The following is a 71,818-nucleotide window of genomic DNA, read 5'->3' as shown; positions in this document are numbered from 1 at the left end:
CCGTTTTGGGGAGGGAAACAACAGATACATTTCTTCATGACTGTTCATGGTGCATCATCACATATCACACCACCCTGGATCTGGATGGTTGCCTCACACTAGGCCTGGCTCACAAAGTGTCACTGGTTATTGGAGAGGTGGGAAGGAGCCACAGTCTACCAGGGGAACAACCTGACCCCAAGGTGTGGCACAACAGGTGTGTTAAACCTCTGTAGGTGGTAATGATCAAGGCCTTCCCTCTTCTTTCATGGCCAGGTCAAGCCCCTCCTCCAGCTTGAGCCCTTACTTAAAATCTAACTGGTAAGAATTTACCCTAATGCAAACTATGGACTTTGGGTGATAATGATGTGTTAGTATAGGCTCATCAATTATAACACATGTAACATTCTTGTAGGGGATATTGATAATGGGGAAGGTTAAGCAGGTATGGGGGCAGGAGGCATATGGGAAACCTCTGTAGCTTCTGCTCAGTTTTGCTGTGAACCTACAAATGCTCTAAAAGAAATCTATGCCAAAAATCTAACTATCATTTGCAGCTCTGACGAGGCGATCGCCACCTATTGTCCTTTGGCATTCACTAGCTTTCTCTCCCACTTTCCTTTCTCTCTTTCCCTTCTCTCACATCAGACCAGTCTGACCACCCTTGAGTCAGGAAGTCAGGACCATAATCTCAGCTCCTCCACCACATACCCCAGCCAGTTGTGGACTTGAAGGCAAATCAGTTCATCAATTTTGACATCTCTTCAATCAGCAATTAAAATGAGGATATTGGTTTGTATAAGTTTTCAAACTATCCTGAGAACACTGAAGGTTCTAAAGAAATGAATCAGTCATTCTATGAGCATTTGATTCCATCTGTTCTATTTGAAAGACTATAATAAGCCATGCTTTTAATATCCCTAACATAAATATGTCTGAGATTACCAATACCTTGTGCTAATTCTTCCTTTCCTGCTGCAGACTTGAGAACTGCCTAAAACATGTCCTGGGACAGGAGAGTTCTATTTCTGAGCTGGTAAATTTTTTGAGAGTAGAGCCTGTTTGTGTCTGTTCACATGAAAATGTACCATCAAGTCCATCACCAACAAATATGTGTGCTGGGCCCAATAAGACAGCTTGAGAAGCTCAGCTCCAATCAGAGCCAGGTCTTGACATTGCAAATCTAAGTGTTGGGTGTTCTTATATAACTTTATTTATACATACTGTTTCTTTTGGGGGAAGTAGAATAGTTACTGTTAAAAAAGAGACATGGTCTGCTGGCTGAAGAGAGAGCCTTTTAAGAGAAAATATGAGATACTTATGACCAAAGCGATCAAGTTCAAAGTGAAGCATCAAGTCAGACTCAGCCAGTACCAACTGATCCTTCAACTCTTTTTGGCTACAGAACAACAGTGACACAAACAGGAGGAAGGCCACAAAAACTCAAAAGACAAGAAAATACAGTAGCTATTATCTATCTTTGGAACTCACCTCCTAGGACAACAAAATCCATTCAAGTTCTTGATATGCTTTGTAGCAAACCCTGGCAAAATAGCTTTAGAGTCTCTGCCATAGAACATGTATCTAATGAGCCTGAAAATGAGGTTCTTGGCTACATTCAATCTAAAACATACATCATAATGTATTTTTTAAGTTATGTAATATTTAAGTTTGACAGTGCATGTTTAACATTGCCCATGAGGGAAAAACACACGCTCTCTTGTAAAAGCTTATTAAATCTTATACCACAGACCTTGTCATATATGCATTAAGTGAAAAGCCTACTTCAAAAATATAGTGCTGCTGTCAGATAGCACAGTCCACCCAAGAATCTAAGACAGTGGATTTAATGACTTAGCTAAGTAGGTCAAAATTATCACTGCAAATCACATCTTATGATGGATTAGGTTCCCAAGTCCATTAATATGGGCAAAATTAGTTAAAGTGAAAATTATCCTTGAACATCTCAATGGCTAGGAAGAATAGAGCTCTATGTATTGCCCTATACAGTAATGTAACGTGGACAATTATGTAACATGTACATTGTAACATATGACTCACAAAAGAGTATGTGCAAAATATAATCTGGTCATATTACCCTGTTTCTCTAGGAGTCGGATTACCATGAGATACATGCGAACATAAAGAACCTGCTCTACATGAAATGTTCAGGCTTGTTGATGGAAATGAAGGAATTTATGGTTCTCTTTACGCTGCTTCTTGGACATGACAATCACCCAGGTAATTTATAAGGGAGAATACATGCTTTGAAACCCTTAACATTAATACAAGAAGAGAAGAAAATGTTTTTTCTTCTCAATAGGCATGTAAAATCTCAAATAAGTTTGTAAAATTTGGAAATACTTCTCTTTAAAAATAAACCTATTTAAAAATAAACCTGGTTTTAAAAACCCAGGAGTAGAGACCTCCCAAAAGCATGGTTGTACAAGTATCATATGACTTCACTCATATGAGGACTTTAAGACACAGAACAGATGAACATAAGGGAAAGGAAGCAAAAATAATATAAAAACAGGGAGGGGGACAAAACAGAAGAGACTCATAAATAAGGAGAACAAACAGAGGGTTACTGGAGGGGTTTGGGGAGGGGGGATGGGCTAAGTGGGTAAGGGGAATTAAGGAATCTACTCCTGAAATCATTGTTGCACTATATGCTAAATAATTGGGATGTAAATTTAAAAAATAAAATAAAATAAAAGCATGGTTGTAGCTTATTTAAAGCCATCCTTGTGCATGGCGAAGATAAGCACAAGCTATTAGAAAAGAGGCAATACTTTTCAAATCAAAGTTTTAATGTGTCAAACAAATGAAGACGTCTCTTTAAACATTCCCTTCTCAGAATTCCTCATAATATTTTGAGGAGTAAATCCCAGAATATTAGTTTTTCATTACAAAATTTATTGCCTGTGGGGCACCTGGGTGGCTCGGTCAGTTAAGCAGCTGACTTCGGCTCAGGTCATGATCTCATAGTTCATGGATTTGAGCCTCACATCTGTGCTAACAGCTCAGAGCCTGGAGCCTGTTTCAGATTCTGTGTCTCCCTCTCTCTCTGCCTCTCCCCTGCTCATGCTCTGTCTCTCAAAAATAAACATTAAAAATTTTTTTTAAAAAGTTTATTACCTGTTTAAAGGCAAGGTGCTGGTATAAATATTTCAAATGAAGCAAGAAATTTTTCTGACTTTATTTTTCTGACAAGAAACTTACCAGACACCTCTGAAACCTAACAAGAGTACCCTAGCTTGCATATATTGTTAATATTTTTAATAAATCAAATGAGCTTAATTTGGCAATTTAGTTCACAATATTATCTGTTTACACATCATTCTACACTGACAATGAAAGCATTTGGATTTAACATTCCAAACAGCATGCATTTGACATTTTAAAACTCTGTGTAAATATCTGATAGAAGTAACAGCTAAAGAAAAATTTAATAGCATTGGACATTTTGTAATATTAAAAGCACACTGACAAGAATTTTCTATCAAACACTAAAGATTTAAATTGGGCTGAGTTGCTTGTTCAATCAATTCCATCCAAATTGAACACTTGGAGAAAAAAAATGAATGCTGTTGTTAGATGTTGCCAATGATTCAACTGTGGAAAAAAAGCATCAGCAAATGCTATGTAGAAGGTAGGCTGGTGAGCAAAACCAGGCAACATCCTAGCAAACATAGAAATCACAGTTTGGTACAAGAAATGGGCATTGACCAGAAATACAGAAACATTGTACATGTACCTGTGATCACTGCTATTTAGCAGAGACACCCATGCCAGAAAGTCGTATAGTTGAAGGATTTAGCCACCTGGTAAAGCAGGTCTGAGACAGCTTCCCAGTGGCAATGACATTTGAGCTAACACTACAAGGAAGAATGAGAGCAGGGCTTAGGGGGCGGAGCACAAGTGGTGTTGGGAGACTAGTTAGAGGCCCTGCAGGTGTCCAGATGGGGTGATGGGGATGATGAGGCTTGGAGTTGGGGCATGAGGAGATGGTGAAAAGTACATGGGTTTGGGAATGTTTAGGAGACAAAAAAAAAAAAAAAAAAAAAAAAATCAAACAGGACTTTATGGTGACCTGGATGTGCCCTCTGGTTCTCTTTTTATAAGCTTTGGATCAGTTAATGAAACTGAACCTAAGATTTCAAGGTGAACTGTTAAAGTGCCCCTACACTACTCTTGCTATAGGTTTGGGTTCTGTTTTGCTTTGCTTTGTTTCTTATTCCCACACCCCTTTTCCAGACAGTGCCACAAAATACAGAATCAGAGACTGAGCAAGTATATGCTATGGGAAGGTCTTCAGAGTATAGGAAATGGTGCTTAGACATAAAGGGGGCTGGTCTCCTCCTGAGGCACAGGGCACATCCCTGCGGCATTTCTAACATCACAGCACAAAGCGGGGAAATGCCATGTGCCATCCACTGCCACACTATGGCCTTGGAACACACACCCCTCCCCCCCCCCCCCCCCCCGGAAGAGCAGCTGTCTGTGCTGACTAGGAAATTGCCTGCCCTTCCCTCTTGAGAAAGCACAGCAGATGCTTTTTATATAATGTCCAATTACTCCAAGGAATGTCATCATTTTTATGATTAATCAGTTGCACACATTCAGGGACATATGTGAGATGGGTATTCAAGGACAACAAAAGACCCTGCAGAGAGGAGATAAATTGAGCCCAGCATCTGTGGCCAATATATACAGAAACAAATTAACTGTATATATTGCATAAATACCTCTCTATGTAGATTACTGCCAAAACAAGGACTAATTTAATCTAAATTCATTGTGAAGCAAATCTATTTTTTAAATCTACAGGTTATACAAATGGTGAGGAAAAGTTGTAAATAATAAATATCCCCTTGACAGAACTCAAATAATAATGAGCTAGGGAGCCTGCAACTGTGACGATCACATATAAAATAGCACCCAATAAATAAAAAAGAGTTTCTGTGCTCAAAAGGATTCTTTCAAGAAAGAATCAAATCAAGCAGGAATATTCCAACTTGCTTTGTAAGGCCCAGCTCAAATGTCAGCCCCTTTGTGAAGTTTTCTCTTATCTCTTGAGCAGAATTAATAGGCCTCTCCTCCGAGCCCTTACGACACTTGTCAGCGGGTAGTGGAATTATTTATCATGGGGTGTCTCTCGGGTGGTTCTCTTCGATTTCATTTTCCTAGCGTACAACCCAACTTCCTTCTCATTCTGCGGCTTTGAAGAAAATGCAAACATGAGAAGCATTGACAGTAGAGCTGGCAGCTGCTAACACCAGGAAACTGTCCATGGGGCCAGGCACTAACCCCATGCAATCATTCCTTTCATCCTCACAATGATCCAAATGACAGAAGTCCCACCAAGATGAGCAAACTGAGCAACAGAGGTGAAAAGATGTGTCCTCAGCCACACAGCCAGTAAGTGAGGACAATCAGGATTCTAATTCAGGCAGTCCCACTCTGCCACCCTGCAGACTGGGGTGAGATGGGAAATCACTGGCCTGGGAGTCCAAATACCTGGAGTCAAGGTCTTTATTTGGTAGTTTACTAGCTGTGTCATCCTAGGATACTCACTGAGCACTCTGGCCTCTGAGATTCCCCCTACAACTCCACAGTTCCAGGTTTCATCCACACCCACCTGTAAAACAGCAACCGTCCCCTTAGTGGCTGGGCTTCCCACCAGTAAGCACAGCCTGCAGCTACTGGATTGGCATCTCAGCCAAACATTTTTGCTGAGACAAATGTTTCTGGCTGGATTTACTGGGGCATTCTTTCTTTCCTGGTGTCCTTACCCATCTTGCAGCTTTTAGGCTAAGTGCTGGGAGACGGCAAAGGTTTAGCAGATGGGTTTTCCTCGGCATTGCCTGAGGAGGTGGCAGCCATCTCCTACTGGGCATTACAGCCACCCTCAGACCTCTGGTGAAGCCCAAGTTGTTAAAAAGAGGACCAAGAAGTTCATCTGGTGCCAGTTAGACTGATATATCAAAATTAAGCACAACTGGCGGAAACCCAGAGGCACTGACAATAGAGTGTGCAGAAGATTCAAGGGCCAGATCTTGATGCCCAACATTGGTTATGGGAGCAATAAGAAGATAAAGTGCATGCTGCCCAGTGGCTTCCCAAAGTTCCTGGTCCACAACGTCAAGGAGCTTAAAGTGCTGCTGATGTGCAACAAATCTTACGGTGCAGGGATTTCACAACGTCTCCTCCAAGAACCACAAAGCATTGTGGAAAGAGCAGCCCAGCTGGCCATCAGGATCATCAATCCCAATGCCAGGCTGCGCAGAGAAGAAAAGGAACAGACAGACAGCTTATGCGCATGTCGGATTTGTGTTAATAAAACCTAATACTACAAAAAAAAAAAAATGTTTAGCAAATGGTTCCTGCACTCCAGAACTAAGAGCTTAACAAGGGATTCGAACAAGGAAACCAAGTCTCAAGATACAATCCAATGCTGTAGGGCACGTGCTCACCCACTATGCCACATAGTCACTCAGGCAAGAGAAACTCATCCTGGCTTCTGCTACATTATTACCCTTCTCCTTATACCTTCTGTACAATATTTTGTGTTCCAGGGACAGTATCTTTGGGTCAGTGACTTGGGAACCCCTTACAATTTTCAGAGTGCCCTTTCTGAAACACCATTCTGTGATAAACAAACGGTTTCCCTTGTACTAGGGGGATTAGAAATTGAAAAAATTTTTTCTGTATAGTATGTTAACTACCAAAATCATATAGGAGCATTTGTTCCTTTCAGCTGCTGCCTTTGGATATGAGGCCAGTGTAACCTGTGTTTTTTTAGAAATGTATAAGAGTGGGACACCTGGAGGACTCAGTTGGTTAAGTGTCTAATTTCAACTCAGGTCATGATCTCATGGTTGGTGGGTGAGAGCCCCGCGTTGGGCTCTGTGCTGACAGCTCAGAGCCCGGAGCCTGCTTCGGATTGTGTCTCCCTCTCTCTCTGCCCCTCCTCCACTTGCACTCTGTCTCTCTCTCTCAAAAATAAATAAAAATGTTTTAAAAAATTAAAAAAAAGAAACATATAATGGCATAATGTTTTAAAGGTTTTTAAAAATCTTGACATGTTTTTGCTGAAAGGAAAAACAGGTGTTTTGACATCCCAGGTTGATTACCTGCACCCAGAATGAAGGAAAGACCTTATATACATAGCAGAGAATGGAGAATAGCTCAGTTTCCATGATTGTTTTCCCCAGGCCACTAAGCACTCACTTGCAAAGCACATTCCTATTCTTAGGTTTGATGACCTGATTGCTTTATCCTGTGGGCCCTTTCCTCCTCCTCACCTATCTCCAGAAGTAAGATTAGAAATGTCACATATTTGGGGTGCCTGGGTGGCTCAGTCGGTCAAGCATCTGACTCTTGATTTCGGCTCAGGTCATGATCTTGTGGTCTATGGGTTCAAGCCCTGCATCAGGCTCTGTGCTGAGAGCATGGAACCTGTTTGGGATTCTCTCTCTGCCCCTCTCCTGCTCACTCTCTCTCTCTCTTAAAATAAATAAACATTTTTTAAAAATGTCACATATTCAGAGATCAAAAGGAAACCTTTTTTGGAATCTGTTTATGTCTCTGGATCTTTCTCTTTGACATTATTGTCTGCTGTATTCTTCAGGCTAAGCTAGGCTATGCTGCACTAATGAGCTTTCCTTCCCCTGGCCTGTGTGCTTTCCCTGATCACACAAAGTAAAAGGGGAGAACCAAAGACAGAATGAGACCCTTTTGGCTCCTTCTCCTAGTAGGCTCTTCTTTGCAGGTCCTACCTGGGAATGGAGGAATGCGTTTTAGATCCACTGGTGATTTGAATATGTGACCACAACAGTGATCATTGAGGACTCTGGCATTGACAAGGCTCTCCTAAGTCACAAGGCAGCATCCATTGTCTCTGAGAAGGTGGGAGCCTCTCTTTTCACTGCTTTAAATGTTGACCAGAAGAAACAGCGATGCTTCCACAATGCATTCCTAATGTATTACTCTATTACTCTAAACCTGGCAGCTATATATTTAAGGGATTTGGGGTTATAGGGAGGGAAGCTCCAAATACCATTAGAGCACATTAAAGAAGATGAAATTAGCTTAGGAATGTAAGCACATATCAAGCCATTAAATAATTTAAAAGGCACTTAGGGTAGCATTGAGCCATACAAGTATGAGCACTTCAAACTTCTTTGGTTGAACTGAGCTAAAATGTTTGGTAGGATTAAACTTGGAGGCTGGTGCAAAAACCCTGGAACTCTACAGAAAACATTCTATCATGTGGACACATTTTTTTAACAAGGGTGATCTCTTGGTCACTAATGCCATAGGAAATTGTGTATGTGGCAGTCATGGCCAGCTGCCTAGACAATATCACCTCCCTTTCTTCCTTCCTAACAGAATCTCAATTTTGTCCAACATACAATGTGTCCAACAAAAAACCTGTGTTTCTGGGGCACCTGAGTGGCTCAGTCAGTAGGTGGCCGACTCTTGGTTTCGGCTCAGGTCAGGATCTCATGGTTCATGAGTTCAAGCCCCACATCAGGCTCTGAGCTGCCAGTGTGGAGCCTATTTGGCATTCATTTTCTCTCTCTCTCTCTCTCTCTCTCTCTCTCTCTCTCTCTCTGTCTCCCCACCCCTCCCCACTCTCTTTCTCTCTCAAAAATAAACTTTATTAAAAAAACCCAAAATCTACATTTCTCAGCATTCCCTGAAGCTAGAAGCAACCATATGATACAGTCCTAGTCAATAACGTGCAAGTATCAATCTGCTGGGAATTTTTTGGAAGCTCTAATTTCCTGATAGAAATGCTACTCCTTCTCCCTCACCACTTCCTCCTCCTCTCTGAATAGAAGGTAGTTGAGAGATAAGAAATGGAGTATCTGGTTTGCAAACTTTCAAGAGAAAGAATCCCACTGAATACATCAGAGCAGAGAGATAGAAGGAGCCCAGTCTACTGGTACCATAATGAGCTACTGTGTAAATCCCAGACTCTGACTTTGGAACTTTCTAGGTAAGGGAATAAATCCTTATTGGACTAAGCTACTGTGGTTGGGTTTCTGTTTCATGAAGTGGAGGCAACCCTTAATCAATATAGACACACAGACAGAAGTGTTTCCTGTCCAATATCACTTTGAAATTGGAAGGATAAACACAGGTGCTTGTTACAGGACCTTTCTCAACATTTTCTGTCCTAGGTACCTGATGATGCTTCAAGAGGGGGTAGAATACAGGGTCCTCAAATTCTCTTGACCATGGAAACTTTTATTTCATGTTACATTTCTTGAGAATAGTGTTTTACCAGATATACATTGGAAAGCAGTGTTTCAGGTGCATTTCTCTCTCTCTCCTGAACTAAGAAAAAAACATGCCTTTCTAGAGCAATACAAATATAAATTCTTAGAAAAAGTTAAAACATTGTAACTTTGCATACTGGGTTGAATAGTTATCTCCCTGAAATTCATGTCTCCCTGGAACCTGTGAATGTGACCTTATTTAGCAATAGGGTATTTGTAGAAAATTAAGAATAATTCATAGTGGATTAGGATGGGCCCTAAATCCAACGATGGGGGACTTTATAAGGAGAGGGAGATTTGGGTATAAAGAAACACAGAGGACACACAGGCACAGAGGAGAAGCCTATGTGATGATGGGGGCAGAGATTGGAGTCATGTGGCTGCAAGCCAAGGATACCAAAGACTGCTGCTAACCACCAGAAGTCAGGAACAGGCAAGGAAGGATTCTTCCTTTACAGCCTCCAGAAGGAGCACGGCCCAATGGAAACCTTGATTCCAGACGTCTGCCCTCCAGAACTATGAACAAATACATCTACAGTTGTAAGCCATCCAGTTTGTAGTACTTTGTTAAGGCAGCCCTAGGGAACTAATATGCTTTGTGATGCTGTAATTGTAATAAAGTTTAAATCATTGTAAATTTGTCCCTGTGTCCAGGATGAGGATGAAGCGTCAACATGGGTGGAGGCCTGGCTCAGCCCCACCCGTCTCCTCTACCATATTTAAGATTCTTACAAGGAACTTACATTCTTCCTGTCTTTTTCCCTTGAAACCAAATAGGATCTTGAAAACTGTAACATTAAAAAAGGGAGAAGCTGACATTTAGAAAGAAAGGTCCTGGACAGCCACCGCAGTACCCTAAGCTCCACAGAGGCAGCACTGGGGCAAGTGAGAGCCAGACAGGTACTGGGAGGCTCTGCCACATTGAGGAAAATAATTAAACATGGGCAAAGGAGATCCTAAGAAGCCCAGAGGCAAAATGTCATCATATGCAAACTTGCAGAGAGGAGCACAGGAAGAATCACCTAGATGCTTCAGTCAGCTCAGAATTTTCTAAGGAGTGCTCAGAGAGGTGGAGGCCCATGTGCTCAAAAGAAAGGAAAATGTGAAGACCTGGTAAAGGCAGACAAAGCCCGTTATAAAAGAGTAAATGAAAACTTACATCCCCCTCTAAAGAAGAAACAAAAAAGAAGTTCAAGGATCCCAATGCACCTAAGAAGCCTCCTTCGGCCTTTTTCTTGTTTGGTTCTGAGTATCACCCAAAAACCAAAGGAGAATATCCTGGCCTATCCGTTGGTGATGCCGCAAAGAAACTGGAGAGGTGTGGAATAACGCTGCCACAGAGAACACGCATCCTTATGAAAAGAAGGCTGCTAAGCTGAAGGAAAAATATAAAAAGACTATTGCTGCATACTGAGCCAAAGGAAAGCCTGACACAGCAAAAAAGGGAGTCGTCAGGGCTGAAAAAAAGCAAGAAAAAGATGGAAGACAAGGAAGATAAGAGAGGAAGATGAAGAAGATGAACAAGTTCATCCTGGCGTAGTTTTTTGTTCTGGTCTATAAAACATTTAACCCCTCCCCCTTCCTGTACACAGCTCACTCCTTTTAAAGAAAAAAACTGGAATGTAAGACTGTGTAATATTTGTTTTTAAACTGTACAGGGTCTTTTTTTTTTTTTTTTTTTTTTTTGTATAGTTAACACACTACCGAATGTGTCTTCAGGTAGACCTATCCTGGTGGTATCTTTAATAGCCACTAACTTTGCCTGGTCGGTATGGGGGTTGTAAACTGGCATGGAAATTTAAAGCAGGTTCCTGTTGGTGCATAGCATTAATTAGTTATATATGGCGATGGTAGTCTGATGCAGTTTATACAAAATAATTGTTGTTCTTGGGGCGCCTGAGTGGCTCAGTTGGTTAAGTGTCTGACATCAGCTCAGGTCATGATCTCATGGTTCATGGGTTCCATCCCTGCATTGGGCTCTATGCTAACAGGTCAGAACCTGGAGCCTGCTTCAGATTCTGTGTCTCCTTCTGTCTCTGCCCCTCCCCTGTTCTCTCTTTATCTCTCAAAAATAAATAAACATTAAAAAACTGTTGTTGTATTAACTGAGTACCACTCTGTAATTGCAAAAAAAAAAAAAGTTGTAGCTATTTTGTTGACATTCTGAATGCTTCTAATACAATTTTTTTTTTTGAAGGGAGGGAGGACAGATGGACAGAAAATCCTGAAGAACAACTTTTTAGCAACCCTGGATTTGCCAGTAATTATGGCCTCACCTTGGGTCAGAGTCTTGTCTTCTCTCGGTTTCATCTGTGTGCTCTCTAGAACTCCAGGGGTGGACTGGAGGGTCTGCCTGGCTCCTTCTGCTTTGACATGTCAGAATTCCAGTGGGAGCATTTCTCATATATAGGAACATCTGATGCATGTTTCTCAGAAATAAAGAATTGCAGCCCCTTGCTAATGGTTGGGGCTCCTTTTAGAGCTTTCCTGAGTTCATTTATATGCAAGAATATTACTTCCTAGGATATTATAACTGAGCAAGAGAAAAGACTGAAGTGTTATGCTTGGTGTAATGTTTGCCTTGGCATATTGGACGTTCTTAGAGAGGACTGGTTCTCTAGAGAAAGGCGTAATACTAATTACCAGGATAATGGTGACTGTGTATCTCCTTTTCCCACCCTCAAGAGAAACTCACACTTATAAAGCTAACTAAATTGGGGCACCTCAGTAGCTCAGTCAGTTAAGCACCCAACTCTTGACTTCAGCTCAGGTCATGATCTCACGGTGCGTAAGTTCAAGCTCCACGTTGGTCTCTGCACTGACAGTATGAGGTCTGCTTGGGATTCTCTCTCCTCGTCTCTCTCTGACCCTCCCCTGCTCTCTCCCTCTCAAATAAACTTTTAAAAAATGATAAAAAAAATAAAGCTAAGTAAATTACTCCCATTACAAAAGATGTCTTTATTTTACCAACAAGTTTACTAAGAATTTCCTTTAACATTAACAGTGTAGCAAAGAGCTCAACCTACTCTCAAGTCTAAACAACCCCACATCCTTGAGACTTTCTTCATATGCACTACTTTCCGTCTATAAGACCATGGTCTAGCAGACCATGTAGGCTGCTTTTTCCTGAACCCCAGCTACTTGTCATCATAGGTTGTAAGGGTGAAAAACAACACAGTGCAATACTCTTGAAACTGACCAACACAGAGTAAGTTTAGGAAAGGAATACATCTTGGAGCCAGAAGGTTGTGTTGTCAATGTATCCTATAGGTTACCAGAAATTCAGGGGTGAAAATAAAGAATCCCTGCTTTGCACAAGGATGCACAAGACACAATGTCTTTGTAAGGTGCATCACAATATTATAATTATCAGACACTAATATTTTTAGCATTTTAAATGCATATAGCCCTTGCCAAAAATGGTTTGAGAATGCAAAAGAGACTATAAATTCTGTAAGATGCACAGAATTGGACGTTGACTTATGGACATTTGCAATATAATTTGTGCTTAGCAAGGACACCAAAACCTTAAAATAACATCTCCATAATTCTCTAAGTATATCAATAGCCCTACTGACAACCATATTTACAACAAAGGAGAAAAATAAACCAAAAGAGTAAATTGGGTTTTTAAACTGTTCATCTATGTAGCATTACCTAGAAATAAGTTTTCCTCATCTAAATAATGAGATTAATAATACTTGACCTTATACAATTGTTGCGATTAGAGTTTTAATAATAAATACAAAAACACAGCACTGTCTTAGCCCAAGCTGCCATAACAAAATACTATAGGCTGGGTAACTTATAAACAACAGAAATTTATTTCTCACAGTTCTGGAGGCCGGGCAGTCCAAGATCAAGGCACCAGCAGATTTGGTGTCTGGTGAGAGCCTGCTTTCCAGTTTATAGACCACTGTCTTCTCACTGTCCTCACATAGCAGAAGGGGCAAGGGAGATCTCTGAGGTCTCTTTTATTTATTTATTTTTTAAATGTTCATTTTTGAGAGAGAGAGAGAGAGAGAGAGAGAGAGAATGAACGAGTAGGGGAGGGGCAGAGAGAGAGGGAGAGACACAGAATCTGAAGCAGGCTCCAGGTTCCATGCTGTCAGCAAAGAGCCCGAAGCGGGGCCTGAACCCACAAATCATGAGATCATGACCGAGCCAAAGTCAGATGCTTAACCAACTGAGCCACCCAGGCACCCCTCTGAGATCTCTTTTATAATGTCATTAATCTCATTATTGCAGAGCCCTCATGACTTAATCATCTCCAAAGGCGCCACCTCCAAATACCATTGTATTAGGGATTAGATTTCAATGTATGAATTCTGGAGAGGCATTAACATTCAGTCTATAACAAATCATTAACACAGCCTGATATGTAGAAAGTGCTCAATAAATTTTAGCTACTACTATTATGATGGAGCCAAGTGAAAGATTTGGGATATGTTTTAGAAAATTAAGCCAATTGAATTTGCTGATAGATTGGATGGGAAAGTGAAGAAAATAGAGAAACCAAGAAAAATTCCAAGATTTTTGGTATGAACAACTGGGAGGATAATGTAATACAGAAAAAAGTGGGTTTGAGGAAAGAAATTAAGACTCTGCTAGGGTTGTTAGGCTTGATCTGAGTTACCTGTAAGACGTCCATGTAGAAACGTCAAGGAGGCAGTTGGGAATACAAGTCTGTAGCCTCACTGCTCAGCACCATTCAAAATAAGATCCCAAGACCAGCAGCCTCAGCATCACCCAGGAACTTGTTGGAAATACAGAATCTTAAGCCCTACCTCAGATCATTGGAATCAGAGTGTGCATTTTAACAAGATTCCCAAGTGATCTGTATGCACAATAAAGACTAAGTAGCACTAAGCTAGAGTTCTCAGAAAAAAGAGACCAGATGTAGCTTTAGACCAGAACCTAAAGCTAAGGCCTGGAAAAGCTCCCCTGGGGGAAGCAAGAATAGGGGGCCCAGGGTAGAGTCATGGGACTCTCCCACATTCAGAGGTCTAGTAGAGGTAAATGGAACTCCACAGAGGAAGAAAGAGAAACATCCAGTGAGGCAAGGGAAAACCAGGAGAGTGAAGGGTACCAGAAAGCCAGACAACAAAATGTTTCAAGAAGAGGTCCACTGTGTTGACAGCTGCTGATAGGTCAGTAAGATAATAATAGAGAAGAGACCATTAGACTTGGCAATAAGGAGGTCACTAATGACCTTGACAAGAGCAGCCTCAGTAGCAGAGAGGGGACAAAAGCCCATGTGTAGACAGTGGGGAAGAGAAAGTGAGGCAGTGAGCAAGGCAGTTCTTGCAAGGAGTTTTGTTGAGAACATAAAAGAGAGAAATGGGGTAGTAGCAGGGGTACTTAGGGTAGGAGATACTAGAGCATGCCTGAATGCCAATGGGGATGTTGAAAGGTGGGGCGGGGCGGGGGGGGGGGTGGGTAGGGAGGAGCTGACAATGCAGAAAAAAGAATGACCATTTGCTGGAGTGGTGGTTTTGAGAAGGTACGAGGAAAGGGGGCCCAGATCCCAGAGAAAGGATGGTGCCTAATAAAAGCAGGACCACTCAGCTCATTGCTTCTGTCTTTCAATGAAATTGGAGGCACCTAGCAAGATGTATGGGAGTGGGAGGAGAGGATATTTTTTTTAAAAGAGGAGTGAAATACTCATTTTGGAGAGTGGGAAAGTGAATGTCTCAGGATTACCACGTAGTACAGAGTACTTTTTTGAGATTTTGGCCAGGCATTGAAGAAAACCCACACTTTCCTATAACATGCTTCATTCCCCGCCCCCCCTCAAATGTCCTCTTCTAATGTGTAAGCATGAATTATGAAAAAGTACATCTTCTCCGTCAATCCTTATTTTTCCTGTGGCAGTTTATTATGTTAAAGGTCACCATCAGCAGAGCAAGCCTAGACAAAGGAGTCATCTCAGAGCCACAGGAAGATGGTGATATGGAAGGACAGAAGGTTTCTGTCCCCTCCATGAGATGCATGGCTGGGGGTAATGCAGGAATTAATGACATGAAAACACAAGATGTTTCAAGAAAGGAAGTTTTCCTTCTCTTCTCACAATGCCCCAAGAACTACTAGGAGATCTCTCATGAGACTAGCACTTTCTTTTTTTTTTTTTTTTTTTTTTTTTGAGACTAGCACTTTCATAAACAACACCATATACTGTTAATTGCCTTTAATTGAGTTTTGAACAAGCCCAAAGTCACTAATGCCTCCTTGGTTACCTTCCTTCCTCCTTGGAAGCCAAGCTCATTGAACAATCCCATAATTCTTTGCAGGATTCCCTAATCCAGCTACATGAAGCCCATTTCTGTGATCCAAAAATAAAAAATCCAAAGGCTCACTCTCCTCTGAGCTCACTGTTCTCTCACAGCACACATCCCACATACTCAGGGCCTTGGCACAGTGTAGATAGCCTCTGTACAACCTACGGCCACTTCCATCTACTTGGAAGCCCACGGCTCCCAACTGGACAGACTTCCCATCAGCCCCCTTGTGGCTATCCTCCATCACTCTTTCTTGGTCATTCCCCTCACTCACGGATGACTTCACCATCTTCCCCTGGGTCACTAGGCCTTCTGATTCCTGATGACTTCAACATTCACTCCCATGCGGTGATACACCCAACACCCAGCCTCACATTTCCTTGGCCTCTCATGCCAGCCATGTCTCCTTCTACCCCAGTCTCAGTCATCTACTCCCATGGTTATATACCCTAGATCTTGCTGCCGCCAATAAGTGCACCATTTCCAACATCTGGATTTTACATCCTCCTCCTTGACCATCTCCTTCTAGCCCATCTACTCTGATTCTCCAATGTCTCTGTGAACTTCTGCTCATTTTTTCACTATCTAGCCTCAAACTCCACTCTTCACATCCTTCCTTATCTTGCTTACATTAACTAGCTCCACTAGGTAATAATCCCCTTGCAAAATACCTCAAATTCCTCTTTTCCATTCTCCTCCGCTGTTCTCACCTCAAAGAGCCCTACCTTTGGTCAAATGCTATAAGGCCTTGCTTCCAGTATACATCTGAATAGTTGACCTTTGCACACAGCTGTGCAAACTAGACTTATTTCAAAACTCTCTCTACACCCTTTCAAATTATTTCTAAATATTACCAAACAGCCTGCCCTTCCTTGGTGTAGACTCTTCAAGGAGATTGTTTCCTACTTTCTCACCTCTCCTCAAATACCCACATTGGCCTCTCTCTTACTAGAATGTAATCTCCTAGTTCACAGAGGCATGCCCAGCACTTGGAACAGTAGATGGACATAGAGGGTGTTAAGTAAACACTTGTCAACTGACTAATTGATACTCATAGTCAAACCATAATAAATTTACCTACTACTGTGATAAATTATTCATTGTTGCTAATATACCTCAATCACATTAAACATTTTTATTGCTATAAAATGTACATAGCATAAAATTTATTATCTCAACCATTTAAAAAAATTTTTTTGAACATTTATTCCTTTTTTGAGAGACAGAGAGAGACAGTGTGAGTTGGGGAATGACAGAGACAGAGGGAGACACAGAATTTAAAGCAGGCTCCAAGCTCTGAGCTGTTAGCACAGAGCCCGACACGGGGCTTGAACTCACAAACTGTGAGATCATGACTTGAGCTGAAGTCAGACGCTTAACCCACTGAGCCACCCAGGTGCCCCAACCATCTTAATCATTTTTAAGTGTACCATCCATTCATAATGTTGTGTAACCATCACATCTCTAGATCTCTTTTCATCTTGTAAAACTGGAACTCTATACCCATTAAACATTAAGGCATTAGAAAATTTCCCCCACCCAGACCCTGGCTACCACCATGTTACTTTGTTTCTATGATTTTGACTACTCTAAGTACCTCATATAAGTGAAATCATAGTGTATTTGTCTTCCTGCGACTGGCTTATTTCATTTAGTGATATCCTCAAGGTTCATCCTTATTACAGTATATGTCAGAATTCATATATATATATATATATATATATATATATATATATATATATATATATCTGTATATATACCTGTATATATATCTGTATATATATATATATATACACACACACACACACACCATGTTTTCCTTGTCCATTCATCCATTTATGGCCACTTGAGTTGCTTCTGTGTTTTAGCTATTGTGAAAATGCTGCTATGAACATGGGTATACAAATATCTCTTTGAGTCCCTATATCAATCAAATTTAAATACATTTTCTTGGGGCGCCTGGGTGGCTCAGTCGGTTGGGCGTCCGACTTCGGCTCAGGTCATGATCTCGCGGTCTGTGAGTTCGAGCCCCGCGTCGGGCTCTGTACTGACAGCTCAGAGCCTGGAGCCTGTTTCAGATTCTGTGTCTCCCTCTCTCTCTGACCTTCCCCCATTCATGCTCTGTCTCTCTCTCTGTCTCAAAAATGAATAAACGTTAAAAAAAAATTTAAATACATTTTCTTGAACGTTTATGTAACTCTCCTTTCCCTTCTGCCCAAAAATTAACAGAAGGGGTGATCCGGGCCAAACATCTATTTTAAAGAAATATTTACTGAACTAAATGTATAAAGACCAGTACTTGGATTAAAAAAAAAAAAAGGATCAATATTATAGCTGTTTTCCTCCTTTCCTCCATCAGTTCCTAAGGGGGTAGTTCCTCATAATGTAAACCACAAAATCTTCCAGGGAAGAGCTCAAGAAGCAGCCTGGGTAGGAGGGAAGGATGAGATACCCTAGCTCCTGACTTCACCCCCTCCAGCCCTTCCATATTACCTTCCTCTTAGGCAACTCTCCCTACATCCCCCCATATGGCTCCTCTCCACCCCCATTATGCTTCTGCTCCCCCTTTGAGACTAAAGAAATATCCCTTCCCCTGTTTGTTAGAATGGCAGAAACTTGCAGACATTTAAAAGACAAGAAACAACCAAAAAGATACTGTGGCATTCAAGCACATGAAAAGATGCTCGGAGTCATTGACATTAGGGAAATGCAAATTAACACCACAATGAGATACTACCCATATCTATCATAATAGCTAGAATTTAAAAAAACAAACTAGCAATACCAAGTTTAGAGCAACTAGAACTCATACATTGCTGGTGGGGATGCAAAATGGGGTACATTTTAGAACCAGTTTGGCAGTTTCTTATAAAGTTAAGAATACACTTACCATACTACGATGGAATCCCACTCCTAGGTACTTATTTACCCGAAAGAATGGAAATACACAAAAATCCATAAGGCAATATGTACAGTGGCTTTATTCATAATCATCAAAAACTGGAAACAACCCAAATGTCTTTTAACGGGTAGATAGCTAAAGAAACTGGTATAGCCATCCAAAGAAATATTACGCAGCAATCAAAAGAAATAAACTGTTAATATTTGTAACAACATGGATTAATCTCAAAAAGATTATACAAAGTGAAAGAAGTTGGACACAAAAGACTACACTGCATGATCCCATTTATTGGACATTCTGGATAAGGCAAAACCAGATGGGTGGTTATCAAGGGCCATGGGTGGATGGCGGAGATTTACTACAAAGGGGCACATGGGAAATTTATTCTATCTTGATTGTGGTGGTTGTTACATGAATGTCTATATTTGTCAAAATTCATAGAACAATACATCTAAGAATAGTGAATTGTACTATATGATGTTTATTATAGCTCAATAAGCTTGACTTTAAAAAGCACAGCAAATAAATTAAAAAGTCACCTTCTTTTGCATAATACAGGGGACACAAAAGTAAATTATGTAAATTATACTAGCAACACAAACAGCATCAGAACAAATCATTTTTACAGAACTGGTTTCTGATCCTACAGAAGCAGCACTCTAGCCTTGAAAAAGCCCATATTTATATACTACCTTGCCTCATACTCCTGTCAGGGTACCATCTGGGAGTTGGGCAGTCATTCATCTCAGCCCTCCTTGAACAGGGCAAAAGGACCTCACCCCAAATCCACAACCACCTGGGCCCTCTTATTGGCAGAAACAAAATGACTCATCCTGAAAGAGCCCACCCTTGCTGCCTCATCCACGTACCTCAGCCATACCACCTTACAGGCACAGAAGCAAAAATACCAGTAAACTGTGGGATGACATACCATGGTAATTACAAAACGAGACTGGAGACCTTCTTTCTCAAACTCTAACTCTGAAAGACTATTTTAGCAGGTAAAAGATAACGGAGAACCTCAAATAGGAGAGACACCAAGATAGTTATAGATCAGCATGTAGACTTGCTCCGCAAATAGAAACGCTGCTTTCTTGGCTTTGCTCCTCATTTCCCAACAGACTTGACCTTTCTGGGGATGCACCCACCCATCCATAAAATCCTGATGAACCCGACTCAGCAATGGAAACAAGGCTCCTTTGCATAAATAAGCTAGAGATCTGCTTTATAACATTGTCTACTTAATTAAGTATTGCTTCCTGGATGTCCCAGTTGCAGAATCTATGGATTTTTATCCCATTATTATAAATTAATAGATCTGTCCTTTAACAATACTCTCTAGCTATTTTCATTTTGTATTTGAAGTTAACTAATGTTTAACATCATGGTTAAGATGAAAGTCTCCAATCTTAATAAAACAGCAAAGAGTATAAAACAGTAGAAATTTTTAATTATGGAAAAATTTGAAAATATGCAAAATTAGAGAGCATTCTATATAATGAACTCCAAGTAACCATCACCTAGCTTCAGAGTAGATTACAATTTTCCTGAGTGTCTGGGACATGCCTCTTGTTCCAGTGTGATTATTAAGAGCACCTCCGTTCACTCTAAAAAGTGCCAGTTTAGATAACAGATTATACCCAACCTCAACAATTAGCAATTTGTAGTCCATCCCAATCCACTCATCTCCCAATAAAAAAGATTTTGAGATAAATCATAGACGGTGTTATCATTTGATCCATAAATATAATAGACTTTGAAAAGCAGATTTTAATTCTTTGACATCCTTAATCTTGATAGATATTCAGTATAACAAGTACAGGCTTCAAACAGTTGGCAACAGTTTTCACAGCTTGTAACTTTAACAGTTAAGATATATAAAGCAGGAGCCCCCAGACTGTGTTCTGTCTCAATGATCATTGCTAAGGCTGAAAAATGAAGCAATAATCTCCAAATTCGATGGAAACATAGAGGCAACTGAAACTTCTTGTCCATCATAACTCCAGATTTACTTTCTGAACAAAGAACCTTTGGTACCCACAAATCCTTCCTTCTCAACCAGGTTTAAAAAAAAAGCTAGCAGTCCCTTTCCCTGGAGGATGCACACTGTTAGTGAGTTCACTAACTTTCTGTATCTAAATCGAGTACTGGCAACTCTGACATATGATCTCCCTAGCACCTGGGCAATAACTACAACCCAGGGTCCCTAGAGAAGCTTCTGTCTTCTCTTAGCCCTCATTTTATCCCGAGCTCTTTTAGACTATTAGCCAAACCCTTCTAATTTGCCATTTGCCCTTTTCTGAATAGAAACAACTGAGCTTGTTAGAACTGTACATAAGCTAAGAGTCATTCATTTTAGAGTGGAGTAGAAGGATGCTTCTGTATTTCTGCACTATTCTAGATGTGAGAAGATACTGGAATTGAGCTGATACGTACTGCACACATTTGAAGTCGTTTTCACAACAAAGAAGAGCAAACTTCACTAGAGTTTGAATTTAAATCATGTCATTGCCACTAGTTTATTCTATTGCTACCATGCATGGCTTGATGAAAACTAATGACCGTGGCTTCTAATTCAAGATGGCAGGCCTAATCCCACCTATCCCTATGTTCCTCTCTCTCTCCTAAGTCTCCAGTTAAATTGATCATAAGGGAAGAAAAATGCACAACCCTACAATGATGAAGTAAAAGCAGGTGGTTATCAGAGGAGAGATTTCAACAACTTTCTGGAGGACAAAAAGCAGATGGAGAACTGGTGACTAATGTTTGAAGCAAAAGAAGCCTCAGCCCAAATTTCAGGCAGAGGATGCTGGAGCCAAGGAAGCAGATGATCTGTGGCAGAGCCTTGAAGGTGTCCTATACTCTGATATGGCAGGCATGATAAAGGGCAGGAAGAAAAAAGAGACTGAATAAAGGGGTGCAAACTGCACATCTCCGTGGAGCAGCAGGCCCCCCCACCAGCCGCTTCTCCTGTGCTCAGTCACAGGACACGGCCCTGGCCAAGCGCTCAGCTATAGATCCCTCTGTATCTCAGAGGGATCTGGAGGGGTCTTACAGAAACTGAACCCTACAGGGGGTGAAACAGGGCAGCTGTGGTGGTGATGGTGTCCCCAGGGTCACTCTGTGTTTGCCACCTAGGGGCCCAAAGGCTGGAATATCCCCTGAAAAGGATATGAAATCCTAGCATATTACTTATTGTGCAGTGAACAATATCAACCCAGTTAATGAACAGTTTAAAAGTTTTCAGCTTTTAGAATCACCATAATTATAGACAAATCATAGATAGCAACTATGGCCATGGAACAGAATGAATATTTTATCAACTTTGATAATGCAAAAGTAAAGGGAAGCTAGAGGGAAGGAGGAAGCAGGGCAAGAAGAGGCGGTGGTAATAGCCTTATGTTATACACAGTAGAGAGTCAAATGACCTAGTCAATAGTCCATGGAGTGAAAAATCAGATTTTAATAAATGCATTGTCTGGAGCAGCAGGGATGACGAGAGAAAGACAGTGAGGAGATGTAGGCATGATGTAAATAAATTACATCCTTGACTTTCATGGCAGAAGATCACTAGATGATGATTGAAGTTGATAAATTCAGAAACAGCAGTGTATGCATATTATTTTGAGATACAGAGGGAACTACAGCAGAATGGGAAACACAGCTAAAAGCAGTTTGCCGTTATGTAGATAAGGATTTGGGGTGGGGCAGGGATTGTTGCTTTCTGTTAGAAGCCCTTCGGTCCTGTCTGATTTATTAACTATGCATATGCATTGCCTTAAAAACAGTTTAAAAGGCGGGGGGAAGGAGAAGAAGAAAGAAAACTAACAGTACGACTTATGGAAACGCAAGAAAGGAAGTCTCATGCACAGCACAGCACAGCACGAACAAGCATGGAATGGGTTAAGCTGCATAACTATGGTAACAGATGTAGCTAATTTGGGACACAAATGAGGGTGTTGGAAAGATCTAAGAGAAATGTGGTGCTAAGAGGGAAGACGAATAAATTCTAAATAAAGGACTGTTGAGATAATCTGTATGGATGCTCTGCCATCTGACACAGTAGAGGAAGAAAGAACTGTACATGCCCTCACTTTTCGAGTATCTTTTCACCATAAATTTTTAAAATCAAAAGTCAAGAGATTCTTATATGGACTCCATGCTGAGTAAAGAAAGCAAACATAACGAAATTCATAATAAAATATGGGCTGAAAATCATGTCCCTTGTTAAGTGAAATTCTGTCTTCATAAAGTCCCTTTGCATTTCAAAGTTAAATAACTTCACTTGCTCTTCGAGAAAAACAGTTTATAAATGGCATTCAAATGCACACATATTGACCTTCCCTTCAATACAGTGATTTGCAATGGAGTATATGCAGTTAAGTAACCCTTCCAAAATTCCACAGAAAATAATCAAAGGAATAGAAAAATAGGAAGAAATCTGCATCACTTCTGGTTACTGGGAAGGCTGCCATCCATGTGGCAGAACCTGTGAAGAAACGGCATCTTTGCAATATCAACTCTTCCCATCCAGAAACATGACATTCGATTTCTGAAATAGTGGTGGCTCATATGTTCTGTGAAAACGTCCACTTCATCAAGATTTTCATGTTAGGATATAATAATGCATAGTGTTATGATTTCAAATCTTCTCTGCTTTGTTACATATATCATTTCTAGTATTATTGTTTTTATCTTAATCAGGCTTGCTAGAAGTTTGTCTATTTGGTTGGCTTTCTGAAAGAAGCAACTTGCCAGATACAAAGTGGGGGGGCATGTAAGGTGGAGGAAAGAGGATGAGAAAGATGTGGAAGCTGGTGGGGAGCTGTGGAGAAGGGGCATGTCCAGAAAGATGCTTGGTCAGCCTACCTAGGATGTGGAGTATGAAGGAAGAAGATGTAAAGCAGATCTAAGCAAGGAATTTGGGCTTTATCCTGAAAGTAATGTTGAGATTTGCTTTGTTTCAGCAAGATCACTGTGGATTGATGGAGTTCAAGTTGGATGTAGGGAAGACAAATGGGAGGCTCGTAGGGAAGACAAATGGGAGGCTCTGGAGTAACCCAAAGTTCTACCCAGGAGCAGTGTGGCTGATAAAACACAAACCCAAGCAAACTAGCCCAGGCAAGATGGAAGGCAACCTCATCAACATAGGAACCAATATCTAGCTGGGCCTCATGGAAGCTGCTAGAACTGGAATCGCTGTGGCCACCTCAGGAAAACCAAGTGGCTTCTTCTCTAAATTGGCGCGGGAAGTAGGGGGATGACCTATCACTATCATTGCATCATGTCTGTTTTGGTTTGTTGTTTTGTTTTGGGTTTGGCTTCTCTCTTTCTCTCTCTTTTTTTTCTTTTTTGGCCTCCTCACCCTGACTCCCTCTCTTATTTGGCCTAATATGGCCACCAGCTCTGAGATCCCAAGTCCTCACAGGTCCACACCTGGTTCAATCAGCTGTCTGCATGTGTTGGGGGGGGCGGTGCATGGGGTAGAGGATGTCAAATGATCCTTAGGGCTGTCACTCATAAAAGCCAGAGGCATTTGCTACTTGGCTTGGTAAGTTTTTTTCATCCACTTCAAGGCTTGGCTCAGGGAAGACCATTCCAGATATCATATGGAGCACTGATATTTGTTCTCTGGCAACCACATCCTAAATTCCCTAGCCTCTGGGTCTCACCCAGGTTGCTTGTGGGGTGACATCCAAGTACATTAGAGATATTTACTGCTGGGCCAGATGACATTTATTTATGTACTTATTTAACTTTATTTTCAGCTATACCTGTTGGGGTGAGTAGAACTGATATGGCTTGAAGCTGGCTATGTTAAAACCCCACTTTATCGGAGGCTCCCTCAGCACAAATCAAGATTGGGGGGGGGGGGCCAGATACCCAAAGTGGAAGGTGCTGATAAAGTTCTTAGAGTCTTTTAATACCCCCACGCTCTCCCAGACCACACCATAGCCCACTCAGGTTTGGTGCTTTGAGCCTGAGTATTATTCTAGGATTCAGCTGAGAGAACATTCCTTTTTCTGGGGAGTGCCCCTTATTGAATCATGGGCTGGTTGACGTTGGCTGGCACCATCTCTGCCATGTCTTCTGGAGAGTCCTTGAAGAATCTGGGCCCACTGTTTGTTATCTCCCTCTTCTCTACAACTAAAATAGATCTTCCTTTGCTTGGCATGTCCTGGTTTTAGCACTAAATGTCCCCCATCCCAGGAAAGCCATCAGGGCCCTAAGTAATACTGCATCAAATATAACCTGTGTGTAACATAATACAATATAAATGCATATGTCTATGATATGTATACATCAAAAGGAAAGCTATCAAAAACACAATTATAGTAGGAGACGGACATATTTCTTGTAATCTTTGACAGATCACTTAGGTACAAAGAAAAATAAAAATAGACTTGAATATAATCAATAAACTTGTTTTAATCTATACAATCCAACATTGTAGTGCACAGAGAATAGACTTTCTTTTCACCTCATTCAATAACATTGGCAAACCTCTCACATGTAGTTTATCATGGAAGATAGGCCTGGATGAATCTTTGCTGGAAGCTTGCCATTCCATAGATGGTTTTTGAGTTTGGGGGACTTTGCTGCTGTTGTTGTTGTTGAAAACAGAGGCAGTTTTTGGTATTACTGTCTTAAAATTATTTCAGGCTAAAACTATGGCAGTCAAGGTATATAGAGTCAAATATTAGGGCTGCAATCTCTCTTCTAGAGAGTGAAAATTCTATTCCAAGAATCTTGGGTGTGTCCTTGCACACAGTGCAAAATGCTTAAACTAAACAATTATCTCTTTTGAAGAGAAATATTTCCATGGACCCAGGGTTGACCTACATCACTTTTATTAAATATGTGCACACATAAAGACCAGTTCTAAACACCTAGGCATTAATAGCTAGTTATATAACTAAAATACCAAAGCCAATTTACAAGCACATGTAATTATCAAACTTTAAAATGTCAAATTAATAAAATTAACTTTATACAACAGATAATATTGTTTTGCTAAGATTAAAACACCATTTGGGGCTTAACAGAAAGATCTAGTCTCAGGCCCAGTTACTACATGTTACCACTATCTGAATCCTGGCTTCAACGATACCAATGCAGACAACTCCTAAAGCATGTGTGCAAAACAATATTGATAACCTGAAAAATGTGTTTGCTACTTTAAGATAATCAGGTATCATAATTTAAAATTCTGCTAAAAACCACCCACCTAAGTGGGTGCCATTTCATACTAATAAAGATAATAATAATTGCTAACATTTATTGAACTTTACTGAAGACTTTACCAGTCTTTCACACATAATAGCTCTAATCCTTGTGATATCACTATGAAATTAATACCACATCTTTATCTCCATATTATCAAAAGAAGAAACTGAGAAACAGAGAGGTTGAGTTATTTGCCCAGGTTTCACAGCTAGTAAGTAGAAAAGCGAATTAGAAGTCAGTCTGGCTCCACCCAATCATTATGCCTAGTTACCTGTCTCATTGTTTTGGACATAAGGTAGTTATCACAGGTCACTAAATCTGTATTGCATACAGATCTAACCCAATTATTGCTGAAATCAGCAACAGCAACTCTGTCATTGTGTTTTCACTACAACACCTGCTGCTAATAAATGGCTACAGCCCAGTCCATATGAGGGCGGAACCAGCATGAGAGCATCATTCCTTGCCAATATAGCACTGGTCCCAGGAGTTGTTCCTTTGAGTTTGACAAGCCTGTGCCCTGTGTGGGCTCACCCTTCTCTCCATGTGCCTCTAATTAAACTCCTCGCTGCCTCATGACCTGAGCTACCAGGCCTGCCCCTGGTTCACATGGGAAGATGCAGAGGAAAACACAGGCCCCACCATGGGTTTTGGGGTTGCCATCAAGATAATCCAGAACACATTTTTATTGTTAAGATTATCACTGAAGAGGCAACTGGGTGGCTTAGTCGGTTAAGCGTCCGACTTTGGCTCAGTTCATGATCTCATTGTTCGTGAGTTCGAGCCCCGTGTCAGGCCTTGTGCTGACCGCTCAGAGCCTGAAGCCTGCTTCAGATTCTGTGTGTCTCTCTCTCTGCCTTCCTCTGCTCATGCTCTGTCTCTCTCTCTTAAATTATATAATAAACATTACAAAAATATTATCACTGAAGTAAAACTGCTAATTTTAGAAAAGACACAGATCCCTCAAAATGTATATATTCTCAGAACTCCAGGGGTCTGAGAGCCCCAAGAAGTAATATGAGTGCACACCAAGGAACACTATAAAAACAGCGGTATGAAAACCTCCTTGTGGCTGACAAGGACATGATTGAAGACATCATTCCAAACACTGTAATATTTGCAAGAAGTTCCTTTCTGCTCTTAGAATCAAGAATTGTTGTGCTTCTCTTAACAAGTTTCTGTGTTTTATGTTCTAGATATGGGACATTTTGTTTCATGCTTTTTCTGCACAGCCCTCAGCACTATTTGTAATTATACATTCGTGTATATATACAAGGTTTTCTGATGAATGTCAGTTCCTTGCAATCATCTGTAACTGCTGTCAGAGCAGAGACCATGTCTGTCCTTGCACCTTGCACAGAGCCTGGCACATAGTAAGTCCTGAGTGTTAAGTGAACAAATGAGTGAATGAATCAATGAATAAATAGAACATATGAACCATGGATTGGTCAGGTCCCCTTTTTCCATGAAATGCTCGAAAGTTTAGTGCTGGATTTATTTCCCCGCTTAGCAAGTGTAGCGGGTCTCACACTTGTATTTTTGTATTAGCTTCATTCTTAATACCATTTTATACCTCTACCCTTAGTCTTGTTTTTTCTTTCTCATTTACTTCTAAGTTAGTCTCCCTTGCTATGATTTATGAAGGCCTGTAAATGGTCTTAAAGTTCTTGTGATAAATATATTTATTGAAGTCTTTTATATATATACATATATATACATATTTAAAGCCTTAACACTAAACTTTCTCCCAACAAACATATTTGATCACCTGTAGGCTCTTAAGAATAGCTGTAATTTGCTAATTCCAGCACCTTACTAACATTTAAGGCAAATTCAACCCAAGACTAGAAACAACATGTAGTGCGTCATTTCAGGCAGTGTTGTATATTCTGAATGTAACAGGCAGATTTCTAATAAGGCTAGGCAATTGGACAAGAAAGAATAAACGGCTTGCCACAAAAATGTATGGATTTGGGATCAAGGAATGATTTATCTCTAGTGGTTCTCCAAAATATATTGAAATTCTAATAATAAAAGGTTTGCTATTGGGGGTGGGGAGATGAGCAGCAGGGAGAGACAGGGAGGCAGGGCTGCGCATGATCTTGGTCCATATGCACTGACAAAAGTCTGATCACCTTACAGAATGAAGGTAGAATGCTATAATCCAAATATCCAACAGTCTAAACCCCTTTGTAAAGTCTGTATCATGTGCTATTCATAGGCTTGCGGCTGGAGTGACTTGCAAGTCTGAAACTTCAGTTTCTGCTCTGCTCTCACTCTTTTAAAGTACTTTCACTTCATATGTGGACCATTTTTCATTTCTCAAAAATGAAATCCAATGTTTAAATCCATTTAACAAAGACACCCCTTGCTGCACAAGTTAAACATGCATCCCATGTACCTCAACTAGACCCACACACTAGGCGTGAAAGGAAGTGGGTCTGCCCTCTCCAGTCACTTCCTCCCATCAGGGCATCAGACCAACCCCTCCTTGGGGCTTAGTCAGGAAGCACAAGATGTCCATTTAACAAACTGAGACTTGATTTCTATTATTTATAAGGCTCATTTGAGTCAGTTGAACCTTAGACGACAAACAGCAAGAGGGAAGAGTGGGTGTAAAGAAACAGATGGGTAATAATCATATGTCACAGATACATAACAATTTTTAAAAGAATTTGATAGGGTGTGGGCTGGGGCTTCCCCCCCCCCCCCCCTTCCCTTCTGTCTCCCTCTCTCTCTCTCCTGGGGCTTTCTGTCTTTCTCTTTCGGAAGGGGTGGAGATTACAGAAGAAAAGGAAGGGGGAGAAAAAGCAAGACAATAGGCTAGACAGAGCGCCTGATCGGCATCCTAAAGCAGTATGCCCCGCCCTACCCCCCAACACCTGGTAGCTCAGTGGTCGCGATTTCAAAACTGGCAGACGCTCCCCATCCTCCCCACTCCACCCCCACCTCCCCGAGCCGGGGTGGCCTCCAACCCGGAGGCGGGAGGAGAGGGAAGGCAGAAAAAAGAGAGGGGAGGGAAGATGGAAGCTAAGAGAGGAGGAACAGACTGGCAAGACCTCTTGGGGGCAGTGGCTTTTTATCCCTCCAAAGTGGTGGAGTCGCACAAAAATCCAAGTCCAATGGGGCCCACTCACGTGCCAGCTCCCCTGCTCCAAATGCAGGCGGCTGCCGACACCGACACCGCGCCTGCTGGCCCCGCAGCTGCGGCACAATGCCCCGCCTCGAGCCTTAGCTACGCCCGGGGGAACGCGCCCAGCCCGCCGAGCACCCCGCACGGCTCCCCGGGAGGGCGTCGGCTGAGCAGGAAGGGAAGGGAGGGGCGGCCCCCGCGAGGCAACAACGCTTGCCACCCGCCAGCCCGGACCCCAGAAGAAAGCCCCACCTGTCAGGCGTGGCGCTCGGAGCGAGGGCATCCAACCATCCTCATGCAGAGGCCAACGCCAGTTAGCCCCGCTTTCCAAACAACCTCCAACGTTACATCGTCAACAGAAACCTTTAGGCATGAAACACACAGCCGCCGGGAAGGGTGAATCGCAGACACCCACACTAGCAGACGCTCACCAATCTGGACCAACCAGCTCTCTCACGGTGGAGGGATGCTGTAGGGGTCTCAAATTCCATTAAAAGAAACAAAACCAAGGCAAAAGCCATGGTACTCATTGCCAAGACGGGCTTACCTCCTGCACGGCATCTTATCCATTCCTGGTCTTCCACTGTGGGCTGTTGTTTTGCTTTGTTGTTGTTGTTGTTGTCTTTTGAGTGTCTGCTTAATGCACCCAGCTAATCTGCAGAGCAATGTTTTCTTCCCATCCTGCAGCCCCACACTTGTCAGAGCTGCCTGGAATTCCACCAGCAATGCAGCTTCTCCGCGTCAGTGGTAATTACAGACGACAGAGGCTGCTACTCCTTGACAAAAGGCTTTCGTTCCCGCTCGTCCCTTACAGCCCTGCCGTCAGAATTAAATCCATTTCCCGCACGAGGCTGGGAGGAAATGAGAGCTCTCCTGCCCGAGTGAGCTGACAAAAGGACGCTTGGCGGCGCCCACAGCGCCCCCTCTAGCGGGCCACTGCCCGGCTGCCCCAGGGCCGCGGTGCTGCAGTGCCCCCACCCGCAGCGCGCGCCGCCCGCGCTGCCGCAGTCCCGCCGCCCGGCCTCTGCTCACGTCCACTCCGGCACCACCAACTGCCCGCAAGAGCCAAGAGCTAGGAAGAAAATCTGAAATGTGAACTCCCTTAAAGGATGTATCCTCCCTGGGAATAATAAAAGAAAAAAGTCTTGCAGCTGGAATATTTGTTGTCTGGGAAGGACATCTGCCTTTAGAAAATTAACTATTAGCGATTTTAATAGCAATTGTTGACCATTTGAATTCTGAGCCAAAATTATCCCTCTGCCAGCTCCATTTTCAACTAGAGCAAAATTTTTGTTGTGCTACTCTCTGGAACTGTGAGCCCAGCTCCTTCCAATTCTCATTACTTCCTCCTCTCGCCCCCTCTCCTCATCCCAGAGGGAACAGGTGTTCAGTGAATGGGGAAGGGGATGGAGAACAGAATACTTGGTTACAGTTTCAGACCTGCCAATAACTAGCTGTGTGACCTTGATGAAGTCACTTAACCTTTCTGGGCATTTACTCTGTAAAATGACAGTGTGCCTAAGGCATCTCCCACTTCTACTTTCTGACAGTGTTTCTCAATATGCCCTCAGAGTAGGCATATCAAGTGGTTGCTTGGGACTTTAGACCCGCATAATCTCACCAGCTCCCCCAATCAGCATTTACTCTGTTTTTAAAAATGTGAATGCAGGGCAAGTATGGTTTCCAGAAAAGCCCCCTGGTCATTTTCCCCAACCAGTTCATGGCCCCTTTGCTCCCTGTAGGTTCCAGGGCACCATGGCCTTAAGACACTCCCATAAAAACCACAGACCCTGCCACAGTGCTGCTACAGAATCAGAATCTCTGGAGGTAGGCCTAGGAATCCATATTTTTAATAAGCATCCCTAGTAATTCCTTCGTACACTAACATTTAAAAAATGCCACTCTATGTGAGCTACTAGTGATGTAGAAGAGAAAATGCCCACAACAACCCCAGAACTGAAAAATATTCTGAGACACTAGAACTGTGTCTTTCTGCTGTAGCTCTTCCAACCTTCCACCCCCCCCCAAGTCTCAATCCCCTCTTTCTCATTCATTCCCCTTTCACTTTTTTTTTATTTTTTTTAATATATGAAATTTATTGTCAAATTGGTTTCCATACAACACCCAGTGCTCATCCCAAAAGGTGCCCTCCTCAATACCCATCACCCACCCTCCCCTCCCTCCCACCCCCCATCAACCCTCAGTTTGTTCTCAGTTTTTAACAGTCTCTTATGCTTTGGCTCTCTCCCACTCTAACCTCTTTTTTTTTTTTTTCCTTCCCCTCCCCCATGGGTTTCTGTTAAGTTTCTCAGGATCCACATAAGAGTGAAACCATATGGTATCTGTCTGTCTCTGTATGGCTTATTTCACTTAGCATCACACTCTCCAGTTCCATCCACGTTGCTACAAAAGGCCATATTTCATTCTTTCTCATTGCCACGTAGTACTCCATTGTGTATATAAACCACAATTTCTTTATCCATTCATCAGTTGATGGACATTTAGGCTCTTTACATCCCCTTTCACTTTCAGAATTGAGTCCACAAGCCCTCTCCCCCATTCACCTGTCAAAACCTGCTAGAATTACAAGCAATTCAACTAGTAGGACCCAAGGTCTGTCTGGCCAGAACCAGGAAGTGATGTGTTTATTGAGACACTTCAAGTGGCTATGCACTATATTTAATTTTAGATGTATTTTGTAAGTGATATTTGGTACTGAGTGATGATATCTAGGGAATCAGGAACATCTTTTCCAGAGCCCTGAAATCATAGGTATGGCGGGCCCTTTTCTGAAATAGAACTCAAAAAGAGAATAGAGAATTTTTGTTTAGTCCAGAAATAACAGGCTTCATAAATCCCCTTAAGTCATCTCCATCACTCAAATATATCACTTCATGATACATTATTTAGCTTTCTCAAACTAATAATTGCAAACTCTTGTTGGCTCCTGCCACTGCTCTGAGGGCTTTACATGCATTTTTATTCATTTAATCCTCACAAGAACTCCATAAGGTCAGTACTATTATTACTCCTATTATACAGTTGAAAAGATTGAGGCACAGAGAGGTTCGGTAACTTGCTCAAGGTCACATAGCTAGTGGATGGCTGAGCCAGGATTCAAACTCAAGCAATATGGCTCCAGAGCTTATGAGCCCTAACCACTACCCAGCACATGGCTTCTTGGAGGGGACAAAAAAATTAACTTTAAAACTAGAACTGGTGCACCTTCATGGCTCAGTCAGTTGAGCATCCAACTCTTGATTTCAACTTAGGTCATGATCCCAGGGTCATGGGATTGAGCCCTGCATCTGGCTCCATGCTGAGTGTGGAGCCTAAGATTCCCGTGCCCGCGCCCACCCCCCCACCCCACTGCCTCTCTACCCCTCCGCCCCTCTCCCCGACTCATGCTCTTTAAAAATTAAAATAATAAAAAACAGAACTAGAACTAGTACAAGTCACTGATAAAGTTGATAGGCTGATATACATTCTTTTCCCAAAAAAGTGATTCTGTTCTTCTACTCCTCAGTCTTAAAAAAATAAATTCTCCAGCTTCTCTTAGATGCCACCTGAATGTGACAAGTGCTGGAAAGATTAGCACCATCCTGTGGCTTTAGGAATTGTTCAAATATCAGATAGGAAGCAAGACTTCAACATATAAATTTCCATATTGATAGCCTATATGGAATTAGTTGAAGTTCCTAAAGTTCTTGCTCAATTCCAAATTCACTTTGAAATCCAACAAAGGGACTTGAAAAAAGGATTTTCAAAAGTTGTCTATATAGGCTATCCTGGGAAGATCGCTAGAATTCAGAGTCCACACCACAAAAAGCTCAAGATACCTAGCCCTTAACTAGGGACATAGAAGACACCATGTCAGACCCAGAAAAAAATCACATTTGGCTAGCCTCCAATAGCCAGGTTAAAATTAGATTTTCTGACTGGTTTGCAATAAAAAATTATTTTGCAGTAAAATTATTTCTAATCCCCAGGTCTCTTGACAAAAAATGTTTCTGGCCAGCAATAACTTATAGAGAGAGCAGATGGCAGTATATCAGACACCCACAGTGTTTCCACCTCCCGATATTCATGTCCTGGGGTAATCCCCTCCCCTTAGGTGCTGGCAGGACCTGTGACTCGCTCCTAACCAATGGAATACAGCAAAGGGAATGGGATGCCACTTCTGTGATTGCATTACATAAGATTCTTCAACTTGCTGACTTTCTCAATCACCTTCTTGGTTTGCATGCTTTGATCAATCAAATAGCAATGCTAGGACGACCTACATGGCAAGGAACTTAGGGTGACACCTGACCAACAGCCGGCTAGAAACTGAGGTCATCAGTCCAAAAGTCCTAGAGGAAATGAACTCTGCCAACAACCATGTAAGCTTGGAAGCAGATCCTTCCCCAGCCAAGCCTTCAGCTGAGACCCCAGCCCGGACTGATACCTTGATTTCTGCCTTGAGAGTAAGCTTAAAGCAGAGGACCCAGCTAAGCCATGCCCAGGTGTGACTCCTGACCTACTGAAACGGTGAGATAATGAATGTGTTAAGTTCTATGTTCGTGGTAATTTGTTACACAGCTTTAGATAACCAATACAGTGCCTTAGCACCCTCCAGGCCAAAGCATACTTATCAGTTGCCTTCCCCAGGGCATGCCAGAGGTTCTGGAGGAATTGACACCCCAGGGGATCAGTTTTCAACCAACGACCATCGACCATCGGGAATCTATGAATAGCCCACCTCCCTCATTCCTGGGTGTTAGGAAGACACCACTGAGGCATGCTGTACACAGTTTCCCAGAGTGCCTCAGCAGGACTGAGCCCCAGAGGCCCCCAGTAGTATCCTCCTCAGTCATGCATGTTTCATAGTCTGGCTTTTCTTCCTTGTATTACTTTCCCACTCCTCTATTGTTGGTTCCTGGCCTTGTCTCCCAAATAAACTATAAATCATGGCCTACTTTTAGGGAAATCAAATTTAAGACAGGAGAGTGGGGGGTGGGGGTGGGGGAGAATGACAGTGCTTTCAAAGTAAGACCAATGATAAATTCTAAGTCTAGGTCTCCTGAAGATGCCCCTCTCCCAACAAGCAAAAGTGTGCCCAACCCTATGGTTGAGGTGTGCTGTGGAAAGAGAACTGAACTAGGAGCCCAGGGCCTGGGGCTCGTCTCAGTCCCAGTGACTGGGTGGACTCAGAAAGGACTGATCCCAGGTCTCACTTCCTGGCTGTAAAGTAAAGGTAACAGCCCTTGCCCTCTGGTAAGGGATGAACTGTGCTCCTCTACCTGCCCTCTACCACCAATCCCTACATTGAAGTTCTAACCTCCAGAACCACGGAATGTGACTATATTTGGAGATGGGGGTCTTCAAAGAGATAATGAGGTAAATTAATGAGATAATTAAAAATGAAAAAATTAGGTGTCCTCTAATCTAGGACAGGTGTCTTTATAAGAGGAAATATTGACACAGGCTGCCATAGAGGGAAGACCATGTGAAGATACAGGGAGAAGTCAACCACCAACAGCCAAGGAGAAAGGAAAACCAACGCTGCTGACACCTTGATTTCTCGATCTCACACAAACTTCTGTTGGTCAAGTCACCCAGGCCAGGCTACCTTGTTATGGTGGCCCTAGAAAACTAATGGTCTCCTACCATCCAGGGTTGTCATGCAGACAAAATAGGACACCAAGCCTTAGTAAGTTTTACAGTCTTATTACAGACTAGAAAGACACAGCTAAACCATGGTCACAGAGGGAAGAGTCATCAGGGTGAGGTAGAGAGGCCCCCGACTCCAGAGGAAAGGCAGTCCTTATTATAAAGTGGCAGAGAACTTGGCTGAATTGTGTCCTAGTGTTTCATAGAAGGTAGAACTTACAAGTGATGAAATTAGATATTTAACGGAGGAGATTTCTAAGCAAAATAGTGAAGGTGCAACTAGCGTCCTTCTTACTATTTCTAGCAAAATGCAAGAGGAGAGATGAATTAAAGGAAGACTCTTTAAACACAAAGCAGCCAGAGCTTGAAGCCTGGGAAAATTCTCAGCCCATCTACATTGCAAAACATGACAAAGCTTGTTCTGAAGGGAGTATGAAGGGTGTGGCTGAATAACCATTTGATAAAGAGGTCATGGGTGTAACTCATGGACCTAATCGGCCATCTCAGCAGAGGCCAGGAATAGAGATGGGTTTTTCCAGCAAAGACAGTGCCATTTTGAACTAAAGGGAACAGAAAAAGCAGGACAGAATGAAGGAAGGCTATTAAACTTCTTGGATTCTACTGGAGGAGACCACAAAACTATTTGGTTGCAAAAGTACACTGTTCTTCCAGGAAAGGAGAGAATGACCCCCAAGGTGATTCAGAGATCATCAGCACTGCCATTCCAACCACAGGCCCAGGGGCCAAGTTTGTTTCCTCCTGGCTTCAGGGGGCAGGGCCACTGCAGAGCTGTGTGGGGTGAGGCTTCCACCACAGCGGACCTGGAAGGTGGGACACTGCCAAAGAGGATTACTATGACGGCTTAAGATATAATGGAATTTGTCTTGCTAGGTTTGGAGCTTGCTTGGGACCCATCACTCCTTTCTTCTTTCCAATTTCTTCCCTTTGGAATGGAAATGTCTGCCCTAGGCCTGCTCACCATTGTATTTTGGAAGCACATAACTCGTCTGGTTTCACAGGTTCACAGCTAGAGAAGAATTTCACCTCAAGATGAATCATATCTCAAGTCTCAACCATACATGATTTAGAGGACATTTAGATGAGACTTTGGACTTCAGAATTTAGAACTGATGCTGGAACAAGACTTTTGGGGATGTTGAGATGGAATGCATGTATTTTGCATGTGTTAAGGGTATGAAGTTTTGGAGTCAGGCACCAAAAACCATTGACTGAATTGTGCCCTGCAAAATTCCTATGTTAAAGCCCTAACCCCCAGTGTGACGAAGAGCCAGGGATTTTAGGTGGTTGTTAGGGTTAAATGAGGTCATAAGGTTGGGCCCTTAATCCAATAGGATTGGTGTCCTTATAAGAGGAAGAGAGACAAGAGTTTGCTGACTGCACACACACTGCTTGCTCTCTCTCTGCCCCCACCATGCGAGGCCAGAGAGAGAAATCTGCAAACCAGGAAGAGCAACCTCACTAGAAACCAGAACTGTTCAGCCTTGATCTTGGACTTCTCAGCCTCCAAAACTGTGAGAAATTTCTGTTGTTTAAGGCACCCAGTACAGGATTTATATTATGGCAGCCCAAGCAGACTATATACTTTCTGTGCCTTGGTTTATCCACCTGTAAAACAGGGATAATCTTGCCTATCTTATAGGACTGTTATGAGAACAAGGGAACATATGGAAAGTATGGGAACAGATACAGCATATAACAAGTGCTAGGTCTTTGTGAGCAGTTGTTACAGAGATGAAGACGGTCTCTGTGGTCAAGGTGCTTCGGTGTCTAACTTGCATAAGGTGTATTATGGATTTAGCTGGGTATTTAGACAGCCTTGAAAATTCTCACTGCCAATGGCCAAGGCTTACCACTCCTTACTTTTCTAGCTTAAGTTTATATTCCTATTAAAGTTAATCTCCCCAAGAAGGGTAATAGGCACTTATTCCTCAAGTGATGAAAATAGATAGAATGAAAGATAATAGCTATGGGTCCTGAAAGGATAAGGATGGAAACCTCAGAGGAGCTGGGGGATAAGCATGAAGGCTGAAGACCCTGAAGCCTATTTCTTCTAAGCATGAAATTAAGGAAAAAGAGTTGAGTAGATGTGTGACAAGCAAGGCCACTTAAAGGGTAATTGCAAAGCTTTGAATTATCACAATTTTTAAGAGACTTCAAGACTTTCAAGACTGCATTTATTTGTCTCTAGAAGGTATCCCTGGGCTGGCACTTTTCACTTTTCATACTTGGGGGAGCCTGAAACAGAGAAGAAAGTCCCTTATAAATGGCTAAATGATAATAACAGATAGTTCCCAAAAGAACGATATAAATTTTTTCATTAGTAATCAAAAATGTTTAAGTTTAAAGATATCATTTTTTTCTATTAAAATTCTATCATTTTAATAGATCCCACTGTTAGCAAGGATATGGTGAACTCGGCACTCAGAACTGATGGTATTATAAGTTGGCCTCATGCAAGTCCTAGATTGTACCTACCTGTGACTCAGGACTTCCACTTCTAGGAATCTATCCTAAAAATAAATAAAAAAATTTTTTTAAATATAGAAAGAGGTAAATACATCAGGCTATTTGCCATGTTGATTAGAACAAAAAACTGAAAACTTAAATGATCCCCAATTAGAAAACCCTTCCATTCAATTGATCATTAAAACTTGTGAAAAAGACTACACAGTAACCTCAAACATGTCAATGGTAGAATAAGAAGAAATACAACACAGTGTTATATACCCTGTTATAATTTCTTAATTCAGTTGTGTAAGAAAAAAATTTGGAAGCATTTTAGTATATTTCCATCCATGGTTTTACTAAGATGGTAAGATTACTTTGGGTCTTAATATTCTGAAATCTCAACCTGAAGAAAAAGCCAAACCCATGACTAAAAATAAAGCCACTCCAATCTTTCACTGTGGAAAATAAAGTACTACAGTCACATGCTTTAATTCAGGTTATGAAAAACACATTTACCTATTTCCTAGCCCACTCTCATTTATATTTCAAGGGTGTTTTTTTAGAACAAAAGGCAGTAAAGAGTTTAACACTATTACACATATGCTCTGATTCCATTCTTCACTGACCCACTGGATATCGGTCAAGTTCCTTCTGTTTTCTAGTTTCCTGACATGTAAAATGGATATAATTATACATCATAAGGTGGTCATGAAAATTACAATGCTATTATGTATACACCACCAGGAATAGTGTCCAGCACAAAGTATCAATAATTTTTCTGATCTTAATCAAGTCTTTCCACTATACATGTGATTAAGCTAACTTTTTGAGTTCAAATTTAGCTTTAAAAGTTTCATTTAATTTTTTTAAACTTTTCACATACTTATAATGTGTTAAACCTAAGAGATAAGTTCATGTATTGTTAGGTTTACCCAGAGTTAAAAGATAATTTATTCCAATAGCCTACAGTCTAGTGTATTATAGATCATTGTCTTAGTTTGGATTTAAGTGTTAACTAGAAAATTCCAGGAATGTAGTATTTAAGTATCAGAATATGAAAACTTGCTAAAGATGATCAATTTTGCCTTATTCTCACAGTTCATTAAAAAAAAAATGCCTGTTGGCCTCATCTAAGCAGTTGAAGGTCTAGGAAGAGGGTGGTCTGAGGAACAAACCCAGCTTGCTGCTCAGCCCCTCTGATAAGGCAGGCGTGCTCCTGTTGTTGGTTGTATAGCTGCATGGTTTGACATATTATCCAATGTAACCTTCCCTCCACCCACTGAGCCAAGACTTGGGGGAGGGGCCAGGGACTGAGGTAGATAGATACGAACCAGAAGTCCACATTTAGCTTCATATTTCAGTTCCCAGCAACAACAGTCTGAAAAGCAAGGTTCTCATTTGAAAGAAGCTGACTTTGTTGAAAGGGAGAATAATAAACATGTGGGTTCTGATGGGCCAGAGCTCAGATGGCAGCTCAGGTGGTCACAAAGCAGGGAGGAGGCAAGACATGATGTGGGAGAAGATTTCCTACAACCAAAAATGGAAATGAAAGTTGAAATAGCAGGAAGTAGTTATTTGGAGGGGATGGAACTCGTCTGTAGAAGCTGCCTGATTCCTAATCCCTGGGAAGGGCCCCTGTACCACACCATCCTGGGGAAGAGTTACATAAGGGAACAGAACCCAAGAAAGATAAAAAAGAATCTGAGGAAAGCCAGGATTTGTACCCACTTCTCAGAATGTAGCCTCTCACAGTTTAGTGACCACATGGCTGAAGGAATTTTTAAGTATGTGCCTGAGGGCAGCTACATAGCCCATCTAGGAGTGGGAAAGCCAGGGAGACAAGAAGATGCCTGGGTTCTGAAGGCAGGCAGCCCAGTGAGCCTGGCCTAGAGAAGAGAAGCCATAGTGGGGCCATGGACATCCTCAGCAGATGTCAGCTCAAGAAGACTGGGGGCCTAAGGATTAGCTGGGGAAATACACATGAGCATTCTCCTTCCAGCCTCCAGCCATAGCACACACACTCCTTGCTGTACCTAAAGAAGGACAAGAGGATCTCCTAGGGGAGACGGGGCAAAGAGTCCCACAGGGATTCTGAATATTAAACTGGTAACAGTATTTACTCAAAGAAGATAGACCTTAATGGGCTAAGAGAATCTTCCACCATCTGAGTCATAAGGTCTTTACTAGGTTCTCAAAAACAAGTAGAATACAGTGTAGAAAGTAAAGTTATATTTCTTCCCATATAAATTGTGCTCACAATTGTCAATCCTGCTTTGATGTGTGCAAATCCAGCCAGGACCCAGAGATCAGAACCCAGCATGGTCACCACAGCCCTGCCACCTCATAGAGTTGTACAGATGATCTTCCAGCAAATAAAGCTCCTTTATAATGAGCAGGGCTTTGGCCACCAAGCCCCACATGGTCTTTCTCTTCCCTTGGGGGCCTGGTCCAAATTGCATGAAGCAGGGAAACTCTGCTCCTAGGTTCTTCTCACCTCAGAGCACTGAGGCAGGCGGCCCACGCCCATCTTCCACACTAGCATTGCTGGAAGGACACATTCCTGGGAGGGAAGTCTTCCAAAAAAGGAGTGATCCAAAGAGGACCAGAAGAGTTCCCCCAAAATAATCAAGCTATATTTATGGTTCCTTTACCCTCTCACTAGAAGATCTACCTTTAAAATGATATCTTTGGGGTCCGTTTCATTGCTAACCCATTCTGGATAACTCAGAGGTTAGAAAAAGGGGAGATGGGAGAGGACAGGAGGACACACTGACCTCCCTGAGGGGCAGGCTTATGTGGTCCTAGTACTTGATGGCTTCCTGCTAACCCAAAGAGCAGTCTGTCTTAAGGGAGGTCAGTAGCACATCATAGGAATCCTGCCGCTAACTTTGAGAGACCTTTCCACTCAATTCTTACAACCCTCCTCTCTATCCATGTGGGACCAACGAGTTTGGGTCTTTTATAAAACTCATATAAATTCCCTCCAGAAGTCCACTAGAATAAATCAAGATTTATTTCAATTAATTTAATTTTTTTTAACATTTATTTATTTTTGAGAGACCAAGCATGAACAGGAGAGGGGTAGAGAGAGAGGAGACACAGAATCTGAGGCAGGTTCCAGGATCAGAGCTGTCAGCACAGAGCCTGACATGGGGCTTGAACCCATGAACTGCGAGATAATGACCTGAGCTGAAGTCAGACACTTAACTGACGGAGCCACCCAGGCACCCCTTACTTCAACTAATTTAACTACCAAGCCCATCATATGTGAGAGAAATAGAAATTATTGGCTTTCTCAAATTATGTTCAGCTCACCAGGTAGACATCTTGTCAAACACACCAAACCTCACACACATTCACAAAACCCACTTTTTGTTTGATTTTTCCATGGGGACAGAAGATTGAGAGTTCCAACAAAAGAAATCTCCCTATCTTATGTTCATGAAGAAATTCACCTTTCCTCTAACATTTTCTTCTCATCTTGGTCAGACTGGGACTCAAGAGTTTCCCTTGGGTGCTGCTTGGATCTCTTCCTGAGTAGCTGCACCCAGGGGAACCCTCCACTGGAGGTGGCATCACTCTGAGGTTAGATGGATCCTGCTTGTATGCTCCAGACCTCACCTTTCCAAAGCTCCAGGGAAAAAAACCAACATCCATATCATCACAGCAACAATCCCTCAGTCCCCAGAATTTAGAAGACACAGTCACATCCTGAGCCAACACAACCACTAGAGCAGCCTCCACACTCGGAGTCCCAGCACTCTTGGTCCAGGGCTGCAAAGTTTAACACCCAAACTGGTGGTACAACAAGGTGTCTGGGGGCCGACAACCCAGCGAGCATCCACCACATCAAAAGGAAGTGCAAGTTTCTAAAATATTCTGCTGCTACGTTCATCAGAATATACCCCCTAGGCCCCAGTGAACACCAGGGCAGACAAATGTGATTCCCAGGGAAAAGCCTAGACCATCACACTACTGTGGTAGAATTTTTGCTATCACATAGAGCCAGTTCCTGGCAGAAATGTGAGAGGGAAGACAGGAGATAGTTGCTTCAAGGCCTTCCCAGGGTGCTAATGAATTCATCCCAGCTAGTTAGATCATTCCATTTCAGAGCTTAAAATGCTATTAGAAGAAATGCTCCCAGTGATTAATTTCCACACACGGATTACCACAATCTGCAGAGGGAGTAGTGGAAATCTACCATCCACATAGGCTTCTTCCTCTCAGAAACTCTTCCAAGGAATACTCCCACACCAGGCCAAAATTTTAGAAGTGTGTGATGGCAGAACACCCAGGCCCCAGACCAGGCACTTATGTTCATCCACATATTCCTTTCCAGAGTCCCTCTGACCCCAGCACAATTGGCATCTCACTCCAACACAGAGGATGGCCTTTGTCCAGGGACACAGCCTCTGCAGGATCATAGGCAACTGTGAACAAAACTCAGAGCCTTGCGTGATAGGAAATGCTCAAACCATAAACACAGGTGTCAAACAAAAGAAATAAGCAATGGTGGGTCAGTAAACATCTTGCCACCCAGCAATGCCCAATCCCAAAACAGCAAAATCCTACACTTGAAAATCCAATCCTAAATGAGCCTTGCCAGGATCCTGACATTGATCCCTACTCCTACCAAGGCCAGATGCTGCAGCTTCACATGGCTCAGGGCCCTCTCCATTCGCACACATACTTGCTGATTCAGTCCCCAAGTGAACCTGCTCTGGCCCGAGAAGTTAATCTCCATGCCTGCCATCAGCAGATTCTTATGTACTTCATTTGGGATTTTTGCCTCTCAGGAATGTTGTTGATCTTGCACAGGCTGTTCTGACCCCATCCTCAAATCCCCAAAAATGCCCATCTCTGCCAGCACCAGGATTCCACTCCTCAGATCCTCTCCAAGGGCAGGAAGAAGGGTGCCGTTCCTGCAAACTGAAGCTGGAGGAGGCCTGCGTCCCAAATCCTAAGCCCCTCTGTACATAAGCATTTCAGTCCAATGAGTCACATCAGCTATCCCCAGGTTTCTGGTTAGGGTGTCTGGCCAGGATCCTGAAACCCTATATACTCACTCCTTCATGTAAACTACACTGACCCCTTATGAGAATTGTTTGGCAAATAAAGGTCAGGCTAAGCTTTGTTTCTCTGGTCCCTCTCACTTCATATTGGTTCCTGATTATAAAATGCAAGCTTTTATAGAGTTAGTAAAGGTGATGTTGAGTAATTGCTCAAGCCACATGTAAATTAGGATCTCAGAGTTAAACCTATTAGCCAGGGGAAAAAAAAAACTAGTCAGAAAGATAGTCACACAGTAGGCACTTAAAAGAGAAAAAATTCACTTCCCCCTTCCCATCCTGAACAATTCAGTCCTAACACTGTTAGCTCACAGTGAGATGGGGGGAGAGACATGGTGGCCTTGAGTGAGCTATTGGAGACCCAGCAGGGTGAGGATGGCATCCACACATAGAGGTGGCCTAATACAGGACGTCAGAGACCAAGCAGATGAGGGGAATGGCCACACAGTGGGGAGGCTCAGTGCAAAGTGATGAAGTCCAATCAGCAGGAGAGGGGTCTTGGAAGGGCAGTGTGGTAAGGGGAGTCAGACCCAAGCCAGGCAAGGATGGTGCCCAGGCAGAGGGCAGCATAGCATGGGGAGAAGCAGCCCATGCCAAATCAGGCAGCCATGCATATGTGCAGGTGACCTCACATGGTGACCCAGAGTCCAAGCAAGATGAGGAGACACCCATGTGTGGGGTGAGGGATGGCCTGAGTGGAATGTGAGAGCCAAGGAGAAGGTTCTTACGGAGGGGCAGCTAGTCATGGTGTTGTTATGGGCTGAATAATGTCCCTTCAAAATCCATATGTTGAAGTCCTAACCCCCTACCTCAGAATGTGACTGTATTTAGACATAGGGCCTTAAAAGGGGTGATTAAGTTAAAATGGAGGGTGGGCACCAGTTCAATATGAGTGGTGCCCTTATAAGAGAAAATTGGGGCACACACATGCAGAGGAAAGACCGTTTGCGAGCCAAGAAGAGAGGCCTCAGAAGAAATCAAACTTGCCAACACCTTGATCTTCGACTTCCAACCTCCAGAACTGCGAGAAATAAATTTATGTTGTTTAAACCACTTACTCTGTATATTTTGTTACAGCAGCCCTAGAAAACTAACACAGGCGCTAAAGCCCAAAAGGGGTGAAGAGAAGAGCCAGGCATGGGGGAGACAGCACAGAGAGGAGAAATGAGTTACACAGGGTGTCCTTGATGAAAGACTCATTCCAGGGCTAGGGGTGGGAAAGGACATGATGCTTGAGCTCAGAACATCTTCTGCCAGAAAGGAAATGATCAAAGAATGATAGTGACAGGTCAAGCGGAAAGTTAGCCCATTTGATGGGGCTTTCATTGGCCACAACGAGGACAATTGGAATAACAAAATAAATAATGAAATACTAGGATATTATGATGATATAATAATTACTGAATTAAATAGAAAACCATTAAAATGAATATAGAAATAACCAAAAGGTTCTACAATAAGTCAATGGTTAAACTGTGGCACATCCATCCCATGGACTAATACTCAGCAATGAAGGGGGAGGGGTGTGAATAGACTTTTAATACAATGACTGGGATGATCTAAAGGGCACTGTGCTAAGTAAAAAGACCAGACTTTAAAGAATACACACTGAATGATTCCATATAGTATAGAACACTCCCCAAATGATAGAGACATGGAGAACAGATTACTGGTGGTCACTGGGTAGAGAAAGTGGAGATGTGGGGGCAGTGGATGATAGCAGGCAGGAGAGCTTTATGGGGGTGGAACCGTGCTAGATCTTAACAGTAGTGGAGATTCCACAAATCTACACTTGTGATAAAATGACAGGGAACTAGACACACATAGTACCAATATCGATTTTCTTTTGATATTGTACTATAGTTTCAGGAGATGCAGTCATTGAGGGAAAGAAACCAAGTTAAGGGTACATGGGACTTCTCTGTACTATCTTTGTAACTTCCTGTGCATCTATAATTATTTCAAAATTAAAAGTTTCATAGATACAGAATGTTGGTGAAGAACAGGATATCGAGAGAGCTTCAGAGCACCTCCACACAAAATACGGATCACAAAGTAAAAAGGCTAACTTTACAGTAGAGAGGCCTGGAAGTTATTACATTAAGTGATGGAAGTGAATATCCTCAGCAATAGGACAAATCAAAATGTACCCCATTTAATAAGATGCAATGGGTAGACAACAGCATCACTTCCATGCCGTTCCCGCCAAAGATGTAGATCTGAATCTAATCAGGGGGAAAGAGACAAACTCAAATCAAGAAACATTCTGCAAAACAACTGGCCTGTAATCTTTCAGTGTGTCAAGGTCATAAAAATCATGAAAAGACCAACAAAATGTTCCAGACAGATGGAGGCTAAAGAGACATGACAATTAAATGCAACTCATGATTCTCAGTTGGTCCTTCTGCTAGAAAGGACATTCAGACTGTTGGTGAAAACCTGAATGGAGCCTGAGGATTTTGTGGCAGTAACGCCACAACATTAACTTCCTGATTTTGATGGCTACACTGTGGTCATGTAAGACAATGCCCTCGTTTATAGGAAATGCATACTAATTAGGGGCGATGGGGCATCAGGTTGGCAACTTATTCTCAAATGGGTCAGGAAAAAAGTTATTTGTACTGTACTTGTGACCCTTCTATAAAGTGTTTCAGAATAAATGCTTTTATTTTAAAAATAAATGATTTAAATGTCAAAGAATGAGAAAGCCTTCACAAAACTGATGAAATCCTAGAACATTTCTGCAAAAAAAAAAAAGTCACTCTTTACATTCAGGCCTGGAAAGTCGCACTTGGCAGAAGTTACATGCATATATAAAAATCTCAAAAACATGATTCTTTGTTTAGTCTAAGAATTAGCATGCTCTTTCAACTAGCAATTTAAACTGAGTTAACCAAAAGACTAAAATTTAAGTGTTTTGTTCCCTTTCCTAAAGAAAGTTAGAACTTTTCTGTTTCTTAATAGAAAATGTTAGTCTCCGCTTTAAATCTACTTACTATAAACAGCCTATTCCCAGGATCAATTATCCTTGGAAGACAAAGACCTCCTGTACATCCCTGCTGCTGGTGTTGCTAAGCATATGCCTACTGTGCTTCCTTTTAGGTTCCACTCCCAGCCCAGGCCCAAAAAAGAATGGCAGGAAGGTATAGCCAAGCAGCTCACCCCAAGAATGACATGGTGATACCTATCTGACAAGGATAGGTGGGGATTAAATGCAAGTAAGATTCTTGCCTTAATACTGAGTATATATTAAAACATTACTAATTTTTAATATTTTGAGAGTGTGTGTGCATGCACACACACACACGTGAAAGCAGGGGAGGGGTGTGTGTGGCGGGGAGAATCCCAAGCAGGCTCAGAGCTGTCAGCACAGAGCCCAATGTGGGGCTCAATCTCACAAATGGTGAGATCATGACCTGAGCTGAAATCAAGAATTGGATGCTTGGCTGACTGAGCCACCCAGGCGTCCCAAAACTAACATTACTATTGTTAACAGATAGCCAGGTTCAAGGTTCAGCTCAGGTCAGGTCTTCATCCTTACTTTTATCCCCAGTCATTCCCAGTCAGCTCAGGTAGTAGCAACAGGAATTCAGTCTCCCAAAGGTTGACTGTCAAGGGAAGGTTTGGTTTATATAGGTCAAGTGGCCAGAATATAAAAATCTAAAACTGAGCATGTACAAGAAGTATAACCCTTACAGAACAGTAATCAAGTAAAAAAATGGCAGCCAAGGTCAGTCAGCAGAAAGCCCGGAAGACCCAAACCAGAGTAGAGCACTACTAAAGGCCAAGTGAGAAAACTCAGAACACTTGTTACAAACAGAATGCCTGTGGCTTATTGTTGATTACCCACCAATCAATACTGATTGCTCATGATGAGTCCAGCAGATTTAATAATGTATGTCCAAGTGAACACTGACATGCCAGGTATTGTGCTAGACACTTCCCTGACATGATGCCATTTGAGTCTCACAATTATCTCATGTACAAGGTAGTCCAATTATCATTCCCATTCCACAGATGGGAAAACGGAGGACGAGATTCAGCAGCTCACCTAAGGTTACAAAACTAGCATCTGAACCCCAGTGTTGGCGCTCTAGATCCTGCACTCAACTGCTATTTTAAACTGCTTCCCTCCACCAACCAGCATTTGTGACTCCACAGCTCCCACTGCCCCTTATGTCACACTAAGCAACTTGTTACAGTACGCTTGGTTACAGTTCCTACAAGCTGTTCTTGTTTCTAGCAGTCATGTGGCAGGATGGACCAAGGGGTCTCATCAGAGTAACACAGTCACAGCAAAGGCTAAATGTCCACTTGTGGACTTGAAGAGGCAGACTGCTATTTCTATCCAGCAGCTTCATTAGTTTGGCAAAGTACTAGGAGCTATTAAATAAACTCATTTTTACTTAGAAAATGCCTTCCAATAAGGCCAATTCAAAAACAAAATGTGTGTGTGCACACATGTGCATGCATGTGTCTGTGGTATCACCATTTATCCTTGTGTATGGCAAGCTACTTCTTTCTTTTTCTGGAGGCCTCACAGTCAGAAATATTTTTGATGAGTTATTTAGGGTCATAAAAGGTAAACTTCGGTCTGAAGTGGGTAATTCTGGAGGGGTTTCCTTCCCCTTGAGTTGCTTACCTATTAATTTGGAAACATAATAAATTTTCCAAACTAGCAAACTCCACCTTCCCATTAGGTACTTTCACAAAATGACTTTGTTTCAATCATCTTTCAGCATGGAAAATGCCATACACTTCAAGGAAAATATTTTGAGTTTTTGACATCTATGTGGCTATTTAAGAAAAAACACTTTACCAGACTCCTGGTTGGGGAGATAACTCCGGTCGTGGACATCATGCTCTGGCGACAAGTGTGTGCTGACTCACCACTGCCACCATCTGCCCAGGGCCTCTCCTCCTCGTTCTTGAAGCCCACAGTACAGCTGGCATGTTGGGTGATGTTTCTCGATAGATCTCTAGCCAATGATATAGGTGGTTCAGAAACATTGTTGCTATAGCTCTGGTGATCCAGATTTTGTCTCTAGAAACCATATGTAGTTGTCAAACAGTATGACAGTCAAGATTCTGAAGATTTAAATCAATATATTCCAAAATTTTAACCAATGAAGTTTAAGTGATAAGGGCAATTCTTAAGTTATCATGGATGGAGAGAAAATCATTACTCACGAGACTGTATTTGTTTTTCTATAACCTTAAGATTTTGTACAGTTGGCAACTGCATTAAAAATATTATCCCATGGAACAGATCCTGTATTTTATAATGAATGTGGCACAAAACAAAGCCCTCCTGTTACACATGCAAGGAAAAACTAGGGCAGCCACCTGTTCATGTACAAATGTTATGACCATGCCACAACTCAAGCATCTAATTGGTTCACAGGACAATCCATTCCCACCATTGCAGAATTTATCCCCTCAGGGGTCACCCAAGTAGGACTAGTGAGTGGACAAGGAAAAAAATGAAAAGAACCATTATATAACCTGGCTATTCCCAGCCTAAATTTTTAGAATGATAATGTTTCTCTACTCTCTAATATCGGTCCTTCTCTTCTGTCCCTAAACACAATCACATTGCTACTTACAAAAGACTTCAATTGATCTAACCACTTTTCTTCTTCCATCCTTTTGATCCTTCTTCCAGTCTCAGATTTCTAGGTTTAATGGACTTGAAATTTGCCATTATACTCTGCCTGGGGCCCATTTTACTCTGAGGGCCACCTACACGCCCTCAAGCCCCTAATAAGCTGACTTCCAGCCCACTCCTATCCTACACCTCACATTCTGGGCTTCTCCATAGTTTCTTGAACCACTTCCCACCCTCAGATTCCCAAGATTCTCCCCACCCAACTTTAGGACCAGTCTTGCTTCTCCACCTTCTTGCCACCTTCTCCTCTCTGATGGCTCCTCCTCCTTCCTGCCAATGGTGTCACTCATGACTCATTTCTAAGGTCTTTCTCTCTTCGTATCTTACCTCCTCTGATGACTAATTCACTTACAGGCCTTCAAGTCCTGCCTGACCATGCAACAAACCCATATAGCCCACAGCTTCCATCACCTAATGGACAGTTGTGAGCTCTACACACTGATAATTGTGCTGACACTACGTGCTTCACAGTTTGCATAGCAGGCTCGTTTATGTCATCCCACCAAATGGTTGAAAATCCCATGAGACTGGTATCCCCAACCATTGCTGAGCATTCCACCAGACTTGTCTTAGAGAGGGCCTCTCCAAGGGAAATGCCTCTTCCTTTCTGTGTCCTGTCTGATGGGAAACCACCACTATAGAGTGGATTTATGGAAGCCTCCTGTCATACCCTAGCTATCAAGGTTCTATTAAAGATGCAGCAGTTAGGAACCACGTACCCTGGACAGTGACAGGAGGCAAGTATATAATCAGAAACTTGGCTCCAAAGCTCACACAGATCTGGATTCAAACCCCAGTCCTGAAATTTCTTAGCTATGTAGCCTTTACTTGTATTTTGATTTCCTGCTCTGTAAAACATGGATCATAAATAACTCCTAGGATTGTTATAAACTAACCAGAACATATAAATTGCCCAGCACATGGAAAGGGCTCAATAAATGGTGGACATTGTTCTAAATTCTTAAACCTTTACCTCCAAGTCTTTGGCTCCTTCCAAAACATCACTGAGAACTTGTATGTATTCAGTTGCACCTTTAAGGATATCAACCTTGCTAGGCTTCCTGCTTTGGGGAAGAAATGGCACAAGCGCCTTCAGTTTGGCAAAACCACGGTTGAGATTTTTTATCTGGAAAACAAAAAAGCACAGTGACACACAGAGAAGCTAATTTGTACAGATGCCCCCCCAAACCATAGATGAGGGTTGTGAGGGCTTGCTTTCACAGCTCATGTCTGGGTGGTGAACCTAAATAGGCATATGCCAGAGTCCCCACTCCACTGGCAGTGCAGTTGCTGGCAATGGAGGAAGGAGCGGCGTAAACTCAGCACTGTGGGTGGACGGGCTAGCAGGGGGGAAGGGGTCTGTGTTCTTGCTGAACCCTGTCCTCCTCCTCTTAGAGCATACCTGCTGCACTGTAATGTTCAGGCAGTTGGGTAGTGGCTAAAAACTCTAAGTCAATACATCAGGATTTAAAACCCAGCTCCACCACATACATACTAACTTTACAAGAACGTTAGGATACTTCATATTGCCACATTATGGTGTATCTGCTAAGTGGAAAATACCCACCTTGTAAACATCCTTGTGGTGATTAACATAATTATACATAAAACTCTTCTTCCTGACCTGGTGCATAGAAAGTCCTCCATAAGTGGTACTGATAATGAATAAAATGTGCAAACACTGGTCTACTCAAGCACTGTGCCATCAACTCTTTAATCTCTTTCCCAGCCAAATCAGGTGTTAGTGTCTAGAGAGTCTGCATGTTGGCAAGACTTTAAAGGCAGAATAAGGCTAGCTCTCTATAATTCTCCAGGGTCCAATCCTTCAGCTCACAATGCCTGGAACTCTGATGACCATCCCCCTGGGGGAAAGGGGCCTTGGAAAAAACTGGTTTCCACTACACCATAAAGCCAATATACTCCTGTTAACCGAGAGTCCTCTCCCACTCCAGATCAAAGTCAACAATGGACATAGTTATCTCATTACAGCAGAATACAAAGACCAACAAACATATGAAAATGTGCAACTCTGATGAAAGGACTATAAAATAAAATAGAAATTAAGGGGCGCCTGGGTGGTTCAGTCGGTTAAGCGTCCGACTTCGGCTCAGGTCACGATCTCATGGTCTGTGAGTTCGAGCCCCGTGTCGGGCTCTGGGCTGATGGCTCAGAGCCTGGAGCCTGCTTCCGATTCTGTGTCTCCCTCTCTCTTTGCCCCTTCCCCGTTCATGCTCTGTCTCTCTCTGTCTCAAAAATAAAATAAACGTTAAAAAAAAATTAAAAAAAAAAAAAAGAAATTAAATGCCATTTTTCATGTACCAAGCTGGTAATGTTGTCATTTTGTTAATTATACCCAGCATTGGAGATGGACAAAGGGAACAGTCTTATACCCTGCAAGAAAGGATGAAAATGAGTAAACTTTCTAGAAAGCAATTTGGTAACTTGTATCACAACTTTTGAGATTGTATAGGTCCTATGTTCCAGTAATTCCATTTCTAGTATTTTGAGAGCAATTGCACATAGATATATAGACCAGTAAAAAGCTGCAAAAAGCATAAGGACTGGATAAGTTATGGTCTATTTATATGACTACGCAGTAAAAAGCTGAAAGAATGCTTAAGAATGAGGAAATGCTTTTGATAGTGTTAAGTGGGAAAAAAAATACGTACTAGCTCACAGTTTTATAGAATTATATATGGCACACACATAACTAGAGAAAAAAGACTGGGAGGATATATACAAGAATGTCAGTTCAGGGTAGTTATATCTGTGTTACGGTTGCTTCTGTTCCCTGGTCATTTCTGTATTTTCCAGGTGTATTAATTTTGTCGTTGTAAAGAAGAATGAAGGTCATTAGCTTTAAAATAGAGGGTAAAACCAGGATGAATTCTCTGCAGAAAGCAATTCCTTCCTGATGGGAAGGCCCATACAAAACGCAAACTACTGAATCAGAATCTTGTTTGAGGCCACATCATCACATCCGATTCCAGGGTTATTTTCACAAAGGGTCCGTGCCTGGTGAAACCAGGCTTTTCCACTCCCTCAGCTTACCCCAATTTCCCCTGTTCTACTTTCACTTGGTCCTTTCTCCTCCCGCCCTTTCCCAAAGCTCCTAGCTGAGGCACCGGGGCTCCACTTCCAGAGGACCCGGGCACGGGCAGCAGAACCTCTCCCTCAAGTCCCAAGCCCGAAGGTGCGCCCTCCGTCCTCTCCTGTCCTCCACCCCCCACCCCACTCCCCGTTGGACTTCCTCCGCCGCGGCCAAACCCCCAGGTCTGCAAAGAGCAGAAGGCAGGCCAGAGCGGACAAACTGGGGGCCCAGGTTCGATGAGAAATACTAAAAGCCACCAGTAGATGCCGCTCGGACTACGGCGCACAAGACCATTCCGCGTTGTGATTCACCGCGGCGTCCCAGCCTGATTGGGAAACAACACTAGCTGGAGTGCAAGTCCCGTGCACACCCCTGCACCGTGTTTCCTTACTCTAAAAAAAGAGGAAAGAGTAACTTCCACTGGGCCCCCTCACCCCATACTTGCTTCGAGGCAGAGATGCAGTGCAAGGGAAAGGGGTGGTGGGAGCCCTTTGCACCCCAAGCGCCTACCCAGCCCCGAGTGGTTGGGAGATTTAAGCGCGACTCCTGGGCGCTAACCTTTTTGAAAGCACTTGCCAAGGTGAGACATTTCTAACGTTGTCAGGGGCCTCGCGTGTCCCCACTCCCACCCCTTGACCCCGTTCCGGGTGGTCAGCAGGTGAGGAGGCCATCCTAGCGTCAGCGAACGTCTCCCGAACGACGGAACCTCGGGCCTCAGGAGGTTCGAGTCGCCTCGGAACCCGGCGGGTGGGGGTAAGTGGGTGCACGGGCTACCGGCCAGGTGTTTAGTGGCGAGCAGCGGGTCGTGAGGCGGCCGAGCCCGGGTGGCCTTGGGGACCCGAGCGGAGCAGGGCGCTCACCCGTTCGCGCTCCTTGGCGTTGGCCACGCGCCGCCGCTCCAGCACCAACTGGAGGTCCTCGGTTGAGGAGTAGCCGCCCGAGGGCAGCCGCTTGAGCCGGCAGATGGCGGCCAGCTGGGGCAGCGGCCCGAACTGCTCCCGCAGCACGTCCTCCAGCACCTCGGCCTGCGGGACGCTCAGGAGAGCCGGGGCGGGCGCTGCTTCCATGGCGGCGGGCGGCGGGCTGGGGGCGGTGCGGCCTTTCATCTCCCGCACCTGCGGCGGCACGAGCTGCGGAGCACGGGGGCGGGGCCTGGGGCCCGGACCACCTGTCCCGGTTCCCCTACCCCGGCCTAATGCAAGTCGGGTGCCGCTCGGGGAGCCGCGTTTCACGAGCTGCACTGGTGATTTTGGTGAACACTGGATTACAGACAGCACCGGTTCTTAAATCTGGCCGCTCACTGGAGTCGCCTGGGGGAATTGGGTTTTTCTTGATCCGCTTGCCTGGATTCCAATCCCCAGAATTCCAGTTTGATCAGTCCAGGCTGGGGACTGAGCTTCTGGATATATGTATACACATGTATGCAAACATACTTATGTACATGTATATATTTACCAGACAAAAAATTTGCCGGCTACAAAGAAAACTTTTAAAAATTCATTTTGAAATAAATAAAAGTTGCAAGAGCAGTAACCAAAAGGTCCTGTAGCCCCTTCACCTAGATTTTCTACTTGTTAACGTTTTCCCACATTTACTCCATTGCCCTCTTTCTCTCTAGGAATATTCCCATTTTCATTATTCTTTTTCTGAAGTGTTTCCTAAGTCTTGCCCTGTCATCATGACCTTGACAGTTTCTAAGAGAAGTCTTTCATTCTGAAGGATGTCCCTCACCTAGGTTCTGCCCAATGTTCCCTCATGTCCAGACCTAGGCCATCCCTTCTTGGCAGGGACTCCACAGAAAAGATGCTGGGCTTTTCTCAGTGCATCCCATCAGGACATACATGATGCCAACCTGTCCCACCACTGGTGAAGTTAATCTTGATCACTCAGTCACGGTGGTGTCTCCCAGGTTCCTTCACCATACATGGACTAACTTTTCCTTTTGACTGATAAATATTTTGTGAAGAAATCACCAAAATCCTTAGCATCCATTGATGACTCCTGCCTGAATTAACCACTATTTTGTGGCCGAATGGTTGACAACCTATTGGGGGGATGAGCTTTTCCTTCTCCTCATTTATTTATTCATTTTGTGTTTATCTCAGCATGAACTCATGACTTTATGTTTTGCTCAATAAGATGTAATTTATTCAGATCACTATTTCAGTGCTCAAATGGTTCCAGATTTGGCCTGAAGGAGCCCCCTTTGTGCTGGCTTCTCTGTTCCTTTAACATGACCCCATCATTCTTTGCGTGCTTTCTTACTTGTACCAAAAAGGCATGACATGTTCCTGGCTCGTCTTGAATCTTCCCAGCCTAGCCATGGAATCAGTCAATTCTAGTGGAAGATAGAATTTAGAAACAAAGATTTGGAAGCTTGGTTGTTCATTCCTTTTGGGGTGTCAATGCTTCTAAGCCCCTTTAGCAGATAGGAAACATACATATGTACATATATAAGTATACACACACAGTTATATCTATATTTTTGTGTAGATAGATAGATGATAGAGAGTTAAAACGCAGGAGTTCACACTAATATCTCCAATTCCAATCCAATAACTCACATTTTTCTCTTGTTTCTCCCTAATTTGTAACTCCCTTCTCCAACAGTGAGAAACCTGACTCCTGTTATCCTCAGTATATTTACTTATTTATTTGCTCAACTCTCGTATACATCCAGTTTCCTAGCCACATCAGCCACCTCCTCGGCCCCATCTCCTCCTCAGCTCCCGCCATGACACTGCCTGCAAGAGAAGAGAAGAGGACACACCAAATGTTTAACTGGGGTTCTCTGAGCAGTGAGCCTGGGAACGAGGGAAGATCTGTACCTCGTATCTTCTATATTTCTTGAATTTTTCACAATAAGCGTGGGTCACTTCTATAGTGTATACATATAACCTATATATATGTACACATTTAAGAAGAAAAATAATTTTTTTCTCTAAGTTTATTTGGTGTTGTCTGCTGGCAAACAGATAGAAGGTAATGAGAGCCAAATATGCAGAAATCTTAAAATGGAGATAGTTTACCCATTTACTTGAATTTCCGTGAGTATCAAAAAGGACATTTTCTAATTTATTGCCAAACCCTGGAGTGGATAAGCTAGTGTGTGTCAGGGGCCCAGTGTGAGAACCCCAGAATTTATTCCTCCATACCTGCTCCCCTCCATCAATTCCAACTATAACTTGTTGGCCTCTTGTCTGTTAGACTTGTATATTGGGCCATATGTGCTGAGGGAAAGCAATCACATGAACTAACCTGAGCCAAGGTGTTCCACCTGACAGTGACTGGGTGCTTCCACCTTGCCATTCCCTGAAGATACAATGGCCTAGTGAACCAAAAGTTAATTTTTCTCCCCTCTGGCAGTGTGAGAGGCATAGTTCATCTCTCTTCCTCATGTCACCCAGGGACTTAGGTCCCTTCCAAACCATGGCTCCTGAGTGTCATTTCCAAAAATGGAGTTGCCCTATTAGAGGCCTCTGCCATTCCCGGTGCCCAGTGGCAGCAAAGTCCTCAGGCATTCACCCCAATCAAGAGTCAGAGCAGGATCAGAAATTCCTCTAGGTATTCCAAGCAGAGCCAGTGGTTTAATTCGGGGATTTAGGTGCTTAACACCATCACTGGGAGAGCTGGTGAAGCAGGAGAAGTTCAGTTTGAGAACATACCACCAAAGCTGCAATCCAGGGAGTGGGAACCAATGTTACCATAGCAGCCACTCAGCTCCCCCAAAGCTGGGAAAGGGGCCCTGGAACACTGTTGCAGAGAAACGCCAAGTCCCACCCCCAGGCTTGTCCACAGAAAATAGATGGAAGGACAGGGATGTGAGCTCTGCCTGATGTCCATGCTCTGCCTGATGTCCATGTCATCTCATACGCCTGTTTCTAAGGAGGTCCTCTTAACTGACATCCAGTACTCTGGGAATAAGGGATTCTGGGAAATGGAATTTCAGACTTCTGCCTCTACAATGCAGAGAGGCACCCTGGAGGAATGGAAGGAGCAAGGAAGAAGGGGGGGGGGGGAGCTAATCCACTGTCTCTTCTGCCTGAGACACACAGAGACTGGCCCTTGCTCCATCTTTTGCCCCAGCAGATTCACCTCATCAATCCTGTTTCCTACCCTGGGACCCAGCTAAGAGGGACACTCCCCATATCTGCCTGGGTCTTTGGCAGCTCCTCATCCCACTGACCAGTTTTTGGCTTAGACACAGTAGCCTTAATCTTTGTACCTCAGTCAAAACATGAAAGAGCTGCTAACAAACAGCTTTAATAAGGGAAGGCAAAGAATGACATTTTTAAAAGGGACCAGAAACTATAAAAAGACAAGTTTGCATTGCCCAGAATGCCTATCTAAATCAATTTGGCAATTTCATATTATTACTCATATTAATGTAAATTCATATTATTATTGCATACTATGTCTTATTTAATCTCACCATATTCCTGGGCACTTGATTTTACTCCCATTGTACAGATGAGAAAATCAATGCCAGAGAAGTTGAGTCACTAGCCAAAGCTACACTACTGGTCAGCTTCTCCTTGAGATCTGAATGGCCACTGTCCCAGGGTCACCAGGGATAGACCTTTGTGGAAATCCCACACTTCCAGCTGGCCTGGTCCACCAGCACACAGGCCCTGCTTGCCATGTTCCATACTTCGCTTCCCTGGAGGCTCCTCCTCCTCCACCCCCACTGAGCATGAGCTGGGGTAACTATCTTGGCCACATCACCGGAAGAGTTAACTGTAGGTCAGAAGTGCTTTTCTACCAAGAACAGAGAAAGGGAACAGACCCACAGGCTTTGTCCCCAAGAAGCTGATGAAAGGTCAGGGACCCCCAGCTCAAATCCTTCTCATTTTTGCCACTGTGCTCAGCAGCAGCCGGTAGCCTCCAGCTTTGACAAGATGAAGAACGATGCCTGGCAGCCTCATGAAAGAGTAGGTAGAAGCTTGGAGCCCTGCAGGCTATGGGGCCTCACAGAAGAATGGGGACTTATAGGGCCTCAGGGTTAGTTGTGGGTCCAAGGGGAAGGAAGAGCTTCTGCAGCACAGGAGTTCATAGGACTGCAGGCAAGACATCCAAACTCTCTAGGCCTCATCTTGCCATCTATAAATGGGAAATTGTGACAGAACCTTCTTCAGAGTTGTAGCAAGGAGTTAATTAGGCCATAGGCTTGTATAATGGAATCCATGTGCCATGTACTTTTCTAAGCTCATTTTATGGGTTAACTTAATCACACAACGACTTCAAGAGAGAGAGGTACTGTAATGTTTTCATAGAAGAGGAAATTGAGACACACAAGTCAAGTAACCAACTTTCCCAGCTAGACAGGGGTAAACCTGGGATTGGACCCAGGCTGTCTGGCCACAGACTATAACAGTCTATAACCACCAATCTCTCCTGCCTCACATAATTCCCACCACATTGTAAGTGATAACTACAATAGCAATGATGATATATGAACCAGATAGAATGTCCAGAAACTTGGCTATTACACATAAGTGACCCAGGCAGGGTGTTCTGAGAAAAAGCGCAGAAGCTTCAGTCAGAGCTGGTTGAGGAGACACTGAGGTCCAGGGCGCGGTTCTGGTGACCCCATAGCAGAAATATCATGAAAGGCTTGTTGGGGCCACCTTGAAGAGGGCCTGAAACCTCCATCCTGGGACCAGCTGGAGTAGGAAATGCTTATCATATCTAATAAAGATGAGATTGCAACAAAAGTAGGGCTTTGAGGATATTCAAGAGGAAGTAAGCTACAGGCTGCTTTGGTGAGAGCAGGTGGAACAGAGAGGCACAGCTGTGTTATGGATACCCTGCTTCATGTGGCCTTGTCCTGGAAGGCCTTTTCCAGGAAGAAGCCTTCTTGAGGCCCAGCTAGCAGACCCTCTTCTATCCTAAGTCCCTCCCACGAGTAGCCCAGGCCTCCTTACTCTTCCATGATTCTCTCTGGGGCTGGGGCTGGGGCTGGGGCTGGGGCTGGGGCTGGGGCTGGGGCTGGGGCTTTTACTGGTGGCAAGGGTCCCTGGGCTTGGTTGGCTTTGAGCTGTAGGAATTGATAGCAGCATATAGAAGCATAGCCACTTATAACTGGCCCTTATTAAGCAAGAGCAACACAAAGGGAGAGGGTCTTTCCAAAAGGCATGGTATAGGCATACAAGGGAGTTGGACAAAGACCCAGGCCCAGATCTGGGTATATGGGAGCAAGTGTTGTAAGAATTCCAGAGTATAGAGGGCTGGGGCATTAGCTGATATAGGTCACTCACAGTTTCTGACTATAAGCACAGGTAGATTTTTTTCTGAACTAATGACTTGCGTCATCCTCAAAATGCTGTGACATCTGCTTCCAGAATATGCTCACTCTCCTGACTAAGAAATTGTTCCCTGCCCCTAGAAAACCAAGCCTAGGAGGTCATTTCATGACAGCCAAAAATTCTGTGCCTTCTTCTCCCTATGCTAGAGCCAGGATCTCCCCTAACTCATAATGTGTAGACTCCAGCCTCTATCAGGTTGGGCCCTCATACCCTAAAAGACTGGAAATCATAGCTCTAGGGGAAAAAGCTGTGGGCACCCAAGTGGTGGCAACTGTCTATTACAGCCTATATCTATCACCAACATAATCCGTGGTCACCGAGAGTAGCAGCTATACAGTGGAGGCTGGGTGGAGCAGGCTATCACTCCAGGGTGACAAGCTGACCACTTCCTCCAGGACAACCGGGGACTTCATTCTGTCTCCCCAGATGGCTCCACTCAGTCTGTAGAGAACTTAATTCCTCTGCCTTTCTGACTGTCTTGGGGAAATTTCAGCTTTCAGAACCTTCTCGATAGGGAAGAAAGGGCCAGCTCGCTCATGAGAATTGACCCTGGAGTGTGAGCATGTTTACCTGTCCCTGTCCCATTAGCTTTAGGCCACAGACCATGGTTGGTTAGATAGATAACGAAGCTAGCTTGCTACTCCAGAATGTCACCACCAGGTTTCAGGCTCCAGAGAATTCTTCCTGCGGCTATGAGAAGGGGCAGGATGTCCTAAGTACCTCTCCTCCCTACTAGAATGCTGGCTTCGAGAGTGGGGGTGGGGTGGAATTTTATGTTTCATTCACTTTCGAATCCTGAAAACCTAGAAGAGTGCTTGGTACACGGTAGAGGCACAGTAAATAGTCCTCGATTGCATGAATATTGATAAAAACTAAAAGTCTTCAGGTAGACTTAATGGTCATGAGTCTTTAGACATTAAAGTAATACTAAAATACATAAATCAAAAGCTATTAGAAACATAAGAACATGACAAGATAATAAACATATATAATGTTCTACATGGGAGAGTTAACACAAATAAATCCTCCTAGAGAAATTGATAGGTTGTATGGATAACATATAAATAAGGATATTGAATGAAAATCACAAGCCTAATCTAATAAATATACCTGTGGAATATTTATAAAAAGTGAACAGATACTACTAGGCCATAAAGAAAAGCTCTGTAAATTCTGCAAAAGTGGGACATATTAATATTGGCTGCTACCTTTTTTGCATAGGCTAGGGAAACCATAAAACAAAGAATAGGAACACATAAAAAGAAAACAATAAACCCATCCCTATATATCTATATTGCTATAGTACAAACTACTAAGGAATAAACTATCAGGAAATCAAATCGTGCAACATAGGTGAGTCTAAAAATAATAATAACAATAAAGGTATTTAAAAGAAATACAGCAAGGGGTGCCTGGGTGGCTCAGTCGGTTAAGCAGCCAACTTCGGCTCAGGTCATGATCTCGCGGTCCATGAGTTCGAGCCCTGTGTTGGGCTCTGTGCTGACAGCTCAGAGCCTGGAGCCTGTTTCAGATTCTGTGTCTCCCTCTCTCTGAACCTCCCCCGTTCATGCTCTGTCTCTCTCTGTCTCAAAAATAAATAAACGTTAAAAAAATTGTTTTTAAATAAATAAAAGAAATACAGCAAAATGTTATTTCAAGCCTGTGATAGAGGAGAAGTTTCTAAGATCGATAAAAAGCTAAGAAGCCATAAAAGAAAAGGCCAAAAGAAAAGCCAAAAGGAAAATATGAATACAAACAGATTAAAGTCCTACTCAGCCAAAGGTATCATACCAGGTAGAATAGATTTCCATTTCTGGTCCTAATGGAGTAGCTGGACCAGTCCTTTTGCTGTCAGCAACTGGGAAACTGGACAAAACTCATGAAACAATTGATGAACAATTGTTTTCAGACATTGGACAATTGCAACCCAAGTTCCTGGCTAGGGAAGCAGACAGGCTGAACCCACCAACCCCCTAGGATTCTTCCTGGAGGCTCCTGCCAGACCCCAGTGCAGGGAGGAGGGTCCCGCCCGCACAGGGAATGACAGTTGCACTAAGTATGGAGAGAGGAAGATGGGAGTTGGGGGAGACTGAGAGTGCTAGGATTTGGGGAGGAGCATGAAGGAGAGGCAGTTGTACAGAGGAAGAGCCACAGAAACCTACATTGCATAGAAACCTATGAATGCATAGGACGGGACTCCACAAGGCCGGGCAAAGAGCTGCTCTAGAAATTCTCATTCTAAATTGAGCTGGCAGAGATCCCAGTCCCTGGAAGGGGAGTGGGACCACGAGAAGAGGCCAAAGACAGAGATATGACATCAAGAGGAACAGTCGGGAAATGAGATGAGGCCAGCCACAGGACAGAAAGAAGTTTTTGGAGTGTTTTAAAGGCCTGGAAAAATCCAGCTCCAGCCCCATCTGCAACAAAGGAAATGCAGGAACACCTGGAATGACTATTACTTCTTGTGAATTCGTACCCCTGTAAGATGTCCCTGTGGTTTGTGTTAAACTTCTGCTGTTTTTCAAGGAACTAACTAAACATTCATAGCTATAAAGCCCTTAAACAAAGATATGCTTATTATGCTTGATATGACAGAAGGGACATTGAGGAAGGAGACCAATCCAGGGAGAACAAAGGGTGGTGGCCGTCACAGAGACAAGCACAACGCTTTTGTGCGTTCAGTATTTATTGAGGACCCGCTGTCTGACAGGCCTGTGCCGGTTGCTGAGGGGGATACAGAGGCACAACAAGCCTCTGGTCCTGAAGAGCCCTTGATCCCATTGGGTCATGTGGGGTAAATATGTTTGAAGGGTTACATGAAAGGACAGAGCAGGAAACACAAAAGGCCAAATGGAAAGCCCCAGAGAACAAGCTGGGTTCAGAGGTTCACAAGGCATCAGGTCGGCGGGGGAGGGGTGGTAGGGTGGGTCCAGAGCTGGCAGCAGCGGCCACGTTTCAGATCTGGCCTGTCTCAGGCCACATGCTGGTTGATGGGCTTCTTACAGACCCAGTGATAGGGGGTGTCACAGTGCATGTCATTCCACTTCTGCTCAATATGGACACAGTCTTCTGTCTGCCCATCCTGGTGCCGCCAGTTGTCTGGCTGATTTGTGCCCCAAAACCTGGAAACAAGACAGCTTTATTCCGCCAGACAAAGGAAGTGTCCCTTCCCCCGACTTTGGTATAAGGAGCTGAAGTGACATGGGTCCCTAATCTCCTGGTGGCCATGGATGGGGACAGAGCTGGGCCCAAGGGTGCCCTAAGGGTGGCTCTGTTGAGGTTGCCTTTAGTTACTGAGGCTCAAGGGATAGGAAGGGTGTCTGAAGCTGTAAGCCCCCACCCCGGAATTCACATCCAGATACCTTCTGGTGAAGGCAGGGCCTTCAAAAGTTACAGGATAGGCAACAAACAAACAAAGAACAACAACAACAAAAAAAAGGCAGGAAGACCCACTCATAGGCCACTTGCCAGCCCCAGGACCTGTCTTGTTCTGATACCCCTCTGTGGAAGGGTCCACACAAGGACCACAATTATGCACACCCCGCACACATCATACACATCATACATACACACATATCATACATACATACATACCACACATCACACATACATCACATACACAACCATACATCCACTCTATACACACATCACACATACACATCATACACATATATCATACACAACAGTAACACTTACTGGGCAGGAATACACACACAAGACAGGGACATGCAAAAGTCTCTAGCCAGACCTGCTCCAGACTCTGCTTAGGACAGCACCAGATAGTGCTGGACTCACACTCTGCTCCGGAAAGCATTGAATGGTGTCCCGTCCACCCAGCGCCAGAAGCCCTCCTTGCCCCTGTCAGTGAGGCCAATCCAGTGGTGAGAGGTACTCGTGAACTTTACCAGAAATTCCTGCAGAGAAAAGGCAGTGTTTAATCCTATGTGAGGAGCTCATTTTCCCGGCCGTATGGAAAAGGAGTCTAGGCTGTCCTCTCCCTGGTCCTGGGTCATGAAGCCCACTCCTCTCCAGGAGCTGAGCCCCTTCCTGCACCTTCCATGGTTTGTCCAGAGTTGAGGGCAGGATCCAGGTGCCCTCAGAGAAAATCCGTCTTCTCCCATGTTGACGTGATGAGTGTGCCTTCACTGGGACAAAGACCAACCATGCAATAAAAAATAGCATGGCCTTTGACAGATATACAAGAACAGCCTCAGAAGAACCACAAAGGATGGGCAGTTCTGTAAGCTGAAATGGACCAAACTCATTATGGTCCTTTGACAAGAACCCTAGTAAATTCTGGTAAGGACCTTTGGCAGATGGGCCACCTAAGGTCCATATTGCCTTTGGTGGTCCTCAAACTTCTGTGTCTGGCTTTCCCAGGAAGCCTGGGTCTCCTGCTCATGGGCCTTCCACAGCCATTGGATTAACTGGTGTTAAACTCGGGACTGACAACTAGAGAAGACGCTGAGGGGGAAGTGAGGAATGGGGAGGGACATATGTTCCCAACACTTTAAGGGCAGTCACCCATGCCACCTCTCTTTGCCCTTCCTCACTGTTGACATCTGTGGGCCTCTGGATGTCTCCCTCATTCATCAAGAACATCGAGGTTTGCTGTCAGTGTTTTCACCTCCAGACAAGGCACTCGTTGCAACCCAATAAACATCTGCTCCCTGACTGACAGAGGAAACATGCAGGAAACAGCCCAGGCTACTGCAAGAGGAGAAAGGCCAAAGCACCAAGGTCCCTCATCCCACACCAAGCCCGTCAGCACCACCCCAAGCCTGCAGCTCTCACCTGCTCCTCCTCAGAAGTCACTGAAGCCAGGTGGGCTCCCTGGGACACACAGAACTGCTCAGCCTCATGCCAAGACTTCTTGACATGAGAAAAGTAATACAAGCTCCCACTGTAGGCATTCCAGCCTTGCAGGATCAGCTGAAGAAGTTGATCTGGAGCAAAGGTTGGGGAGGAGAGAGAACCAGGGGCTGGATGTGGATGCCCCAGAGCTGCCCTTCCTGACCTCTCCAGGGACTGGCCACCAAGAGTCACAGGCCCACACAGCGCTTGATGCCCAGTGCTTGGGGGCAAGACCTGGGAGGCTGCACCCCCAGTCTGATACCCAGTACAACAGAAAGCAGCCCAGGACACCTGGCTCCATCTCTCCAAGGATCTTCAGATAGCTTTGTTACCTAGGCAACACTTTCTTTCCAGACTCCTGCATTCTGGCTCCACTACCCTCTTTCCCCATTCACTGCTATCACCTGACAGTCCTCTGCCTCTCAGTTCCTGCCATCTCCCTAGAAGACTTCACAGCCATCCTGTGGTGTCAGCCATTCCCTTGACTTCATCTCCATCCACTTCAGCTGCCCATACCCCAGACCATACTCAGGACCTGGTCTACCTGACCTCCCAATGTCAAGCTCTAGTAGCTCATTCCATGAGCACAAGCATCTTGTGTTCTCAGCTCTTTCATTCCTCCCCACTATAACGCTCTGCTTTCTAACATCATCTGTACCACAGCTATTTGAAATGGGGCCACAACAGACTCGCTTATTCATTCATTTATTCTTTTGTTCAACACCCATGGTTCAGTGTTTTTTAACTTCTGTGAACCAGGGACTGTTATACAAAGACCAGTAAGACATGATTTGTGCCCTCAAGGAATGTACAGTCTAGTAAACAAGACAGATGTAAAAAGGGTGTTGAAGATGCATTCATTGAAAACCATGTGCATGCTAGAATAGAAGCATAAAAGACAGTCTGGTCTATTTCACCTGGGCTGCAAGTGATGCTCTCAGGAAGGACTCGTACGTAGGTGAGATTCACTTGAGCTAAGTCTTAAAAGACTGAGGAAGAGTTTGCCAGTTGGTCAGTGCCAAAGAGAGCATCCCAGGCAGGGGAAAAAGTAGACACAAAAAGCATGGAGGTGTGAAACAGCATGGCGTGGCCTGATCTGTTCAAGTGCTTGGGATGGTCAGTGCATAAGGGACAGGAGACAAACTTGGACAGGCTCACCAGCACCATATCGTACATGTCGTATAAAAGAGTTTGGGGTTTTTTCCCCTTGTGAGCACAGGGAAGCCCTGAAGTGTTTTAAGAAGGATAGTAGTATGCTCAGATTTGCATTGTAATAATGTCAACCTGGTGACAGTGTGGAGACTAAATAGGAAGAAGCCAATCCTAACCGGGCCAGAGATACCAATTAGAACATAGTTGCAAATGTCTCAGTAATTATGGTGAGTGTGTAAACCAGGGGTTTCAAAGAGTGGTCCCAGACCAGCAGCATCAGCATCATCTGGGAATTGGTAGAAATGTAAATGTCTCAGACCCACCCAGACTGGCTGATTCTGAAATTGTTTCTTAACAGTTGGTAGGGTTTTTTTTTTTTAAATGTTTATTTATTTATTTTTGAGAGAGAAAGAGACAGCACAAGCAGGGGAGGAGCAGAGAGAGAGGGAGACACAGAATCCAAAGCATGCTCCAGGCTCTGAGCTGGAGCTCAGACCCATGAACCGTGAGATCACGACCTGAGCCGAAGTCAGATGCTTAACCGACTGTGCCACCTAGGCATCCCAACAGTTGGTGTCTTAACAAACCCTCTAGGTAATCCTGATGTATTCCAAAACCTGAGAACCGGTAGTCTAAACAGGATTGGCAAACTGCAACCTGCAAGCAACCTCTTTTTATAAATAAAGTTTTATTGGAACACAACCACATTCTTTATATACATCTTTGGCTGCTTTATTGCTACAGCAGCAGACATGTTGCAACAGAGCCTGTTCATCCAGAAGCCCAAAATATCTACTATTTGGCCCTTTAAGAAAAAGTTAAACTAATGGTTCTCAGTCCTCACTGCCCATTAGAACCATCTAAGGAACTTTTTAAAAAATTCTAATGCCCACACTGCATCCCAGATCCTCAACCCCTCCAAAGAAAGTCAGAGTTCTGAAGGTGGGTCCCAGGCATCACTATTTGTAAAGCTCCTCAGGTGATCCCAGTGTGGCCCCAAGGTGGAGAAACACAGGTCTATGCTAAAGCAGTAGGTAGACATAGGACAACAGGGGGCATTGGAGGGACATTACAGAGGGCAGACTTCCAGGCTCTGACAGACCAGGAATCCTCAATGCTGCCTGCCAAGGCCCTCATTTGTCAGCTCTCTTTAGCAGCTGCTCAAACTGTCCCCTCTCCCATCCTTAGCAAGTGACTGCCTACCCTACCTAGGAAGAGGCACCACTAAAGCTTGGCTGCCTCAGTTTCCTATTCCCACATCTGCAAACCTACGGCCACACCTCTTCCTCCTAGCCTCAGAGGTTCAAGTATTTATTGTCCCAGCGCTTCAAGGTGAATTCCCTCAGCCGTGTATGTCATTCCCAGTCTCTCCCTCCTCCAACCTCCTCCCTCTTTGCTGGCTCCTTTCTCCCATCTTCAGACCAAGCCTATCCTCTTAATCTAGAAAAACCCTCTCAAGGAAGTTCACCAAAATGTTAGCAGTGGGCTCATACAGAAAATATAGAACTTTTCATGGAAATACAAGTGGTTGTTTTCTCATCATTCTCTTTCTCAATATTTGCCACGTTGTCTATAATTAATATGGAGGTTTTATAATGTAAATATCGATTACGTGTTTTTTTTTCATCCCTCCCTCCACCATGTCACCCCCTCTCCCCCACAGCCTCCTCTGCTCCTCAGCCAAGGTCCTTGAATGGCTTGTGCACTTGAGCTCTCATTCACACCCTGCTGATGGTGGTCTGGCCTCTAGGCCACACACAACTCTCCACTGGAACTTCATTACCAGTGACTTCTTAATTGCCCAGTGTCAGCGGGTGCTTATTGGTTATTTCACATGACCTCTCAGGCATTCGCTAGAACTAGCTCCTTCCTTCTTGAAGTTCCCTCCTTCCTTGACTTCCCCAACTGCACATCTCCTGGTTCTATTCCTTCCTCTAAGACTGCCTTTTCTAATAGTCTCCTTCAAAAACTCATCTTTTCCTTCTTGCCACCTGAAGGTTGACTTTCTGTTTCTGCCCTCAGCCTTTTTCCCACAAAGCATTTTATTGTATGCAATGCCTCCTGCCTCCACCAACACCCACTGCCACAACCAGAACCAACATAACCACAGCTTCCACATCTGTGTCTGCATCCAGGGCCTAGTCACCTACACTCCACACAGCATGCAGATGACAGCCACTTGAATATCCCCAAAGCATCTCAGGCTCAGCATGTCCAAATCTCACTGCTCTTCTCCCTTCTTTTATTCCCTCTCAGTCAGGAGGCCCATCTAGTCAGCCTCTTTGAAGCCCTTCAATATACCCTCATTTCCTAGAAGATGCAACCCAAACTCAGAAGCCTTCCACATCCAGCTGATACGTCTCCAGGTCTACCTAATGATTTTTTTTAATGTTATTCATTTTGAGAGAGACAGAGACAGAGAGACAGAGCACGAGCAGGAGAGAGGCAGAGAGAGAGGGAGACGCAGAATCCTAAGAAGGCTGCAGGCTCTGAGCTGTCAACACAGAGCCCAATGTGGGGCTTGAACTTATGAACCTTAAGATCATGACCTGAGCCGAGGTCGGATACTTAACTGACTGAGCCACCCAGGTGCCCCTAGCATAGTGATTTTCAAAGTGCAATCATCAACCCATTCATGGGAGACATCAAGGTCTTTTGGTTTTCTGGGGTTTTTTGTTTTTTGTTTTTATAAAAGATTATAGGGGTGCCTGGGTGGCTCAGTTGGTTGAGCACCTAACTCTTGATTTCAGCTCAGGTCATGAAATCATGGTCATGGGATCAAGCCCCATGTTGGGCTCCACACTGAGCATGGAGCCTGCTTAGGATTCTCTCTATATATCCCTCTGCCCTCCCCCACCCATCAAATAAAAAAAAATAATAGATTATAAAATATCAGAGTGCATCCATGTGTTAAAATGTTTGCTTTTGAAATGTGTGTGTGTCTTTGCACGTGTGTGTGTATGCATATGTGTGTGAGAGAGAGAGTGAGAGAGAGATACACATAATTATACTGGGTCACAATATAAAATTAATTTCAGGCTGTGCTTACATTCCAAACAGTTTTAAAGCCACCATCCTGGCCCCTGCCTACTAACCTCTCATCAACTGCCCTCTTGGCCACAGTCCAGTCACAGAACTGCCTGAAGTTTTCTGAACCTCATGGTTTCACATCTTCATGACTATGAATCTGCCACCCTCTTACCCTACTTGTTTGACAAACACCTATGAGTCCTTCAGGGCCCAGTTCAAGGGCCATCTTCTCTGCAAAGCATCCTTTAATCCTTTGTCCTCCAAAAAAATTCTCCCCCCCTCAGAAGATCCCTTGTCTATATCAGAGGACATCAACCTCAGAAGATCCTTTCTCCCTCCTCTTTGCTCCTCTCCACCCCAGTTCCTAGAGCTGTCCCTTACCTAACACCTCTTGCACCTCTTTGCATATCTTCCACACATCGTTCGTTTCTCAAGTACTGTTTTGTCACTCTGGCCAGATGACAAACAACTTGAGAGCAGGGTCAGCTGCCTTATGCCACCTTTACCACTGCCTAGGATTCAGCCCTTCTCCAGCACCCAGCCTCCTTCCTAGGGGGATACGTGCTGAAGTAAGCAAAAGACTGAAGGGACAGAAGACTCTAGCCACCCAAAAGACTATATGTCCCGGCCAAGCCCTCGCCTCCCACTTACTTTGTGTCCTCTGTAGCTGCTCCTGGGAACCAAAGGCCACACGGAGTGTCTCCAGGCGACTCTGCTCCTCCTGGATTCTCGTCGTTAGTGTTTTGGTGTCCTGTAGATCCCCTTTTAACCTCTGGATCTCAGCACTGGCCTTCTGCAGATTGCTCTCTAACATCTGGGTCTTGGAATCTAAGGCTGAAGCAGCCTTCATTCCTTGTTTTAGGGTCTGTATCTCTCTGCTGGCATTTTTCAAATAACCATTTAACACCTGAATCTTGGAATCTAAGGCATTGGAATTTTCTAGCTCTGTTTTTAATAACTGGATCTGAGCATCTGTCTGCTCCAGATGGTGGCTTGCTTCTTGGGTCTGGGCAGTGACAGTCTCTAAATCTCTTTTTAACAAGTGAATCTCATCACCTGCCCTTTTGAAATGATCTCTTAATAACTGGATTTCAGAGCTGGCATTGTCTAAATGGCCTTTCAGAAAAGTCTGGGTCTGGGAGTTTAAAGCATTTGCATTTTGCAGGCTTCCCTTTACCCTCTGGATCTCAGCATTGGCTCCTTCCAAACTGCTTCTTAAAACCTGATTTTGGGCCCTTAAATCATGGACACTATCCAACTGGCCTCTCAAAACATGGATCTGAGCATTAGCATTCTTTAAGCTACTGTTTGCCAGCTGGGCCTGGGCATTTGCCATTTCCAACCCTGCCTTCAATATCTGAATTTCAGTGTTGGCATTTTCTAAGCCTCCATTCAACATGTGGAGATCAATGCTGGCATTTTCTAAACTGCTTTTTAAGAAACTGTAGGTCTGGGAATTTAAAGCATTTGCCTTTTCCAGATCTCCTTTTAGCTTCCGGATCTCAGCACTGGCACCTTCCACGGAACTCCTTAACATCTGGGTCTGGAAAGTCAAGGTATTGGCAACCTGTAGAACTCCTTTTACCATCTGGATGTCAGCACTGGCATTTTCCAGATGACCACCGAGCACCTGGATCTGAGAACTGACATTGTCCACTCTACAAGTCAACGTCTGCATCTCCATGCTCCAGGTGCTGGAATTCTCCACGTGGCTTTTAAACATCTGGATAGTCTCTTGCCACTCTGCCACCCTGCCAGAGTGGTGGGAATCTGGAGGGAGTAAAGGGAGAAGGTAGCCACAGAGGCCAATTGCATAGGGAAGCATTAATTAAATGGGCCAACCACAGTGTTCTTGACATTTCTGAGGGAAATGTCTAAGACACAGCGCTAAGTGCTCCTTAAGCTGCCTCCTGCTCACTGCACCCACCCAGACCCTGGGAATGAGCATGCTGAGATTGTGAGCCAAAAATTTAAATAAATAAAGGCCTATTTAGCTGTCCCCCCATGAACTGAGGGGCAGAAGGATTAAAATACTTGCCTATGTAAACTAGCTATCAAGAAGAATCATGCTGGTGAGGCGTGGATTATTTTGCCATTGTAATTGAACTTGAAAGTAACTGATTATATCATTTAGAGCTGCTGAAGCTTAACTCCACTAAAATTTCACTATCAGATGGGTCATTATGAAAAAGAAAATAGGTATGAGTAAAGCCCATGTTTAGTCTTCCACTATATTTGCACACCAAGCACAAAGCCTCTTGATTCATCATTGTTACTTCTTAAAAACTGTGTAGACAACAAACATAGTTTTCTGATCACAAATTCCAGAAACTCAACAACATAGGTACCTGTTGGGTTCAATGGGTGCCTGTTCAATCCACAGGGCTATAGTGGAGACCCTCCGGGTGATACTAGACCCTAGAACCTTCTTAACGGGCTGGCACACCCAATGTTAACATCAAGCAAGAGTCCCAACAGAAGTTGAGGATATGGGACACCTGAGTGAAAGCCCTGATCATTGGGGTGATTCAGGGAACTCACAGCTCCTTTCATCTGCATGGTCTTTCCCACCAGACCCACCTGCAGCTGCCTCTGGTCCTCCTAGCACCCGTTGCTCACCTCACAAGCTAAGACCTAATCTCAGACTTTCATGGTCTAAGACTCTTGATTCCAGTCTTCTCTCAGGAATAGAGTGAAGAACCCAAGTAGGGAGGGACCCTATGCCTCATGCCCTATCTAGGTAAGTGTATGAGGCCTCAGCCACTGTGCTGAGGCCAGGCCAGGTGGGGCCAGGTGGCCTTTGAAGATGCCTTGTAAAGGTAGACAAATACATCAATGGAACAGAATAGAGAATCCAGGAGTAGACCCACATATATATATGGATAATTGATTTTCAACAAAGTCACAAAAGTAATTCATGACAATCTTTTCAACAAACAGTGTGGCAACAATTGTCTATCCACATGCAAAATAAAAATTGACTTCATCCTCACACCATTATATAAAACTCAACTCAAAATTGATCATAGGCTTAAATGTAAAGCCAAAAAGTGTGAAATTTCCAGGAGGAAACATAGGAAAATGTCTTTGTGACCTCAGGATAGGTTTCCAACATGAAACCAAAAGTACAATCCATAAAAGAAAAAGAAATTGATAAATTAGACTTTATTAAAATTTAAATCTGATCAAGAGAACGAAAAGACAAGCCATAAACCAAGAGAAAATATTTGCAAATTACATGACTGATAAAGGACCAAAAAGAGTACATACTATATGATCAATTTTACATAAAACTCTAGAAAAAGCTAATTAATCTATATTACCACAAGTAGATCAGTGGTTGCTTGGGGAATAAAGGGAGGAGGGGAGAGGGAAGGATGACAAAGGGCACAAGTAAACTTTGGGAGGAGGAATATGCTCATTATCTTGATTGTGGTGATGGTTTCATGGGTATACATGTAAGTCAAAACTTATCTGATTGTACACTTTCAATATTGTAATTTATTATCTGTCAGTTACACCTCAATAAAGCTGGTTTTTAAAAAGATCATGTCTTTCTGTAAGAAGACTGGAACACATTCAGGGGTCTGGGGGCATCAGAGGAGAGGCTTCTCCTAGAGTCTGGGTATCTGAATGCCCCAGCTCCCCCACCCCACCCTGCCCTGTGGCTACTCACTGTAGGGTTCCACAGGTAACTGGCTGGTGGTGTTGTCCTCTCCGGCAATCATGGCGGAAAACTCTTGGAAAGAGTCATATGGCTCCAAAGGAAGTCTTGGCTTCTGTAGAACTGAGACACCCATTCCCGAAGGGTCAGCACAGGCTCTCTGCACTAAGGCTGGGAGAACAGGCTGCCCCAGCCCCCGGGGTTCGAGAAGGAGGGAGATGGCACTAAGGACCTCTCAGACTTTCCTCCATGGGCCTCGGCTCTTGGGAGGCTCCCCTTGGACAGGGACCTTGGATGAGTCCCAGAAAAGATCTGGTTCAGGCCTGGGGCCAGAGACAGACTGACTCTTCTGGGAGTAGAGGGTATGCATCTGGTCCCTGTGGGACTTCTATGCAGGAAGATGGAGAGAGTTGGTGGGGGGTCAGGTCACTTAGGAGCTTACCCATAACAAAGAGAACCACCAGCAAGGAGGCAACAGTCACAGCCATAACAGCCAGGGTGGTCTGAACAAGCCTTGGCCTCCTGGGGGCTGCAGGAGCCCCTGCCGCAGAGTCCAGCCCTACAAGGGAGAAGCCAGTGTACAGGAGGAGAATGTGTTGTATGGGCTGGACAGGATGCGCTCAGTCTCTTGGACTGTCCGATGAGGATAAGAACATTGGCCACACTTATCATGCAGGTGGGAAATAAAGCACTTGGAAGCGTTCGCCAGAGCTAACTGGGGGTGTGGTAGCAACACAAAGGTAAAGAGACGACCACAATCCAAAACCTAGAGGAGGTGCACAGGGCAGAACCCAGCACAGAGAAGGGCAACAAACATGCAGTGTGCATGAAAGAAGAAAGGAGGGAGACAGGGAGGGACAGAGAAGGAGCCTGACCTCTGAGTCCCAGGGCTGGGCTTGCTCTTGGACCCTGACCAGAGCAGGACTCACAGCCCTTTGGGACCACTGCCTCGCCCATAACCTGACCCAGGTCAGTGCTGGAGCCTCCCTCTGCAGGGTCATAAAGCCCTGCATAGATGTCCTATGAGTGTGGAGGTGTGGTTAGGGATAAACAGTGTACAGAGAAATCTATTCCAAGGCAGAGAGACACCAGTCTGGAGCCCCTGAGGCCTTGTGGGGCCAGCCCAACACGCAGAGATGGGACTCAAAACCAGGGGTCCCTCTGAATTCAGTTTATTCTTTCTATTGACAGGTTGCCATCCCCAAGGAAAAGGGTCTGGGGAGGTTCACACAGACACTAGGGTGTGCGCCAGGCTCTCCATCCTCACCTAACCCACCTTCAGCCCTTGCCTGTTTATTCTGGAGGCTGAGACAGTGAGGAGCCAAGCTCTGGCCTGCCAGGGAGGGGCTGGGAGACAAGCAAGCCAATTCCTAATGAGGATAGGCTCATGCCTCAGTTTTCTCACCTCTGGGCTGCAGGGAGACACTCTGGTTGTCTGTGAAAAAGTGGACCTTGTCACAATTCATATCTTCTTCCTTTATGCTCCAATGCTCCTCCCTGCCGCAGACTCCAACGGGGCTGTCCAGTGGGCCAGTAGGGATAGGAAGCGAAGCTGAGATACCCCGGACTTATATGGCCCTACGTAGGGCCTGACCATCCTGGAAGCTCTGCCCCCCTCCCCTGCTGATTCTGCAGAATCACCCCAGTGGTGTCCTTCCCCTCCAAGCTCCCAGGCGCCAGACTGCCCTGCCCTCCCCTCAAGCCTATCACCCCAACCACCACTTTCCAGGATAGCTCCCAAAGCTAGCCTCAAATACTGTTTCACTGGCCTCCGGAGGGGGTGCAGGTCCTTCTCAGCTTCGTAGAAAAACATCCTTGTGACCGGTGGCTGATTCTTAATCCTAGCCCAGACCCTGGAAAGTAACAGGAAGTCAGGTAAGGGGAGGAGGAGCTGGGTAAGAGCAGCAGGGATTTGCAGGCCAAAGGTAGGGCTGAGGTGACTCTTGCCCACTTAGGACTTCACAACTGGCAGGGGAGGGAAGGGTCTGTAGTAGAGTAAAAAGTATATTTGGTCTTGGGGCACCTGCGTGGCTCAGCCAGTTAAGTGTCTGA

At 43.9% G+C, this 71,818-nt stretch overlaps 3 protein-coding genes and 1 pseudogene across 9 annotated transcripts in view; 1 reads left to right on the top strand and 3 right to left on the bottom strand.

The window, feature by feature from the left end:
• ADD2 (adducin 2) overlaps window positions 1–29,677 on the bottom strand; it is a 105,566-nt gene extending 75,889 nt beyond the window's left edge. For 4 of the 7 annotated variants that reach the window (XM_060658327.3, XM_060658263.3, XM_060658269.3 and 1 more), the window contains exon 1: window positions 29,360–29,677. The gene's annotated coding sequence lies outside the window, so the exon portion shown is untranslated. Of the gene's footprint in view, window positions 1–28,738; window positions 28,934–29,064; window positions 29,209–29,359 lie in introns of those variants that run through there. The other 3 variants (XM_060658278.3, XM_060658287.3, XM_060658316.3) reach the window with 3 other exon arrangements.
• Window positions 10,213–10,832, top strand: LOC132671912 (high mobility group protein B1 pseudogene; annotated as a pseudogene).
• Window positions 29,678–44,125: 14,448 nt separating the features above from the next.
• FIGLA (folliculogenesis specific bHLH transcription factor) lies at window positions 44,126–54,930 on the bottom strand. The gene is made up of 4 exons (XM_081795124.1): window positions 51,622–54,930; window positions 48,644–48,796; window positions 46,822–47,046; window positions 44,126–44,227 (listed from the first exon to the last, which is right to left on the bottom strand). Exons 1-4 carry the CDS (start codon window positions 51,865–51,867, stop codon window positions 44,126–44,128), a joined length of 726 nt encoding a protein of 241 aa, XP_081651250.1. The 5' UTR covers window positions 51,868–54,930.
• Window positions 54,931–59,718: 4,788 nt separating this feature from the next.
• Window positions 59,719–71,369, bottom strand: CLEC4F (C-type lectin domain family 4 member F). Its single transcript, XM_060658355.3, has 7 exons — window positions 71,172–71,369; window positions 70,209–70,325; window positions 69,779–69,889; window positions 66,754–67,872; window positions 61,861–62,012; window positions 60,862–60,980; window positions 59,719–60,188 (listed from the first exon to the last, which is right to left on the bottom strand). Exons 1-7 carry the CDS (start codon window positions 71,230–71,232, stop codon window positions 60,038–60,040), a joined length of 1,830 nt encoding a protein of 609 aa, XP_060514338.1. The 5' UTR covers window positions 71,233–71,369; the 3' UTR covers window positions 59,719–60,037.
• Between the last annotated feature and the right edge of the window lie 449 nt (window positions 71,370–71,818).

The sequence above is a fragment of the Panthera onca genome, chromosome A3 (genome assembly GCF_046562875.1).
Source record: "Panthera onca isolate mPanOnc1 chromosome A3, mPanOnc1 haplotype 2, whole genome shotgun sequence".
NCBI lineage: Eukaryota > Metazoa > Chordata > Mammalia > Carnivora > Felidae > Panthera > Panthera onca.
The sequence above is the reverse complement of the archived record's forward strand: the minus strand, read 5'-3'. Positions and strand labels throughout refer to the sequence as shown.

Bases quoted from the DNA above. Each gene is read 5' to 3' on its own strand.
- FIGLA (XM_081795124.1), bottom strand. From the start codon at position 51,867: ATGAAAGGCCGCACCGCCCCCAGCCCGCCGCCCGCCGCCATGGAAGCA. The intron at 48,797-51,621 runs GTGAGCGCCCTG...TTTGTTTTCCAG, and splicing joins ACGCCAAGGAGCGCGAACGG to ATAAAAAATCTCAACCGTGG. The intron at 44,228-46,821 runs GTAAAGTGTTTT...CCCCCTGATTAG, and splicing joins TCTCCCCAACCAGGAGTCTG to ATTCAGATCTACATCTTTGG.
- CLEC4F (XM_060658355.3), bottom strand. From the start codon at position 71,232: ATGAATTGTGACAAGGTCCACTTTTTCACAGACAACCAGAGTGTCTCC. The intron at 62,013-66,753 runs GTAAGTGGGAGG...CCTTTGCTCCAG, and splicing joins GCAGCTACAGAGGACACAAA to ATCAACTTCTTCAGCTGATC. The intron at 60,189-60,861 runs GTGAGTCCAGCA...TCTTGTTTCCAG, and splicing joins AATGCTTTCCGGAGCAGAGT to GTTTTGGGGCACAAATCAGC.